General features: G+C 46.4%; 1 protein-coding gene across 1 annotated transcript; it reads left to right on the forward strand.

The window, feature by feature from the left end:
- The first annotated feature begins 22270 nt into the window (after positions 1–22270).
- On the forward strand, positions 22271–58996 carry EEF1A2 (eukaryotic translation elongation factor 1 alpha 2). Its single transcript, XM_040331835.1, has 8 exons — positions 22271–22419; positions 36325–36506; positions 43357–43536; positions 44933–45229; positions 50925–51075; positions 54974–55230; positions 57281–57515; positions 58641–58996. The coding sequence occupies exons 2-8, from the start codon at positions 36363–36365 to the stop codon at positions 58766–58768; spliced, it is 1392 nt and encodes a 463-aa protein (XP_040187769.1). The 5' UTR covers positions 22271–22419; positions 36325–36362; the 3' UTR covers positions 58769–58996.
- Positions 58997–72089: the final 13093 nt, after the last annotated feature.

A 72089-nucleotide genomic window follows, 5' to 3' on the forward strand; every position in this document is an offset into this window, starting at 1 on the left:
TATCCCATGCCACCATTGCCTGCCACCAGATGCAGCATGTCCCTTGCCACCACCAGATGCAGCGTGTCACTTGCCGACGTTGCCTGCCACCAGATGCAGTGTGTCTTTTGCCACCACCAGATGCAGCGCGTCCCTTGCCGCCATCGCCTGCCACCAGATGCAACATATCCCATGCCACCATTGCCTGCCACCAGATGCAGCATGTCCCTTGCCACCACCGCCTGCCACCAGTTGCAGCGTGTCACTTACCGAAGTCGCCTGCCACCAGATGCAGCGTATTGATAGGGTAAATGGAATAGCCATTTATTTATCAAACATTTCATTATAAGTATCAAAACGTGTTTCTGACTAAGCAGATGGACCTGTACAAATATATTAGAAGTCATGTGATGTCACAGTTGTCTTGGTTGTGTCCGAGTGCCATTTACACCTTTAGCTTTGAATACATCTATCGCTGTATTTTGTCAGAGAACTCTGGAAGTGACATGTATGTGTCAAAGACTGTCACCAAAGAGTTCCAGAGTCCCATTCCAGGTGCCACCCCCTTCAGAATGTAAGCAGCAAATCACTTGCTACCATCGCCTGCCACCAGATGCACCCCCTTCACATTGGAGTCCTCACCCCTCCTTCACATCTGAGTCCTTAGCACCCCCCTTCACATCGGAGACCTCAGCACCCCCCTTCACATCGGAGTCCTCACCCCTCCTTCACATCGGAGTCCTCACCCCTCCTTCACATCGGAGTCCTCACCCCTCCTTCACATCGGAGTCCTCACCCCTCCTTCACATCGGAGTCCTCACCCCTCCTTCACATCGGAGTCCTCACCCCTCCTTCACATCGGAGACCTCAGCACCCCCCTTCACATCAGAGTGCTCACCCCTCCTTCACATTGGAGTCCTCACCCCTCCTTCACATCGGAGTCCTTAGCACCCCCCTTCACATCGGAGACCTCAGCACCCCCCTTCACATCGGAGTCCTCACCCCTCCTTCACATCGGAGTCCTCACCCCTCCTTCACATCGGAGTCCTTAGCACCCCCCTTCACATCGGAGACCTCAGCACCCCCCTTCACATCGGAGTCCTCACCCCTCCTTCACATCGGAGTCCTCACCCCTCCTTCACATCGGAGTCCTCACCCCTCCTTCACATCGGAGTCCTCACCCCTCCTTCACATCGGAGTCCTCACCCCTCCTTCACATCGGAGTCCTCACCCCTCCTTCACATCGGAGACCTCAGCACCCCCCTTCACATCAGAGTGCTCACCCCTCCTTCACATTGGAGTCCTCACCCCTCCTTCACATCGGAGTCCTTAGCACCCCCCTTCACATCGGAGACCTCAGCACCCCCCTTCACATCGGAGTCCTCACCCCTCCTTCACATCGGAGTCCTCACCCCTCCTTCACATCGGAGTCCTCACCCCTCCTTCACATCGGAGTCCTCACCCCTCCTTCACATCGGAGACCTCAGCACCCCCCTTCACATCAGAGTGCTCACCCCTCCTTCACATCGGAGTCCTCACCCCTCCTTCACATCGGAGTCCATAGCACCCCACTTCACATCGGAGTCCTCAGCACCCCAATTCCGATTAGAGTCCCCACATTCCCTTTAGAGTCTTCAGTCCTTCACATTAGAGTTCTCAGTCCCCCCCCCTCACCTTCACATCAAAGTCCTCAGTCCCCCTCACATTGGAATCCTCAGCCCTCCCTTTTCCATCAGAGTCCTCAGCCTCCCTTTACATCAGTGTTCCCATCCCCCTTTGCATCAGAGACCTCAGTCCCCCCTTTCATATTAGAGTTCTCAGCCCCCTTTCACATCAGAGTCCTCAATACCCCCTTAATATCAGAGTCCTCGGTCCCCCCTTTCACATCACAGTCCTCAATACCCCCTTAATATCAGAGTCCTCGGTCCCCCCTTTCACACCAGAGTCCTCAGCCCCCCTTTTTACATCAGAGTCCTCAGCCCCCTTTCATTTTAGGGCCTTTAGCCACCATTCACATCAGAGACCTCAGTCCCTCCCCTCACTTTAGAGTCACCCCCCCCCCCATTACAGATTTCAGTCCCCTCTTTACATCAGTGTTCCCATCCCCCTTTGTATCGGAGACCTCAGTCTCCTCTTTCATATTAGAGTTCTCATCCCCCCTTTCACATCAGAAACCTCAGTCCCCCTTTCATATCAGAGTCCTCACCCCCTCTTTCACATCAGAGACCTCAGTCCACCCTTTCACATCAAAGTCCTCAGTCCCCCTTTCACATCAGAGTCCTCATCCCCCCCCTTTCACATCAGAGTCCTCACCCCCCTTTCACATCAGAGACCTCAGTCCACCCTTCACATCAGAGACCTCAGTCCACCCTTTCACATCAGAGACCTCAGTCCACCCTTCACATCAGAGACCTCAGTCCACCCTTCCTCAGTCCTCCCTTTCACATCAGAGTCCTCAGTCCTCCCTTTCACATCAGAGTCCTCAGTCCCCGTTCATTTTATAGTCTTTATGCCCCTATTTATATCAGAGTCCTCAGTCCCACATCAGAGTCTTTGGGCTGGCCCATCTGCACCATGGAAAATCCTGATGCTGTGCAAAAATCCCGGGAACCGGCGCATCCTACATATTTCTCAGTCCAAGTTTCTTCCAGTTACATTCGTGTGTTGCTTTAATACACGTGAACAGCGCGTGAACAAGCTGTGCGTTGCCAGGGCCAGGGCTGGTTTATGAGGTGAGACATAATTAAAGCTCCTTGTAATGCGATCCTCCGAGTATCTTCCCCTCTTACATGTTACATTTCTGAGGGTTGCATCATGTTCCTCCGGGACCAGAACACCTTGCGTGCCGAATCCCGGCGGATCACCTCCCGGCACACGAACCTGGTGGGACTTTTCTTCACCTCTCTGACTCCTGACTAGTGTTGCTCACGAATATTCGTATTGCGAATATTCGGCTCGAATATGGCATATTCGAGTATTCGCGAATATCTCGAATTTCGCGGCCAATATTCGCTATTCCGAATATAAAAAAAAAATTGCGAAATTTCGCTAATGCGAATTTATTGCGAACATTTTGCGAATTTTTATTTTTTTTTTCTGATTGGCTCTGATGCAAAAGAAGGGCGGAGAAAGTATTCTCGAATATTCGGAAATCGAATATTCGGAATATTTTATCAAAAAAATAAATGTTGTGAGATATTTTGACAACTGTGGTATCTCCTACCACAGTTGTCAAAATATCTCACAACATCTGATTGGCTCTGATGCAAAAGAAGGGTGGAGAAAGTATTCGCGAATATTCGGAAATCGAATATTGGTGATATTTTATCGAAATTTCGCTAATGCGAATGCGAAATTGATTGCGAGATTTTGACAACTCTGATTGGCTCTGTTGCAAAAAAAGGGTGGAGAAAGTATTTGCGAATATTCGATTTCCTAATATTCGCAAATACTTTCTCCACCCTTCTTTTGCATCAGAGCCAATCAGAGTTCTCCTACCACAGTTGTCAAAATATTTCACAACATTTTTTTTTTTGATAAAATATTCCAAATATTCGATTTCCGAATATTCGAGAATACTTTCTCCGCCCTTCTTTTGCATCAGAAAAAAAAAAAAAAAAAAAAATTTGCAAAATGTTCGCAATAAATTCGCATTATAGAAATTTCGCAATTTTATTTATTTTTTAAAATATCACGAATATTCGATTTTAGCGAATATTTCACAAATATTCGGCTATATATTCGTGATATATCGCGAAATCGAATATGGCGTATTCCGTTCAACACTACTCCTGACACCATTGTACCTAAACCTGGGTGTAGTCACCATCAGGGACACGGCTACTCAGGGCTTCACAGCCAGTCACACAGCATTTTCCCACAAGACCCCAGGCCCTGGCATTTCACAAAGTCCCTGCAAATGTTTATAGAGGGGTAGATTCAGAGAGCAATTACGCCTGCGAATCCATAGATACGCAGCGTAATTGCTAAGTAGCGTATCTACTTTCTGTATTCAGAAAGCTCGATACGCCGACATTAGCCTAAGATACGACTGGCATAAGGCTCTTACGCCGTCGTATCTTAGGGTGCATTCTGACGCTGGCCGCTAGGTGGCGCACCCGTAGTTGTCAGCGTAGAGTATGCAAATTGCATACTTACGCCGATTCACAAACGTACGCGCGGCCGGCGCTCGTTTTTTTCCGTCGTTTGCGTACGACGTTTTCGCCGTAAGGCTGCTCCTGCTATTAGGAGGCGCAGCCAATGGTAAGTATGGACGTCGTTCCCGCGTCGCGATTTTCAAATTTTGCGTCGTTTGCCTAACTCGTTCGTGAATGGCGCTGGACACCATTTACGTTCACGTCAAGGCCAATGACGTCCTTGCGACGTCATTTACCGCAATGCACGTCGGGGAAATTTTCCCGACGGAGCATGCGCAGTACGTTCGGCGGGGGAACGCGCCTAATTTAAATGATCCACGCCCCCTACGGGATCATTTAAATTACGCGCGCTTACGCCGGCCCCTTTTACGAAACGCCGCCGCAGATTACAGAGCAAATGCTTCGTGAATGCAGCGTAGCTCCAGTAATTTACGGAGGCGTAGCGTAAAAACGATACGCTGCGCCGCCGTATCAGTGCGCGCCCCTACCTGAATCTGGGCCAGAGTGTTGGTCACATGACCATGCTGATTGCGTTACCTGGGCTGATGAAATCAGGAAAAATCGCCCGATGGATACAAATAGCTAGATTCAGAGAGAGTTATCAGTAGATACGCCGTCGTAACTCTGAATTTACGCCGTCGTAAATTAAAGCGTATTCTGGAAACCAGATACGCTTAAATTAGGCTAAGATACGAGCGGCGTAACTCTCCTACGCCGTCGTATCTTAGGGTGCATATTTACGCTGGCCGCTAGGTGGCGCTTCTGTTGTTTTCCGCGTTGAATATGCAAATGAGCAAGATACGCCGATCCACGAATGTACGTGCGCCCGTCTGCTGTTTTCGTGCGTCCCTTCTGCTGATATGCCCAAGACAGCCGCCTCTTCTGCCTACTCCTCAGCCAACCCTGAGAACAAGATTAGGTAAATGGTTATGTTAATGATAAAGGTGAATAAATGTGTGATTACAATAGGAATGACTGACCCCCCCCCCCCCCCCGTTACCGATGTTCTGAACGTTCTTCAATCCAATCCTGAAAAGTGCAGAAATGTGATAAAGAACCATCTATGGTAGACAGAGCCATCTCTGCTGTGTGCTGCCGCCCCCTGCTGGAGACATTGAAAACTTACACCTGGTTGTGTGTCTACCACAGTATACATGGGAATTTAAAGATTTAAATGTAAGTGTAAATGTTTTTATGAGCATATGGGCCGGATTCAGAAAGAAGATACGACGGCGTATCTCTGAGTCCGGCCGTCGTATCTATGCGCCTGATTCATAGGATCAGGTTACGCATAGATATGCCTAAGATCCGACAGGTGTAAGTGACTTACACCGTCGGATCTTAGGCTGCAATTCCTGGCCGGCCGCTAGGTGGCGCTTCCGTATCTTTTACGCGTCGAATATGCAAATGAGCATTTACGCCGATTCAGAAACGAACGACCACCCGGCGCTTTTTTTTTTACGTCGTTTGCGTTCCGCTTTTTCCGGCGGAAAGTTACCCCTGCTATAGGAGGGGTAAGTGCGGCGTATCCTATGTTAAGTATGGCCGTCGTTCCTGCGCCGAGTTTTGAATTTTTTAAGTTGTTTGCGTAAGTCGTTCGCGAATACGGCGGACGTAATTTACGTTAACGTCGAAACCAATGACGTCCTTGCGACTTCATTTGGAGCAATGCACGCTGGGAAAATTTGCGGACGGCGCATGCGCTGTTCGATCGGCCCGGGGACGCGCCTGATTTAAATTCTACACGCCCCCTAGCCGCGGAATTTGAATTCCGCCGGGGGATTTACGATACGCCGCCGCAACTTTAGAGGCAAGAGCTTTCTGAATAAAGCACTTGCCTCAAAAACTTGCGGCGGCGTAACGTAAATCTAAAGATCCGCTGACCTATCTGAATCTGGCCCTATGTGTTCATTCTGTAACAGCTCATTTACACTTGCACCCCTCTGAAAAGCGATTTGTGGTGGATTGCTTTTTAGAGGTTATTTGGCCATTCCTCCCCCTTGCCATACCATCCTTACTACCCATTACCATCTCTCCTCCTCCTTCTCCTTCTCTTGTCCCCCCTTGTTCTTTCTCTCTCTCTCTTTCTTCCTCCTCCATGCCCCCCTTTCTCTCTTCCTCCCCCTTGCCCCCTTCTTTTTCTCTCTCATTTCCTCCCTCTTCCCACCACCGTCTTGCCCCCCCCCCCCTCTGTTCTACACCTTTGCCCCCCCTTTTCCCCCTCTTTCTTCACCTTGCTCCTATTATTTCTCTTTTTCTTCCTCTCCCTTGCCCCATCTCTTTTCTCTTCCCATTGTCCTCTCTATTTCACTCTCTTTCTCTCTTCCTTCTCTGCCCCCTTCCTCTCCCTTGCCCCCACTTCCTCACATTTGCCCCCTCTCTTCCTCCCACTTGCTCACCCCTTCTCCTCTCTCTTGCCCCCCCCCCCCTGTTACTTTCTCTCTTCCACCCCTGCCCTCCTCCTCTCCCTTGTCCCTGATTCCTCACCTTTGCCACCCATCTCCTCTCCCATGCTCCCACTTCCTCATATTTGCTCCCCTCTCTTCCACCCCCCTGCCTACTCCTTCTCCACCAACTTGCTTCCCTCTGTTTCTCTCGCACTTCTTCCATTTTGCCTCTCCTCTCCCTCCCACTGTTCCTCCCCTTTGCCCCCCTCTCTCCCCCCATTTTCACACCTTTGCCCCCTCTCTCTCTCTCTCTCTTGCACCTCCTTGCCCCAATCTCTGTCTTTCTCCCCTGTGTTCCTCTCCTCTTTTCCTCTACTTTGCCCTCCTCTATTTCTCTCTTTCTTCCTCCCCCTCCCTTTTGCCCCCCCCCCTCTTCCCACTTGCCTCTTCTATTTCGCTTTCTCTCTTCCTTTCCTGCTTCACCCCCACCCTTGCCCCCACCTATTTCTTTCTCTCCTCCTCTCCTGCCATCCTCTCTTCCTCCCCTGCCCCCTTCTCTCCTTTGCGCCCGCTTCCTCACCTTTGCCCCTTCTCTTCCTCTCCCTTGCCCCCTCACCTTCTATCTTTATTCCCCGTCCCCACCCCTTCTCCTCCCCTTGCCTCCCACTGTTTCTCTCGCTCTTCCTTCTCTTAGCCCCTCCTCTCTCCTCCTCTGTTCCTCTTCTGTCTCCCTCTTTCCCCCCTGCCCCCCTTCACATTTGTCACCCCTCTTCCTCCCAATTGCCCCCCCCCCATTTCTGTTTCGCTCTACCTCCCCTAGCTCCTCTCCCCACCCTTGTCTCCACCTATTTCTTTCCCGCCTCCTCTCTATCCCCACCCTTTCCTCCCCCTTCCTCTTCCTTCCCTGCCCCCCTCCTCTCCCTTGCCCCCACTTCCTCCCCTTTGCCCCATCTCTTCACCCCCTTGCCTTCCTTGATTTCTCTTTCTCTTCCTCCCCTTTGCTCCACCTCTTTTCTTCCCTCTATCCTTCCTTTTCCTTATCTTTGCCCCCTCTCTCTCTTCACCCCTCTGTCCCCTCTCTCTTCACTCCCCTTGCCCTCCTCCCCTATTTTTCTCCCTTGCCCTCCTCTATTTCTCCCTCTTTCTTTCTACCCCCTTGGCCCCCCTCACTCCCCCCCCCTTCCTCCCATTTGCCTCCTCTATTTCTCTTTCTCATTTCCTCCCCTGCTTCCCCACCCCACCATTGTCCCCACATAATTCTTTCTCTCCTCCTCTCCGCCCCCCCTTTCCTCCCCTCCTCTCTCTTCCTCCCCTGCCCCCTCTTGTCCCTTGCTCCCACTTCCTCACCTTTGCCCCTATCGCTTCATCCCCCTTGTCTCCCTCTGTTTATCTCACTCTTCCTCCCCTTTGCTCATCCTCTATCCTCCCCCTTGCCCCCCTCTCTACCCCCTTTTCATTATCTTTGACCCATTTCTCTCTTCCACCTCCTTGCCCCCTCTTCATCCCCTCTTACCCCCTCACTTTTCCTCTCCCTTGCCCCCTTTCCCTCTTCCTCTCCCTTGCCCTCTTCTATTTCTCCCTCGTCCCCCGTATGCAAATGAGGACTTACGGAGATCCACAAAGCTTTTCAGCTTTGTGTTTTCTGCGTAAGTTTACGTTTGCATACGTAAAATTAGTTCTGCTTTTACAAAGTGTAAACTAGTTACACCTTGTAAAAACAGACCTTTTTTTCGATCGCCGCGATTTTTTTTAAATTTTATTTTTCGGCGCGTAACTTTTTTTTTACCTGACGCAACTTTATTGTCCCGTCGCAATCCACAAAGCCCGACGTAACGTAATTTTGCGCGCTGCCCGTCGGGAAAATGACGTCACGAGCATGCGCAGTACGGCCGGCGCGGGAGCGCGCCTCATTTAAATTGTCATCGCCCCCTGGAGAAGAGGACCGCCTTGCGCCGGAGACATTTAAGTTACACGGCCTGAAATTTCTAGGTAAGTGCTTTGTGGATCGGGCACTTAGGTAGAAATTTTAAGGCAGTGTAACTTAAATGGGCAAAGTTAAGTTAGGCAGGATCTTTGAGGATTTGGCCCAGGGAGTCCTGTATGGCACAGCTTGCAATAGGAGACATCTGCATCCTAAGACATCGGGGGGCTCTTGGCTCGACCTCTTGGCACAATGTTTTTAAACAACAAGTGAACTTTTCATCAATATATGCTTTTCCTCTACCCAATGTAGAAAGTATATTATTGTGTTATATATATATGTTTAATCTCTATATCATATCTTGATCTACTTTAGATGTAATACTTGTACATGCCCTGAGGAAGAATGCGCAGCGTTCGAAACGCGTCGGCTTTCTGCTACAACTTACCTCCCAAAATTTGGTGATGGTACCGTATGCCGGACAGTATTTGAATCTTTTATGATTTGTATATCTATATGTATAAGGGTTTTTTGATATTTTTGTATATTTCTATATGTTTGTAATAAATTGATATATTTTTTATATATTTTGAAGCTTTTTTGTGTGTTGCCTACATAATCCCACTGCATGAAGTTTTTTCGAATACTTCTAATAATTACGGGATGATGGCAACTACATGCCGTTATATATGAGTTGGTCTTTTTCTACCATTTCCTCCCCTCCCACCCTTGTCCCCACATAATTCTTTTTTTCCTCCTCTCCTGCCCCCCCCCCCTTTTCCTCCCTCTGCTCTCTCTTCGTCCCTTGCCCCCTCTTCTCCCATGCCCCTACTTCCTCACCCTGTCCCCCATCTCTTCATCCCCCTTGCCTCCCTCTCTAACCCCTTTTCCTTATCTTTGCTCCCCTCTATCTCTTCTGCCCCCTCTTCATCTCCTCTTAACCCCCCCTCACTTTTCCTCTCCCTTGCCCCCTTTCCCTCTTCCTCTCCCTTGCCCTCCTCTATTTCTCCCTCTCTCTTTCTCCCCTGTCCCTCTTCCTCTCCAATTGTCCCCCCTCACTTTTGCCCCCTCCCACTTGCCTTCTCTATTTCTCTTTCTAATTTCCTCCCCTGCCTCCCACCCCACCCTTGTCCCCACATAATTATTTTTTTCCTCCTCTCCTGCCCCCCCTTTTTCTCCCTCTCCTCTCTCTTCCTCCCTTGCCCCCTCTTCTCCCATGCCCCTACTTCCTCACCCTGTCCCCCATCTCTTCATCCCCCTTGCCTCCCCCTCTACCCCCTTTTCCTTATCTTTGCTCCCCTCTATCTCTTCTGCCCCCTCTTCATCCCCTCTTAATCCCCCCTTGCTTTTCCTCTCTCTTGCCCCTCCACTCTTCCTTTCCCTTCTCTATTTCTCCCTTTCTCTTTCTCCCCTGTCTCCCTTCCTCCCCACTTGGCCCCCTCCCACTTGCCCCCTCTATTTCTCTTTCTAATTTCCTCCCCTGTCTCCCCACCCCACCCTTGTCCCCACATAATTATTTCTCTCCTTCCTCCCCTGCCCCACTCCTCTCCCTTGCACCCACTTCCTCACCTTTGCCCCCTGTGTTCCCCCCCCCCCCACCTCCTGTTTCTCTCGCTCTTCCTCTCCTTTGCTCCTCCTCTCTACTTTCCTCTCTCCCCCTTTTTCTTATCTTTGCCCCCCCCCTCTCCCTCCTCCCTCTCTCTTCACCATCACCTTACCCCCTCTCTCTATCTCTCTCTTTCTTCCTTGTATCAATGTGACATCTCACTGCCAGGGATATCAATGCACAGTGATGCACACAGTGGGCTAGATTCACATAGATTAGCGGATCTTTAGATCCGCGTAATCTATGTGATTTAGGATCCGCCGGCGAACTTTTGCGAGGCTAGTGCAGTATTCACAAAGCACTTACCTTCAAACTTGCGCCGGCGGATCGTAACTCCCCCGGCGGAATTCAAATTCCGCGGCTAGGGGAGGTGTACAATTTAAATCAGGCGCGTTCCCGCGCCGATTTAACTGCGCATGCGCCGCCGGCGATATTTCCCAGTGCGCATGCTCCAAATGACGTCGCTAGGACGTCATTGTTTTCGGCGGCAACGTAAATTCCGGCCATCCGTATTCCCGACCGACTTACGCAAACGACCATACTTAACATTAGCTACCCCTCATATAGCAGGGGTAACTATCTCCTGGAAAAAGCCGAACGCAAACGACGTAAAAAAAAAAGCGACGTTCGTTTCTGAATCGGCGGAAATCGGAATTTGCATATTCCTCGCGTAAAAAAACGAAGCGACACCTAGCGGCCGGCGGGATATTGCAGCCTAAGATCCGACGGTGTAAGTCACTTACACCAGTCGGATCTAAGGGAGATCTATGCGTAACTGATTCTCATGAATCAGTCGCATAGATCCGACCGTCGGATCTCAGAGATACGACGGCGTATAAGGAGATACGACGGCGTATCAGGAGATACGCCGTCGTATATCTTTGTGAATCTGGCCCAGTAAATTCAGGAGGGAACCTACAAGTAGGCCCAAAGACTAGATCCTTCGGTAAAACTCCACGGCCGGGGATAAACCATACAGAATCACAAGAGAACATTTTAGAAGGAAACATCTCAATGGGGGGGGGAAAAAAAGGAAAGAAATGAATACATAAGAAAATAAGGAACACACGCCAACTGGTTTCAGGTTTTCATGCCATCCCTCACTTAAAATGCCCTTTGCCCCTAGGTTATAATCGTGTGTTTTTCCTGCATGTTGGTGGGCGGGTAACATATAGGCAGTACAGAGCACCTGACTGTCAGGTATATAAATAAAGCAATGACCATACAAGTCCATTGTCACCTCATCATAGCAGTAAGCAATCAACAAAATGACCAGGAGTGACTTCTATTACCCAGGAAGCCAAAATAATTCAAATCAAGAACCTTTTTGGCAGGATTATAAAAAATAAAAAAACACTGCAGATTTAAAAAACAAAAGAACAGAAAATTACTTTTGAAATGACATTCACAAACTAGATTAAGATGATATGAATAATAAAGTGATTGGTTCTACTTTAACAGGCCAGCGTGTTTGTATCTAAAGCAGAAACTTCTGCTTCTTCTAAATTGTAAAAGAGCCAATAAAATAAATGTAACGTCTGATTACTGCCAAACGTGACAATGACAATGCCAGAATAATGTCCCCCGGGAATCAGGCATTGCAAATAGCTGCCACTCCCATTCTGTGACAGTAGGGGGCAGTGTCTGCACAAGCAAAATACAGGGCCTATTGCACCCAGCAGACCAAAGCTATCAGGTAATTTACATATTCTAGGTCATTTACATATTCTACGTGTAAATCTACGGAAGCTAGAATTCAGGCGTATCTAGCTACCAGAATGGCACGCATAGATACGACGGCGCAACTTTCTACTTACGCAGCGTTTCTATAGATACGCCGACGTAAGAGCTACGTGAATCTAGCTCATTGTGTGTCCTCACAATCCCCAGCTGATCCAGAGGAGGACATTTTTGTAAATAAGTACGTTTTCTTCTTCAATTATGGGCACTGATGAGGTGGCACTGATGGGCAACGATAAGGTGGCACTGATGGGCACCGATGAGGTGGCACTAATGGGCACCGATGAGATGGCACTGATGGGCACCGATAGGCGGCACTGATGGGCACTGATAGGCGGCGCTGGTATGCTGCACTGATGGGCACTCATAGGCGGCACTGATGGGCACTCATAGGCGGCACTGATGAGCACTCATAGGCAGGACTGATGGGCACTCATAGGCGGCACTAGGCACTCTTTGGCGGCACTGATGGGCACTCATGGGTAGCACTGATGGGTACTTATGGGTGGCACAGATGGGCACTGATAGGTGGGCACTGGGAATAGATGGGCACTAAGAGGTGGCACTGATGGACACTGAGGGGTGGCACTGATGGCATTACTGGGCATCATTTCAGCCAGTGCCCATGTTGCCAGTCTGGGCCCATTTGTGGGCACTGATTGGCATCGATTGTGTTAATTATTTTTTTTATTTTTTATTGGTGTTTTTTTTTTTTGCTCTATTGAGCACCAAGGGGGCACTCCCTGGTAGTCCAGTGTTGGCATCCGAGGGGGGGCTGTGCTGATAAACAATCAGCGCGAAACCCTCCCTGTCAGGAGAGCCGCCGATTGGCTCTCCTCTACTCGCGTCTGTCAGACGCGAGTGAGAAAGAGCCGATCAACGGCTCTTCCTGTTTACACCGTGATCAGCCGTGGGTGGACACGGCTGATCACGTGGTAAAGAGTCTCAGCTGGAGGCTCTTTACCGAGATAGCAAAATGTTGTATGGGGCCCCCCAGAGCCGCCCTAGTGTCAATGCAGCGTGACCTGTGCCCCATACAGTGTGACCTGTGCCCTATACAGGGTGACCTGTGCCCCATACAGCGTGACCTGTGCCAAGGGTTGCCACCTCATCCCTTTAAAACAGAACACATATGAATTACACAGGTTCTGGGGCTAATTGAATGCAGATAAGGCAACAAGTGAGTTTAATTACCACATTAATCAGCCACAGAACCTGTGTAATTAATATGTGTTCTGTTTTAAAGGGATGAGGTGGCAACCCTACTGCTGTGCCCCATACAGCGTGACCGGTTCCCCATACAGCGTGACTTGTGCCCAATGCAGCATGACCTGTGCCCCATACAGCGTGACCTGTGCCCCATACAGCGTGACCTGTGCGCCATACAGCGTGACCTGTGCCCCATACAGCGTGACCTTGCCCTATGCAGCGTGACCTGTGCCCCATGCAGCATGACCTGTGCCCAATGCAGCGTGACCTGTGCCCCATACAGTGTTGCCCGTGCCCAATACAGCCTGGCCTGCCTGTGCCCCATACAGCGTGACCTGTGCCCAATACAGCATTGCCTGTGCCCAATGCGACATGACCTGTGCCCAATACAGCTTGCCTGTGCCCAATACAGCCTGGCTTGCCTGTGCCCAATACAGTCTGAACTGCCTGTGCCCCATACAGCGTGACCTGTGCCCAATACAGCATTGCCTGTGCCCAATGCGGCATGACCTGTGCCCAATACAGCTTGCCTGTGCCCAATACAGCCTGGCCTGCCTGTGCCCAATACAGTCTGAACTGCCTGTGCCCCATACAGCATGACCTGTACCCAATACAGCATTGCCTGTGCCCAATACAACCTGGCCTGCCTGTGCCCAATACAGCCTCACCTGTGCAGAGGAAGAGGCAAGCCGGCCGGATCAGCAGAGAGCGGGATTGCCCGCTGTAATAGCTTTCATTTGAATTTCCCGTCTTCCCGGGGCTCATCGTCACATAGCCCCACCTCTTAGCCCAGCGCCTTTGATGATGTCACATGTTCGACACTGGACCGGCGTTCTGTCGATCAAAGGTGCCGGACCAAGAGGTGGAGCTATGTGACATGAGCCCCGGGAACACTGGAAGTTCTAATGAAAGCTATTACAGCGGGCAATTCCACTCTCTGCTGATACGGACAGCTCGCCTCTTCCTCTCCTCTCTCTTCCCCTGGCTGGGAGACCATGCCGGCGATGCTCTTATCCTCACCGGGGCCCCCCTGATCCTCACTCAGCTGCGGGCCCCATAGCGCCCGCGTGGGTCGCTATGGCGGTAGTTCCGCCACTGGCCAGCAGCTACACGTACTGCAGCTGCTGGCTTTTAATAAATGGACACTTACCTGTCCTGCTGTCCCTGGATGTCGGCAGTAGGGTTCCCGGCGTGAAGCCGAAAGGCTACATTGCCGCCGCCATTGTGGGTAAGGGAACCCGGCAGTGTAGCCTTTCAGCTTCACGCCGGGAACCCTACTGCGCATGCGCGAGGCCCAGCTCCTCTCTCCTATTAGCCCGGCGGCCAGGGGAGGAGGAGGAGGGAGCCCCGCGGTGACGTCACTGCCGCGTCACGGTCGTGGCCAGACTCCCGGGCATGGGAAAGGATACCTGTCAGAGACAGATATCCTGTCCCCCCTCCCCCCCGAAAGGTGCCAATTGTGGCACCGGAGGGGGGTGGGGGAATCCGATGAGTTAGGGTGGAGCTCCGCTTTAATGTTGAAGGCGCATAGAATTTTCTTCATTCTTCCAAACACTTTGGAGTGTTTTTTATAAGGTTTATTGGAACATAAAACTTGGACGGGGGAAGGGAACATGGGATACCCCAGGACTGAACGCTTTGAGGACTCTTCTCTACCTTGCTGAGCTATACTGAGCTGAATCTATTGCTGGCAGGAAACTAGGACCGAAAGCCCAGAATAGAGCTGCACACCGTCACTAACTTTCAGCACCGAGGTCAGTTACTCACACGGCCACAGGCTCATCGTTTGCCTTCTTCCCATATCCACCCAGCCCTCTCCAGTGAGGGAGACATGAAACCAGTACCAGGACAAGGTTGTCCAGCACCCAGGGCAAGGATCCAGAAATGAACCCTCCTCCCCCACTGTTAATACATGCCTTGGAATGGGTGTACCACCCTGCACCCGTTCTTTGCCCCCTTCACTCTTCTGCACCAGGGGCAGCTGCTTCTCCTGCCTACCCCTTATCCTGGCCTGAACTCACACCCAGGGCCGGATTCCAGACAAGGCCATCAAGGCTAGGCCTCCGGGCGGCAGTGGGTCAGAGGCGTATCTAGTAAAAATGGCGCCTATGGCAAGCACTGAAACTGCGCCCCCTGGGGGTGTCGTTAGAGTCTGAGATGAAAGAGGGAAAGAATGAAGGATGGAAGGACAGCCGGCCCAGATCCTACACCACAATAGCAATCTGTGTATTCCAGAAAGTTTAACCACTTAAGCCCCGGACCTTTAGGCAGCTAAATGCCCAGGCCAGGTTTTGCGATTCAGCACTGCGTTGCTTTAACAGACAATTGCGCGGTCGTGCGACGTGGCTCCCAAACAAAATTGGCGTCCTTTTTTCCCCACAAATAGAGCTTTCTTTTGGTGGTATTTGATCACCTCTGCGGTTTTTATTTTTTGCGCTATAAACAAAAATAGAGCGACAATTTTGAAAAAAAATCAATATTTTTTACTTTTTGCTATAATAAATATCCCCCAAAAACATATATAAAAATGTTTTTTTTTCCTCAGTTTAGGCCGATACGTATTCTTCTACCTATTTTTGGTAAAAAAAATCTCAATCGGCATTTATCAATTGGTTTGCGCAAAATTTATAGCGTTTACAAAATAGGGGATAGTTTTATTGCATTTTTTTTATTTTTTTTTTTTTTTACTACTAATGGCGGCGATCAGCGATTTTTTTCGTGACTGCGACATTATGGCGGACACTTCGGACAATTTTGACACATTTTTGGGACAATTGTCATTTTCACAGCAAAAAATGCATTTAAATTGCATTGTTTATTGTGAAAATGACAGTTGCAGTTTGGGAGTTAACCACAGGGGGCGCTGTAGGAGTTAGTGTACACTTAGTGTGTGTTTACAACTGTAGGGGGGTGTGGCTGTAGGACTGACGTCATCGATCGAGTCTCCCTATAAAAGGGATCACTCGATCGATGCAGCCGCCACTGTGAAGCAAGGAGAAGCCATGTTTACATATGGCTCTCCCCGTTCTTCATCTCCAGGGAGCGATCGCGACGGAGCGGCTATAAACAAATAGCCGCGCCGTCGTCCCGGATCGCTCCCCGAGGGAATCCGACCGCCGCATGTAGCGGGGGGGGGGGTCCCGATCGGACCCCACACCCGCTAGAAGGCAAGGACGTACATGTAAGCCCATTTGCCTGTACGTGACATTCTGTGGTTAAGTGGTTAAATAGGAAGTAAACCTGGATAGCGGCCATATCTCTTGTCATGTGACTGCAGTCAGCTGACACCTGTGAGGGCGGGGCCTTCTGTACCACAGACACTGATTGGCTAGGACACGGTGCAGCCCCTGCTATCTCTGTAGCTGGCTGTTACATCCCTCTCAGCATTCTGTGAGGGACATTTTTTTGGGGAAACTACCCAGGACAGCCATAGCCTGGGAATGTCCCAGCGAAATCGTGACTGTTGGCAAGTCTGCCTTGGTAAGTATCAGCCACTCATGAGTGCCCCCTTCAGATGGCGCCCATGGCATTTTCCATATCTGCCATACCCTAGATATGCCACTGCAGTGGGTGCAGGGGCGGCGGCACTGCGGCTGAGAGGAGAGGACACTTTCACTTTCATATCGGGAGTTCCCCCCTGTCATGCGGATGGTGAGAGGTGAAAAAACGGAGGGAAGAGGAGGTGAGATAGTTCTTGGCAGCAGCAACCCCCCCCCCCCCGGTTCTCAATGTAATTTTCGGCAGCAGCACCCCCCCCCCCCCCGCTTCTCAGTGTCCTGCCGAAAAAGTCCCCCGGCGGATAATGACCCCCCCCCCCCCCCGTACTGCACAGGCGGGGGCAGCATTGAAGGACCGGGCCTTGGGACGGCAAAGGGAGTAAATCCGGGCCTGCTCACACCACCATATGACAGCTAAACACTTCTCCTCCAACTTCCTCCTGGTTCTCTCCAGTGAGCATAGATGTGCACGGCCTATTGCATTAGGGTGGGCACCCTTAACCGCTTCCCGACCGCCGCATGTAGATATACGTCGGCAGAATGGCACGTACAGGCACATTGGCGTACCTGTACGTCCCTGCCTTTCCGCGGGTCGGGGGTCCGATCGAACCCCCCCCCGCTACATGCGGCGGTCGGATTTCCTCGGGGAGCGATCCGGCACGACGGCGCGGCTATTCGTTTATAGCCGCTCCATCGCGATCGGTCCCCAGAGCTGAAGAACGGGGAGAGCGTTGTTTTGACGTGGACGTAAATTACGTCCATCCCGATTCACGGACGACTTACGCAAACGACGTAAAAATGTAAAATTTCGTCGCGGGAACGACGGCCATACTTAACATTGGTACGCTGCACTTACGCCACCATATAGCAGGGGTAACTATACGCCGGGAAAAGCCTAACGTAAACGGCGTAACTTTACTGCGTCGGACGGGCGTACGTTCGGGAATTCGCGTATCTAGCTGATTTACATATTTCGACGTGTAAATCAGCGTACACGCCCCTAGCGGCCAGCGTAAAAATGCAGTTACGATCCGACGGCGTAAGAGACTTACGCCGGTCGGATCCAACAGATATCTATGCGTAACTGATTCTAAGAATCAGGCGCATAGATACGACAGCACAACGCAGAGATACGACGGCGTATTTGGAGATACGCCGTCGTATCTCGGTTGTGAATCTGGGCCTAAGTATGCTAAAACATTTCTGATTCCCCGTCCTATTGGCTAGTAAGCCACTCTGATTGCTATTACAAGAGAGCCGACCACCGGCACTAAAAAAAAAACAATACTGGGGTGATGCCTGCAGTTGCAGTACAGACGCTGCCCCCCTAAAAAATGCCGCCCCAGGCAAATGCCTTGTTTGCCTCGTGGTAAATACGCCCCTGCCTGAAAGAGTGAATGGGCTGACAAAAGCCCAGGCGCCAGGATGCATTTTCTAGGCGCCTGGGATTAGTGGAGCCTTGCTCTAGAATACAGGGGGACGCATAAAGTGCCCATTCACACCTAGGCGTATATACGCCTGAAGCGCGACGCCGCAGCAGCCCCTGATACGCTGGAGGGGTGAGTTTACATTGTCGGCTATGGAGATGGTTCACATCTCCACGCCGAAACGCCTGAAGCCCAAAACAAGTCCCGGACCTTTTTTTCAGGCGGCTTTCGGCGTTCGGCCATAGCCGACAATGTTGATCACCCCTCCTGTGTATGTTACCGCGGCGTATTTTACCGCGTTTTGTCGCGGGACAAAACGCCGCAATTTGTCGCGGCAATTTGCGGTAAAATACTCTGCGTTGTAGTGTGAATGCAGATTTAGAGTAGCAGGCTGTAATACACGGAGCAGACCACTGATTACAGGGGAGCATAGGTGTGCGCTGCCTACTGTCTTAGGGTGTGCACCCCAAAGCTCAAACACACCCCACTGATCACTCACCATATTCATTCAGAAAGGGAAGGGGCCAGTAAATTACATATTTACCGGCCCCTTCCCCCACTCATTCTGAAACATCCCCACAGCAACAGCCGGTGGTAGAGGAGAGGAGGGAAGCCAGAAGCACTGTAGGGTGAAGGGAAGGAGCTAGGGCAGTAGGGGGGATTTGTGCTGCACAGGGTCATTAGGGTGTGCCTGGGCACACCTGGCACACCCTGTGCACACGACTATGCATAGTAGAACACTACTATAGGAGGGTGCTGAACCAGCTTATCCAAGACAACACAAGAAGGGGGCGCCCTCGTGTCCTCTGAGCTGATGACCTCAAACTGCTCCATAAAAGAATTTCATAACCCCGTCAGGATGTAACAAAGAGCAGCTGTCCATGGTTCTGAAATATCTTACAATGAAAGGGGATGTCCAACCACTTCTGCCATTTGTGACCTAGAGGAGAACGTGACGGACCCACCGCCTGGGATTTGTCTTATAATGTACGGTATTGGTCAAAAAACTCGCTCTTTGTAGGCGTTGATGTTTGTTAATTACATATGCAGCTGCTGCTGACTTATAATGCTTTTTATTGGTTGTTATTCATCCCATAAGCAGCAACATTTTTTAGTTGATTCCAAAAGTATAACTAAAGGCAAAACATTTTGGCCTAGATTCACGTACCCCGGCGTAAGTGTGGGCGGGCGTAGCGTATCGTGTTTACGCTACGCCGCCGCAACTTAGAGAGGCATGTGCTGTATTCACAAAGCACTTGCGTCCTAAGTTACGGCGGCGTAGCGTAAATGTGCCGGCGTAAGCGCGCCTAATTCAAATTGGGAAGAGGTGGGCGTGTTTCATGCAAATAAAGCATGACTCCAGGTAAATGACGTTTTGAACGTACGGCGCATGCGCCGTCCGGGGACGTATCCCAGTGCGCATGTGTCGGATAGAATGCCTAAGATACGTCGAACACTGCCTACGACGTGAACGTAACTTCCGCACAGCCCTATTCGCGTATGACTTACGCAAACGACGTAAAAAGATACGCTTGTTCCGACGTCCATACTTTGCATGGGCTACGCCACCTACAGACCTGCTTTATCTTTACGCCGGCGTATGTCTTACGTAAACGGCGTAACTAATTGCGACAGGCGTACGTACGTTCGTGAATCGGCGTATCTTGCTCATTTGCATATTCGACGCGGAGAACTACGGAAGCGCCAGCTAGCGGCCAGCGTAAATATGCACCCCAAGATACGACGGCGTAGGAGACTTAATTTAAACCAAATTTAAGCGTATCTGGTTTCCAGAATACGCTTAAATATACGACGGCGCAGATTCGGACTTACGACGGCGTATCTACTGATACGCCGACGTAAGTCTCTGAGAATCTGGCCCTTTATCTTGTTTTGGATATAGCGAAGAGAGGTTAGAACATCGTTTTTATTGCTTTCTGTGTCCCCGTTAAGAGAATTCGCCCTATCTGATTACCAGTGGCGGCTGGGGCTCCATTTTTTTTTTGGGGGGGGGGGACATACAAACGCTGCGCCATGCCAAAGTCATCTACATTGACCCAAATGAATAATGAAGAGAGGCATGTACATGGACATTGGGGCACATCAGAAAAGTGTCATTGTGTCACCCAGGACGTCCAATCAGGTTCCATCTAGTAGCAGGTTGGCGTGCTTGCGGCCTAAAGCCACGGTGACACCAGCCAGTGTGCTCGGGCGTGGAGACACTTTTTTTGGAAGACATAATAGGTCAAAAAATAACCGTCAGAAAGAATCAGCGGCAGATTGGCCGGTGTGAATCCAACAAATCAGGACGGCGGGAGGTACAAATTTTAGAGCTTTAAGGTCTCCATTGGACAGGTTGTGGCGGAAAGTGAGATTTGGGGCGCAAAGAAAGAACAGATAATTCCACTACAATGATGTCATTCATATATTTATATATATATATATATATATATATATATATATATATATATATATATATATATATATATATATATATATATCTATAGATATATATATATATACTGTAGATAGATAGAGATATATATATATATACTGTAGATAGATAGATATATATATATATATATATATATATATATATATATATATATACATACAGATATATCTATAGATATATATACAGTATAATAGCTGGATTCAGAGACGTTTACGCCGGCGTATCAGTAGATATACGCCGTCGTAACTCTGAATCTGCGCCGTCGTAAATTTAAGCGTATTCTGGAAACCAGATACGCTTAAATTAGGCTAAGATACGAGCGGCGTAAGTCTCCTACACCGTCGTATCTTAGGGTGCATATTTACGCTGGCCGCTAGGTGGCGCTTCCGTTGAGTTCGGCGTCGAATATGCAAATGAGCAAGATACGCTGATTCACTAACGTACCTGCGCCCGTCGCAACTAGTTACGGCGTTTACGTAAGAGATACGCTGGCGTAAAGATAAAGCTGCTCCCTAGGTGGCGCAGCCCATGCAAGGTATGGACGTCGGAACAGGCCTATCTTTTTACGTTGTTTGAGTAAGTCATACGCGAATTGGGCTGTGCGTAAGTTACGTCACGTCGTAGGCAGTGTTCAGCGTATCTTAGGCATTCTATCCGACGCATGCGCACTGGGATTCTTTCACGCGCCCTTCGTAAAAAACGTCAATCACGTCGGGTCACCAGTCATTAACATAAAACACGCCCCCCTGTTCCACATTTGAATTAGGCGCCCTTACGCCGGCCCCATTTACGCTACGCCGCCGTAACTTAGGAGGCAAGTGCTTTGTGAATACAGCACTCGCCTCTCTAACTTACGGCAGGCGTAGCGTATATGCCATACGCTACGCCTGCCTAACTTTGAGCCCCGCCTACGTGAATCTGGCTACATGTATTTTACACAAGACTTTCTACTGGGCAGTCATAATATGCTCAGGGTGTGCCAGGTGTGCCCGGGCACACCCTAATCACCCTGTGTGGCGCAGATTCCCCCTGTTTAAATCTCTGATATTTTATCAAAGCCCTCTCTAATGGGGCTCCTAAAAAAAATGTGTAAAAAAAATGAAACAAATTGTAAGAAATAAAAAAATAATAAAAAATGAAATAAATACAATTGTAAAAAATAAAAAAAATAATACAAAATGAAACAAATACAATTGTAAAAAAATAAATAATAATAAACAATTTAATAAATACAATTGTAAAAAAAATAATAAACAATTAAATAAAGCAAATAAAAACTACTGACACCAATGTCTGCCCTACTGACATACTGACACCATCAGTATATATATATATATATATATATATATATATATATTTTTTTATATTTATATATATATATATATATATACTCACAGACACATACACATATGTGTTTGAACTTTGAGATGAACACCCTGCTGCAATTGGCTATGCACACCTATGTGGATAGTATAGGCTTCTCTATGTGCTGACGTCATGGCGAATTAGCCTCTTCTATGCAGTGACGTCACAGATGCAAATGCAATAGACACAGCCCAGTCTTCTATGCTGTTTGATGACGAAATAGCTCCAGTAGACCCACAGAACCACCCTCTACTGTGCATTGAAATGATTTATACTTCATATACTTTATACTTTTAAATTGACGTCATAGATGCAGAAGACCTAGGTTGAGCCCCTGTGCGGTCCAGTGACGTCATAGATACATAGAAGGTACAGATCTATCCTCTAGGATTGCATGCACAGCCCCTGGACTGGACGTCATAGACGATCATATCTATGGATAATGATAATAATCGGTGTGGAGGAGAGTTCCCAGGAATGAGATGCTGATCCCTCCCTCTTATGTCATCCTCCTCCTGCTCCTCCTCCTCCTCCTCTGTCAGCCCGGTACCGCATTGCTGTGCTGCAGGGGTGACTGCATTGCGCCGGGGCCGTCAATAGGTGGACCCCCACCCGGAGAAATAAAACTGGCTGAACGAGAGCCGACAGCCCCTGCTATCTGATAGCTCAGCCACAGGTAAGAGCTGCCTTCCCCAAATCTGCCAGGGTCCCCTTTTCTATGCCTGCACCCCAAATCTACCAGGGTCCCCTTCCCTATGCCTGCACCCCAAATCTGCCAGGGTCCCCTTCCCTATGTCTGCACCCCAAATCTGCCAGGGTCCCCTTCCCTATGCCTGCACCCCAAATCTACCAGGGTCCCCTTCCCTATGCCTGCACCCCAAATCTGCCAGGGTTCCCTTCCCTATGTCTGCACCCCAAATCTGCCAGGGTCCCCTTCCCTATGCCTGCACCCCAAACCTGCCAGGGTCCCCTTCCCTATGTCTGCACCCCAAATCTGCCAGCGTCCCCTTCCCTATGCCTGCACCCCAAATCTGCCAGGGTCCCCTTCCCTATGCCTGCACCCCAAATCTGCCAGGGTCCCCTTTCCCCTGCCTGCACCCCAAATCTGCCAAGGTCCCCTTCCTACCTGCCTGCACCCCAAATCTGCCAGGGTCCTTTCCCTATGCCTGCACCCCAAATCTGCCAGGGTCCCCTTTCCCCTGCCTGCACCCCAAATCTCCCAGGGTCCCCTTCCCTATGCCTGCACCCCAAATCTGCCAGGGTCCTCTTCCTTCTGCCTGCACCCCAAATCTGCCAGGGTCCCCTTCCCTCTGCCTGCACCACAAATCTGCCAGGGTTCCCTTCCTCCATGTCTGCCCCAAATCTGCCACTGTCTCCTTCCTATCTGCCTGCATCCCAAATCTGCTAGGGTCCCCTTCCCTCTGCCTGCACCCAAAAACTGCCAGAGTTCCTTTCCTCCTGCCTGCACCCCAAATCTGCCAGGGCCCCCTTACTCCCTGCCTGCACTCCAGTGCCAAGATCCCCTTTCCCCTGCCTGCCCCAAAATGTGCCAGGGTCCCCTTTCCCCTGCCTGACCCCAGATCTGCCAGTGTCCCCTTCACCTTGTCTGCCCCCAAGTCTGGCAGATCCCCTTCAACCCTGCCTGCACTACAGTGCCAAGATCCCCTTCCCCCTGCCTGCCCCAAAATGTGCCAGGGTTCCCTTTCCCCTTCCTGTCCCCAGATCTGCCATTGCCCCCTTCTCCTTGTCTGCCCAAAGTCTGCCAGATCCCCTTCCCCCTGCTTGCCCCAAAATGTGCCAGGATCCCCTTTCCCCTGCCTGCCCCCAGATCTGCCAGGGTCCTGTCCTCAGATCTGCCATTGCCCCCTTCCCCTTGCCTGCCCCAAAATATACCAGGGTCATCTACCCTCTGCCATCCCCAAAATTTGCCACAGTCCCCTTTCCTCTGCCTGCTCCACAATGTGCCAGTGTCCTCTTCCCCCTGTCTGTTCCCCTTCCTTGCCCCAAAACGTGGCAGGGTCTTCTACGCTATGCTTGCATGCCCCAATGTGCCAGGGCCCCCTTTTTCATGCCTGCTCCTCTTGTGCCAGGATCTTCTTTCACTTTGCCTGCTCTCCTTGTGCCAGGGTTCCCTTCCCCCTGTCTGCACCCCTAATATGCCCCTGCCTGGCCCCCTGCTATGCCACAGTCCCTTTTCCCTTGCCTGTCCCCCTTGCCAGGGTTTCCTTCCCTATGTCTGCCTCTTCCATGTGCCCACATGCCTAATATTCCAGGGTCTCCTTCCTGCCCCCCCCCCCAGTGTGCCCCTATATCCCTGTCTGCACCTCTATGCCAGGGTTGTCTTCATTCTGCCTGATCCCCCTCCTCCCCTCCCTTTGCCCGCACCCTTTTTGTGCCAGGGTCTCCTTCCCTCTGCTTGTCCCCCATGACAAGGTCTTCTTCCCTCTACGTGCACCCCTTCAATGCCAAGGTCCCTTTCCCACTGTGCCAGGGTCCCCTTCCATCTGCTTGTCCCCCTTGACAAGGTCTCCTTCCCTCTGCCTGCACCCCTTTAATACCAAGGTCCCTTTCTAATTGTGCTAGGGTCTCCTTCTTTCTACGCACCCATGTGAACCAGGAACCCCTTTACTTTGCCCGCACCCCCATGTGCCAGGATCCATCTACCTGCACCCCCTCCTTGCATTACACCTCTTCTGTGAAAAGATGCCAGGAGCCTCATCCCTCTGTGCCATGCCCTCCGTACCTCTGCCCCCATCTGTGCAAACACAGATCTGTACCCCTCTGTGACCTGCACCCATCTGTGCCAGAATAACCTGTCCTCTGTCACTCCCTCTGAGGATCCCCTTCTCTCTACTTCTCCTCTATGCCCTGACCCTTTCCTTTGCTGGAACCCAATCTATACAATAATACAATTTCCTCTTCCTGCACCCTTTCTATGCTTGGCTGCCCTTACCTAGGATACTCTTACTTGTCAATACCCCCTTAATGCCAGTGTACTCTTACTTGTCAGTACCCCCTCTATGCCAGTATACTCTTACTTGTCAGTGCCCTCTCAATGCCAGTATACCCTTGATACTCTGCCCCCCGCCCCCCATACCATGCTGCCCCCCTTTCCTCTGCCAGTTTCTTCTGTCTCGTGCCCCCCTTTTAACCCTTTCAGTGGCAGATTTCCCTTCTATTTTAGGCACCTTTTGCCATGGACTGCCACCCCTTTCTCTACCAGGAACCCCCTTTCCTGTGCCTGCTCAATGCCACCCTATTCTTTCTTAGCTGGAAATGTCAACCCCCTATGCCCCCCCCCCATACCACCCACACACACACACATCCTCCCCAAGCATACCCTTCCAGACTCAGCTGCATACCCCACTGTAAGGCAAATCTTTACCCCCCTCCCTTTACTCATGCCATGCACCCCATCCTTTGCCACTGCTGCTCTTGTGTCAAGCACACTTTATCCCTCAATCTGTAAGGTCATGAAGCACCCCTTTTCCCTGACTCCACTCTGCACCCCAATTCCAGAAAATCCTTTCCCATCCTCTGCCATCCATCCCTTGTTCTTGATCTGTAGGTTCCTGACGGCATTATATAATTTCTGCAGGCCCCCCTCACTTTACCGCTTTGTTTGCGCCCCAAAACAGAGGGAGGGGCTGGTGAGATGGCTGGGGTTAATGGAGAGGGACATGGAGCTGCTGTGGACCTGCATTTGGGGTCGTGTGACCGCTGCTGTGTGCCAGCATAGGGACATTTCATCTGTGGCGTAGTGTAAAATCCATCAGGAGCCGATGGAAGGGAGGGGGGAGAGAGCAAGGAGTGCTGCCAGCTAGGCTTACACTGTGGCTGGATGAGAGTGTACACAGGACAGATGGGGAGATACAGGACAGACAGACATAGGACACAGGTATAGAAAGACAGACCGAGGACACAGGTATAGACAGACAGAGGGATACAGGACAGACAGACATAGGACACAGGTATAGAAAGACAGACCGAGGGGACACAGGTATAGACAGACAGAGGGATACAGGACAGACAGACATAGGACACAGGTATAGAAAGACAGACCGAGGACACAGGTATAGAAAGACAGACCGAGGACACAGGTATAGACAGACAGAGGGATGCAGGACAGACAGAGGGATACAGGACAAACAGACATAGGACACAAGTAGAGACAGACAGACCTAGGACACAGGTATAGAAATAGGGATACAGGTACAGACAGACAGACCTAGGACACAGGTATAGGCAAACAGAGGGATATAGGACAGACAGACAGACATAGGATACAGGTATAGACAGACAGAGGGATACAGGACAGACAGACATAGGACACAAGTATAGACAGACAGACCTAGGACACAGATATAGACAGACAGACCTAGGACACAGATATAGACAGACAGACCTAGGACACAGGTATAGACAGACAGACCTAGGACACAGGTATAGAAATAGGGATACAGGTACAGACAGACAGACCTAGGACACAGGTATAGACAGACAGAGGGGTATAGGACACAGGTTTAGACAGACAGACCTAGGACACAGGTATAGACAGACAGACCTAGGACACAGGTATAGACAAACAGAGGGATATAGGACACAGGTTTAGACAGACAGAGGTATAGACAGACAGACATAGGACACAGGTATAGAAAGACAGACCGAGGACACAGGTATAGACAGACAGAGGGATACAGGACAGACAGACATAGGACACAAGTAGAGACAGACAGACCTAGGACACAGATATAGACAGACAGAGGGGTATAGGACACAGGTTTAGACAGACAGACAGACCTAGGACACAGGTATAGACAGACAGAGGGGTATAGGACACAGGTTTAGACAGACAGACCTAGGACACAGGTATAGACAGACAGACCTAGGACACAGGTATAGACAAACAGAGGGATATAGGACACAGGTTTAGACAGACACAGGTATAGACAGACAGACATAGGACACAGGTATAGAAAGACAGACCGAGGACACAGGTATAGACAGACAGAGGGATACAGGACAGACAGACATAGGACACAAGTAGAGACAGACAGACCTAGGACACAGGTATAGAAATAGGGATACAGGTACAGACAGACAGACCTAGGACACAGGTATAGACAGACAGCGGGACAGACAGACCTTGGACACAGGTATAGACAGACAGCGGGACAGACAGACCTTGGACACAGGTATAGACAGACAGCGGGACAGACAGACCTTGGACACAGGTATAGACAGACAGAAGGATACAGGACAGACAGACCTGTGACACAGGTATAGACAGACAGAGGGACAGACAGACCTAGGACACATATATAGACAGACCTAGAACACGGGTATAGACAGACAGAGGGACAGACAGACCTGTGACACAGGTACAGACAGACATGGGATACAGGACAGACAGACCTAGGACACAGGTATAGACAGACAGAGGGACAGACAGACTTTGGACACAGGTACAGACAGACATGGGATACAGGACAGACAGACCTAGGACACAGGTATAGACAGACAGAGGGACAGACAGACCTAGGACACAGGTATAGACAGACATGGGATACAGGACAGACAGACCTAGGACACAGGTATAGACAGACAGAGGGACAGACAGACCATGGACACATATATAGACAGACCTAGGACACAGGTTTAGACAGACAGAGGGACAGACAAGCCTAGGACACACGTACAGACACACAGAGGGACAGACAGACCTAGGACACAGGTATAGACAGACAGAGGGACAGACAGACTTTGGACACAGGTACAGACACACAGAGGTACAGACAGATATGGGATACAGGACAGACAGACCTAGGACACAGGTAAATACTGACATGGGATACAGGACAGACAGACCTAGGATAAAGGTATAGACAGACAGAGGGACAGGGTAGACAAACAGACAAGGCATAGCAATTGGTGAAGAGCATATAGAGGCCAGGCACGGAGGCATGTAGTAGAGGACAGACAGACAGAGGACACACAGGAAAAGATATACAATGGACACACAGATATTAGGAGCTTAGTGGTATACTGGACAGACAGACAAAATCAAGGATAGACATAGCATTCAGTGAACAAACAGACAGAGGTCAGAGAGATAAAGAACAATACAATACAACGAAGGTTAGATTAACAGACACAGGAGAGACACTAGAAGAAAAAAGAAGGGGGGTACGATCCTCAAATTCACAAAGCTAATGCACTTTGACAAGGATACTTTGTTTCAAAAAGTGACAGTTATTTTCAGTGACAGTTCAATGAGGTTTAAAAATGACAGTCACATGGCTAAAATAAAGACACTTCTTATGTGAAATCTGTGTGAATTGAGTCTGTGGTGTTCTACTGGTCTGTAGCTGAGCAAGACCTATAGACATACACGGGGCAATATGTATATAGTAACCCTATATCTCCAGGACTTGGTACATCTGTTCTTTCATTGATAGAAGTGTGTTTTATGTGTATAATTGTAACTTTTCTGTATTAAACTTTGTATCTATTTGTCTATATTCTTTAAAGTACAAACATCACTTATCTGTCTGTCTGTCTATCTATCTATCTATCTATCTATCTATCTATCTATCTATCTATCTATCTATCTATCTATCTATCTATCTATCTATCTGTCTATATATCCTTTTCCCCCATAAAGTTTTCTATCTATCTATCTATCTATCTATCTATCTATCTATCTATCTATCTATCTATCTATCTATCTATCTATCTATCTATCTATCTATCTATCTATCTGTCTATATATCCTTTTCCCCCATAAAGTTTTCTATCTATCTATCTATCTATCTATCTATCTATCTATCTATCTATCTATCTATCTATCTATCTGTCTGTCTGTCTGTCTGTCTGTCTGTCTGTCTGTCTGTCTATCTATCTGTCTATATATCTTTTTCCCCCATAAAGTTTTCTATCTATCTATCTATCTATCTATCTATCTATCTATCTATCTATCTATCTATCTGTCTGTCTGTCTGTCTGTCTGTCTGTCTGTCTGTCTGTCTGTCTGTCTGTCTATCCGTCTGTCTATCTATCTGTCTATCTATCTATCTATCTATCTATCTATCTATCTATCTATCTATCTATCTATCTATCTATCTATCTATCTATATATCTTTTTTCCCCATAAAGTTTTCTATCTATCTATCTATCTATCTATCTATCTATCTATCTATCTATCTATCTATCTATCTATCTATCTATCTATCTATCTATCTATCTATCTATCTTTTTTCCCCCATAAAGTTTTCTATCTATCTATCTATCTATCTGTCTGTCTGTCTGTCTATCTATCTATCTATCTATCTATCTATCTATCTATCTATCTATCTATCTATCTATCTATCTGTCTGTCTGTCTGTCTGTCTGTCTGTCTGTCTGTCTATCCGTCTGTCTATCTATCTGTCTGTCTATCTATCTATCTATCTATCTATCTATCTATCTATCTATCTATCTATCTATCTATCTATCTATCTATCTATCTATCTATCTATCTATATGTCTATCTATCTATCTATTTATCTATCTGTCTGTATATCTATCTATCTATCTATCTTTTTTCCCCCCATAAAGTTTTCTATCTATCTATCTATCTATCTATCTATCTATCTATCTATCTATCTATCTATCTTTTTCCCCCCATAAAGTTATATCTATCTTCTATCATTAAATATCTATAGGCCTTATTCATAAACTTTCCTCGACTTTTCTCTCCTTTCCTTTCCTTTATTTCCATTTCCTCTCCTTTCTTTTCCTTTTCTCTACTTTTCTTATCCTTCCCTTCCCTTCTCTTGCCACCTCTCTCTCTATCGTTTAGTCTATTATGTAGTATTACCAAGTAGCAAGAACAGCCTGCATATGTAATAGAGAAAATATGCTGTTCCATATCCTCCCTTCTTTCCCTTCCTTTCCTTTCCCTTCCTTTCCTTTCATTTCCTTCCCTTTCCCCTTCTTTCCTTCCCTTTCCCCTTCTTTCCTCTCCTTTCCTTTCCTCGCCTCTCCTTTCCCCTTCTTTCCTTTCATTTCCTTTCCTCGCCTCTCCTTTCCTTTCCTTCCCTTCTCTTCCCACCTCTCTCTCTATTTTAGTCTATTATGTAATATTAACAAGTAGGAAGCACAACCTGCATATGTAATAGAGAAAATATTCTGTCCATATCTTCTTCTTTTCTTTCTCTACCTCCTCTCTCTCTTCTTTTTGTCTATTGTCTAGCATTACCAAGTGGGAAGCAAAACCTGCATCTATCTATCTATCTATCTATCTATCTATCTATCTATCTATCTATCTATCTATCTATCTATCTATCTATCTATCTATCTATCTATCTATCTATTTTTATTATTATTATTATTATACAGGATTTATATAGTGCCAACAGTTTACGCGGCTTTTAACAATATAAAAGGGAGACAATACGGTTATAATACAATAAAACACAAGGGGCCAGATTCAGAAAGATCAGCGGATCTTTCTGCTGGCGTAACGTATCTCATTTACGTTACGCCGCCGCAAGTTTTTCAGGCAAGTGCTTTATCCACAAAGCACTTGCCTGTAAAGTTGCAGCGGCGTAGCGTAAATCACCCGGCGGTATTCAAATTCGGCGGGTAGGGGGCGCGTATCATTTAAATGATGCGCGTCCCCGCGCCGAACGAACTGCGAATGCGCCATCCGTAAAATATCCCAGTGTGCATTGCTCCAAATGACGTCGAAACGTAATTGACGTCCAGCCCCATTCACGGACGAGTTACGCAAACGATGTAAAATTTTCAAATTGCGACGCGGGAACGACGGCCATACTTAAAATTGGATACGCCACCTAGGGGGCAGCTTTATCTTTACGCCGGCGTATCTTTACTGCGACGGGCAAGCGTACGTTCGTGAATCGGCGTATCTACTAATTTGCATATTCTACGCCAAACTCAATGGAAGCGCCACCTAGCGGCCAGCGTAAATATTGCACCCTAAGCTACGACGGCGCAGGCCGTCGTATCTTAGGCAGGTTTAAGTGTATCTCAGTTTGAGAATACACTTAAACATGCGACGGGCTTAGATTCCGAGTTACGTCGGAGTATCTACTGATACGCCGGCGTAACTCTTTGTGAATCTGGCCCAAGAGGTTTAAGAGGGCCCTTGCTCAGAAGAGCTTACAATCTAATAGGGTGGGGCAGGTGGTACAAATGGTTGTAATCGCTCGGTTTTAGAGAGATTTCGTTTAACCACTTAAGACCCGGACCATTATGCAGGTAAAGGACTTGGCCCCTTTTTGCGGTTCGGCACTGCGTCGCTTTAACTGACAATTGCGCAGTCGTGGCTCCCAAACAAAATTGGCGTCCTTTTTTTCCCACAAATAGAGCTTTCTTTTGGTGGTATTTGATCACCTCTGCGGTTTTTATTTTTTGCGCTATAAACAAAAAAGAAATTTTTTGAAAAAAAATGCAATATTTTTTACTGTTTTCTATAATAAATATCCCCCAAAAAGATATAAAAAATCATTTTTTTCCCTCAGTTTAGGCCGATACGTTTTCTTCTACCTATTATTGGTAAAAAAAATCGCAATAAGCGTTTAACGATTGGTTTGCGCAAAATCTATAGCGTTTACAAAATAGGGGATAGTTTTATGGCATTTTTATTAATATATATTTTTTTACTACTAATGGCGGCGATCAGCGATTTTTTTCATGACTGCGACATTATGGCGGACACTTCGGACAATTTTGACACATTTTTGGGGACAATTGTCATTTTCACAGCGAAAAGTGCTATAAAAATGCACTGCGATTACTGTGAAAATGACAATTGCAGTTTAGGAGTTAACCACTAGGGGGCGCTGTAGGGGTTAAGTGTGACCTCATATGTGTTTCTAACTGTAGGGGGGCGGGGCTGGATGTGTGACGTCAGTGATCGTCTTTCCCTATATCAGGGAACACACGATCACTGACACTGGCACAATGAAGAACGGGGAAGGTGTGTTTACACTCACCTCTCCCCGTTCTTCAGCTCCTGTGACCGATCGCAGGACACCGGTGGTGATCGGGTCCCGCGGTCACGGAGCTTCGGACCGTGTTGCCAGCGGTGCGCGCGACCCGCGGCTGGGCACTTAAAGGGGACGTACCCTTACGTGATTGTGCCCAGCCGTGCCATTCTGCCGACGTATATCGGCGTTAGGCGGTCCTTAAGTGGTTAAGGAAGTGGTGCAATATCCACACTGATATATCAGTTAGTAATGCGAGAGGAGACTGAAGGAGTGAGGTGAGGAGTAGACAGATAGATTTGGGTGCCATCGGCGTATAAGCAGGCCCGGATTTCCTACAAGGCCACTGAGGCCAGGCCTTGGGGTGGCAGGGCGCCAAGGGGCGGCAGTGGCATGGAGTCCCCCCGACGCCCGAAACATACAGTTAAGGGCGGTAAGTTATGGGGGAATCCGCTCGCTCGTTAACAAGTGATTGCGGCGATGTCGCCAAAATCACTTGTAAAATGTGTGCTCACGTCCGTTCTCCCCTCTCCCCCCACCCCACCTCTCTCTGCTGGCTCTGTCTTCAGGACTCCGTCCTCCCCCCGGCCACCGAGTCTGTCTCCTGTACCTGCTGCCAATGTACACAGTGAGAGGGGAGAGCTATGCTCTTTCCATCTCAGCTGTGACAGGAGTTCTAGCACAGTGCTAGGACTCCTGTTTTGGAGGTGACAGGGTCAATAAAGAGAACATGTCACCTCCAATTGCTATCACACAGGGAATTGTTTTCTCCTGTGTGATAGCAAAAAAGTTAAGTGAAAAAAATTGATAAAAAATAAATAAATAATAAGAAATAATAATTAAATTAATAAAATAAAAATGTAAATAATAAGAAAAATAATAAGGAAAATAATAAGAAAATTATACAAAAATGTAAAAAAAAGTAAGCGACAAGCTACAAAAATAAAAGTAAAAAAATAAAAATAAAATTGAACTAACCGTGCCGCCCATTCTCCGTTGATTGGGGGGGGGGGGTGGGTTCGGTTGGCAGGGAGGGGGTGCATTGTGGAACCTGGCCTTGGGGCGGCAGGGAGAGCAAATCCGGCCCTGCGTATAAGTGGTATTGGAAGCCGTGGGCGGTTAGCAAGTGACCAAGGGAGGAGGTCTAGATAGAGAAAAGAAGGGATCCAAGAACAGAGCCTTGGGGGACTGCCACCGAAAGGGGCAAAGGAGAGGAGGAGACAGAGTTGTAGGTAACACTGAAGGAGCGCTATGATAGGTGGGAGGAGAACTAGGACAGAGCAGAATCTTGGAGGCCAAGGGAATGGAGAAGAAGTGGGTCAATGGTATGAAAGTCCGCAGAGGGGTCAAGTAGTAGTATGGGGTAGTGGCCTTTGGTTTTAGCAGTTAGTAAATCGTTAGTTAGTTTTAGTAAGGCAGTTTCCGTGGAGTGCTGAGAGCGAAATCCAGACTGTAAGGGGTCAAAAAGGTGATTTTCACCGAGGTAGGAGATAAGACGGTTGTAGACTAAGGGCTAGATTCAGAAAGAATTTACGTTGGCGTATCTATTGATATGCCGCGTAAATTCAAAGCTGCGCCGGCGTTTCTTCTTTCTGTATTCAGAAAGCAAGATACGCCGAAATTAGGCTAAGATCCGACTGGCGTAAGTCTCTTACGCCGTCGTATCTTAGGGTGCATATTTACGCTGGGCGATAGGTGGCGCTTCCGTCGATTTCAGCGTAGAATATGCAAATGAGCTGGATACGCCGATTCAGAAACGTACGTGCGCCCGGCAGATTTTTTTACGTCGCTTGCGTCAGGCTTTTTCCGGTGTAACGTTACTCATGCTATATGAGGCGTATCCTATGTTAAGTATGGACGTCGTTCCCGCGTCGAATTTTCGCGAATAGGGCTTTGCATAAATTACGTTCACGTCGAAAGCATTGACTATTTGCGACGTGATTGGGAGCATGCGCACTGGGATACGTTCACGGCCGGCGCATGCGCCGTTCGTGAGAAACGTCATTTACGTGGGGTCATGTTTTATTTACATAAAACACGCCCACCTCTTGACAATTTGAATTTGGCGCGCTTACGCCGGCAGATTTACGATACGCCGCCGCAACTTACGGAGCAAGTGCTTTGTGAATACTGCACTTGCCTCTCTAAATTGCGGCGGCGTAGCGTAAATAACATACGCTACGCCCGCACAAACTTACGTCCCCCTACCTGAATCTAGCCCTAAGCGTTCTAGAAGTTGAGAGGTGAATGGAAGCAATGAGATGGGTCGTAAGTTGTTCAGGTTGGTGGGGACCAGTGAGGGCTTTATAAGTATGGGAGTGATCTGCACATGTTTTAGAGGGGAGGGGAAGGTACCACTAGAGAGGGAGAGATTGGAGATGTGAGTGAGGGAGCATAGGATACAAGAAGAGGGTGACCGTAATACAGTGGAACCTCGGATTACGAGCATAATCCGTTCCAGAAGAATTCCCGTAATCCAAAGTACTTGCATATCAAAGCGAGTTTCCCCATTGAAGTCAATGGAAACTAAAATAATTTGTTCCGCATTGACTTCAATTGCAATTGTGATGGGCATCTCACTGACCAATAAGGAAGCTCAGAATGTGTGAATGAGCATATCCTACCTTGACTTGCACAAGAAAAGTCAACATTTGCATAATACAACTGCTTCCCGTGTGTTTTTTATTGTATCTGACTATTTTTGTTCATCGTATGGTCATCCTGAAATGCTCAGGTTGGTGCCAGATAGTTGATCTCCTTACCCATGTATTGTATGTTGGTGTCTTTAATAGAGGTAGACCGATATGGGTTTTTCTCTGGCCGATACCGATGCCGATATTTAGAAATCACGGCGGCCGATAGCCGATTTATGATGCCGATATGTTAAGCCGATTTTTCAGGCGCTTTTGGGCTAAACAGTAAAGTTAGCCCATATTTATTTTTTTTCAACCAAAAGTTTTCATTACCTGTTTTTGTGTAATATATATATATATATATATATATATATATATATATATATATATATATATATATATATAATGTAATACACAAAAACAGGTAATGAAAACTTTTGGTCGAAAAAATAAATAAATATGGGCTAACTTTACTGTTTATATTTTTATTTTTTTATTTGTTAAAGTATATTTTTTCCCCAAAAAATGTGTTTGAAAGACCGCTGCGCAAATACCGTGTAACATTAAATATTGCAGCAATCGCTATTTTATTTCCTAGGGTCTCTGCTAAAAAAAATATATAATGTTTGGGGGTTCCAAGTAATTTTCTAGCAGAAAATACAGGATTTTTACTTGTAAGCAACAAATGTAAAAAAAGATTTAGCCTTAAAATGGTTAAACTGAGAACTCTCCTACACGGAGTTCAGTTCATTGATAAGTAGCAACATTGTATATCTTTTCTAAAACTTGGCAGGCTGCCCAGGAGAGAGAGAGAGAGAGAGAAGTCTTCTACGGGAAGCACTTGCATTGACTTGTATTGCAGAAGCTTTTTGCAAGTCGCGGCGCTGAACTTATCAATCGGCTTTTTTAAAGCACAAATCGGCCGATGCCGATTAATTTAAAAACGCCAAATATCGGCCGATATATCGGCCAACCGATATATCGGTCGACCTCTAGTCTTTAATGGTCATTGGATGCTAAAGTCGCTTCTCCAGAGACCATTATCCAGAGGCGGCTCAAGGCTTTGTGAGGCCTTGGGCAAAACTTGACATGGGGCCTCACTCCCGCCCATGATGGGAAAAGAGCCTCTTCCCCACAACCCTGGCCGGTGGTTGTGGGGATCTGAGGGCAGGGGGCTCTGCCCGCAGATCAAGACGGCCCCCAGATCCAGCTAACTAAGGGGTGGGGGCCACCCAGTGATGCCACCTGGTGAACCCGCCCCCTTGTGACGTCATTGACTGAGGGCATGCTGGGTCATTGACGTCACAAGGGGTGGTGTCACCGATATTCACTGGTTGTTAGGGATGCTGGCGGCCCCGCTTCTGAGTCCGGGCTTTTAACGCTGCCTGAGCACAGCAGCGTTAAGGTCCCCTGTCCCTCAAATCTGGAGTAATGCATTTAGGTGGCCACTGTGAGTGCGAGGCCTTAGGCGACCGCCTAATTTGCCTAATTAAAGAGCCGCCTCTGCCATTATCCAATCGGAGGCAGCCATCTTGAACCAGCATGGCGCCTGTATGGTCTTTGGAGATAGTACTGAGACTTGAGCCACAATGATGGTTGCTTCAGCCTACACCCGGGTCTCCAAACTTTTCAGTACGAGGGCCACATTCTATATTCTGCAAATATTCATGGGCCAAAAAAAAAATCCTCACCGGTGTCCTTGAAAGTGGCCTAGTTTGGCCATAGTTTGGAGACCGTTGGTCTACACAACGACGTTCTCAGGAGATCAGAAGATGTAAAAGAGAGTACAATACCCAATTTTTTTCAATTGTCCCCAGTTTTTGGATCCTTAAAGGGGTGTGGCTTATAAAACACAGCTTTGGTTTTAGCCCAGCCCCCCCCCCAAGGCTGGACAATTTGGTTGGGGGTTATGGATGATTGTGATGTAGAAGGTAACTGAGTTTGCTTGTTCTCCAGATTCCCTCATCTGCTGCACAGCAACACCCCCCAGGAAGATGGGGAAAGAGAAGATCCACATTAACATCGTGGTCATCGGCCACGTCGACTCCGGCAAATCCACCACCACCGGCCACCTGATCTACAAATGTGGAGGCATCGACAAGAGGACGATAGAGAAATTCGAGAAGGAGGCCGCTGAGGTGAGGGCAAGGGAAGGGAGACAAGTTGTTGGGCCCTGATTAGGGGCGGACTGACCATTGCCCGAGGGCCCCATGTCACTAGGGGGCCCCATCAGGGTTGCCAGACTCAGTAAAACCAGGGACAGATGCAAAAATCTATGTTTTTTTTACATCTGTCCCTGATATGTCTGAAACCAACATGCTTCTGATGTGAAAATCCCGAGATTTTAGCTGCAATGCCTCCTGGCGTGGTGGCCATCTGTAAGGCCAGGGGCCCCATAATCTTCTATTGCACGGGGGCCCCATGAGTTGTCAGTCCACCCCTGGCCCTGATTCATCAAGCTATAGAAGCCCTTATAGCATCCTAAAGTGTGCTTAACCCACACCTCCCAACATATTGAGATGGGAATGAGGGACACCTACTAACAAACGTATGTAGGCATAGGACACGCCCCCTGCCACACCCACTTAAAGGAGAATTAACCAAAAAAAAGGTTAATTAAATCCAGAAGAGCTTTTTATACCCCTACTATTCCTTTATATTGGCTTTTAACCGCTTAAGGACCGCCTCCTGCATATTTACGTCGGCAGAATGGCACGGCTGGGCACATGTACGTACAGGTACGTCCTCTGCTAGTGTCCAGCCGTGGGTCGCGCGGAGCTCCGTGACCGTGACCGCGGAACCGATCGCCGCTGGAGTCCCGCGATCGGTCCCCGGAGCTGAAGAACGGGGAGAGCTGTAAACACAGCTTCCCCGTCCTTCACTGTGGCGGCGGCGGCATCGATCGTGTCATCCCTTTTATAGGGATACACAACCGATGACGTCACACCTACAGCCACACCCCCCTACAATTAGAAACACATATTAGGTCATACATAACCCCATTAGCGCCCCCTAGTGGTTAACTCCCAAACTGCAATTGTCATTTTCACAATAAACAATGCATTTTTATAGCATTTTTTGCTGTGAAAATGACAATGGTCCCAAAAATGTGTCAAAATTGTCCGAAGTGTCCGCCATAATGTCGCAGTCACGAAAAAAAAATCGTTGATCGCCGCCGTTAGTAGTAAAAAAAAAAAAATAATAATAAAAATGCAATAAAACTATCCCCTATTTTGTAAACGCTATAAATTTTGCGCAAACTAATCGATAAACGCTTATTGCGATTTTTTTTTTACCAAAAATAGGTAGAAGAATACGTATCGGCCTAAACTGAGGAAAAAATATTTTTTTATATGTTTTTGGGGGATATTTATTATAGCAAAAAGTAAAAAATATTGAATTTTTTTCAAAATTGTCGCTCTATTTTTGTTTATAGCGCAAAAAATAAAAAACGCAGATGAGAACGCGCAATTGTCAGTTAAAGCGACGCAGTGCCGAATCGCAAAAAGGGGCAAAGTCCTTTAGCTGCATTTTGGTCCGGGTCTTAAGTGGTTAAGCCAAAGACCAGAGCACTTTTTGCGATTCGGCACTGCGTCGCTTTAACTGACAATTGCGCGGTCGTGCAACGTGGTACCCAAACAAAATTGGCGTCCTTTTTTCCCACAAATAGAGCTTTATTTTGGTGGTATTTGATCACCTCTGCGGTTTTTATTTTTTGCGCTATAAACAAAAATAGGGCGACAATTTAGAAAAAAAAAACAATATTTTTAACTTTTTGCTGTAATAAATATCCCCCAAAATATATATAAAAAAAAGTTTTTTTCCTCAGTTTAGGCCGATACGTATTCTTCTACCTATTTTTGATAAAAAAAAAAACGCAATAAGCGTTTATTGGTTGGTTTGCGCAAAAGTTATAACGTCTACCAAATAGGGGACAGTTTTATGGCATTATTATTACAGTAATATTTTTTTTTTTTTACTAGTAATGGCGGCGATCTGCGATTTTTATCGTGACTGCGACTTTTTGGCGGACACATCGGACACTTTTGACGCCATTTTGGGACCGTTGTCATTTATACAGCGATCAGTGCTATAAAAATGCACCGATTACTGTAAAAATTACCCTGGCAGTGAAGGTGTTAACCACTAGGGGGCGCTGAAGGGGTTTAGTGTTTCCTAGGGAGTGATTCTAACTGTGGGGGGGGCGTGGCTATGTGTGACACGTCACTGATCAACGCTTCCGATTACAGGGAGCTGTGTCCTGTCACTAGGAAGACTGGGGAAATGCCTTGCTTACATCAGCACTTCCCCGTTCTTCCTCACTGTGAGACGATCGTGGGTATGTCCACCGGACATCGAGCCCCCGGGAACCGCAGTCGGAGTCACGGAGCACAAATCACGGCAAAAAAAATTACGATTTTTTACATGTAAACACAGGGTCTGCAGTTGAGTCATCTGTACACAACAATAGGGCAGAGCTGGGCAGCATTAGTAGCAGCACTTCACACTGAGATATCAGGACACAGCACAGGACTAAAACTTCAAGAGACACGGGAATTTAAACTGGGATAGTTGGCAAGTATGAAGCAGCTGCTTTGGGCCCCACAACAATGACAGGGCCCAGGTCAGCTTCCCCTTTTGCCCTGCCTTAAAGACAGCCCTGACAAGGAGGGAGCTGTCTTTATTACAGGAAGTAAAGTCTCAAAAAATTGTATAATATATGATTCAGCTGTCAGCCACAAAACTAGACCTCACAGTCACCTTTCATTCCAATTCGTTTCCAGAATGTGATATTGTGCCCCTGTTTTTTGCTACACCCTAGACAGCCGGCTCCGTAGCCTTACCCTTCTGGTTATAAGGACCCTTTGCTATAAGGCTGATCCTAATAACCGTAGGATGTCATATATTATTAAGGTTAAATCAGGATGGTGTACGGCAGCCATTCGCCGGCCTCCTATCTTGAGGACTGCACTCAGCGGAGGGCCCAGGAGAGGCCCGAGATGCAGATGGCGGCGACAGCTCACATGAGAGCGTTGTGTTCTAGAGATACCCACGCCGGCCGCAGTGATCAACAGCAGCAGCTGGGCGCAGGAGGGTGCGGAGAGAGAGCTGCCGCTTGCCAGGTTTAATTATAGTAGCTGAGCTGGAAGGCTCCATTTGCTGTGTGCGTTGCAGAGGGCACACTGTCCTATCAGCTCCGCACAGCTAGGAAATGGGAGACTGCGCCGGTGGGGATCGGTGACCTTAACCCCTTCGCCGGCGCAGGCGATTGGCTCATTCAGGGCCCCAATCACACTGCATCCTCTGTATGTGATACAATGAACTATCGCCTGCTGGAGATCATAAAGGGAGCGTTTCTAGATACAAGTAATAGAGTAATAAAATTGTAAATAATATTGATAAACAATACATAAAAAAAAACAATAGTAATGAATAATAATAATAAATAATTATGTAAACCCAATCACTCATCCCAAGTAATAAATAATAATAATAATAATAATAAATAATGTATCAGGTGCAAACACCCCGCTCTGTTATTTATAAAAAATAAATAAAAATACCATAAAAAATAAAATAATAAAAACCGAGAAAAAGCAGCTATCATTCCACAGTCCAATAATCTATGTAAGCCCAATCACTTATCCTAAATTAATAATATTAATAATAATAATACATAATAATATTACTGTAGTAATAATAATAATAATAATAATAATAATAATAAATAATCTATGTAAGCCCAATCACTTATCCTAAATTAATAATATTAATAATAATAATAATAAATAATAATATTACTGTTGTAATAATAATAATAATAATAATAATAAATAATCTATGTAAGCCCAATCACTTATCCTAAATAACTAATAATAATAATAATAATAATAATAATAATAAATAATCCATGCAAGACCAATCACTCTTCACATTCACTCATCCAAATAACTCATCCCAAGTAATAAATAATAATTAAAAAAAAATAATATATCAGGTGCAAACACCCCGCTCTGTTATTTATAATAACCTACCATAAAAAAATCAAATAATAAAAAATAATAATAATAATAATAATAAATAATAATTAAAAAAAAATATATCAGGTGCAAACACCCCGCTCTGTTATTTATAAAAAATAAATAAAAATACCATAAAAAATAAAATAATAAAAACCGTGAAAAAGCAGCTATCATTCCACAGTCCAATAATCTATGTAAGCCCAATCACTTATCCTAAATGAATAATAATAATAAATAATAAAATGAATAATATTATTATTATTATTATTATTATTATTATTATTATTATTATTAATAATAATAATAATAATAATTAATCTATCTAAGCCCAATCACTTATCCTAAATTAATAATAATAATAATAATAATAATAATAATAAATAATAATATTATTAATATTATTAATAATAATAATAATAATAATAATAATAATAATAATAATAAATAATCTATGTAAGCCCAATCACTTATCCTAAAGAAAAATTAATAATAATAATAATAATAATAAATAATCCATGTAAGACTCTCCACATTCACTCATCCAAATAACTCATCCCAAGTAATAAATAATAATTAAAAAAAATAATATATCAGGTGCAAACACCCCGCTCTGTTATTTATAAAAAAATAACCTACAATAAAGAATAAAAAATCAAATAATAAAAAACGTGAAAGAACAGCTATCATTTCACAGTCCAATAATCTATGTAAGCCCAATCACTTATCCTAAATAAATAGTAATAAATAATAATAATAATAATAATAATAATAATAATAATAATAAATAATCCATGTAAGACCAATCACTCTTCACATTCACTCATCCCGAGTAATAAATAATAATAATAATAAATAATGTATCAGGTACAAACACCCCGCTCTGTTAGTTTTAAAAAATAACCTACCATAAAGAATAAAAAAATCTAATAATAAAAACTGTGAAAGAGTAGCTATCATTCCACAGTCCAATAATCTATGTAAACCCAATCATTTATCCTAAATAAATAATAATAATAATAATAATAACAATAATAATAATAAATAATAATCCATGTAAGACCAACTATTCTACCCATTCACTCACCCCAAGTAATAAATAATAATAATAAATAATGTATCAGGTACAAACACCTCGCTCTGTTATTTATAAAAAATAAATAAAAATACCATAAAGACTAAAAAAATCAAATATAATAAAAAAACTTGAAAAAGCAGTTATTATTCCACAGTCCAATAATCTAGCTATGTAAACCCAATCACTTATCCTAAATAAATAATAATAATAAATAATCCATGTAAGACCAATCACTCTTCACATTCACTCACCCCATGTAATAAATAATAATAATAAATAATGTATCAGGTACAAACTCCCTTCTCTGTTAGTTATAAAAAAATAACCTACCATAAAGAATAAAAAAATAAAATAATAAAAACCGTGAAAGAGCAGCTATCAGTCCACAGTTCAATAATCTATGTAAGCCAAATAGCTCATCCCAAGTCATAAATTAATTAATAAATAAATATTAAAAAATAAATATTCTATGTAAGGCCAATCACTCATCCAAAGTAATAAATATTAATAATAATAAATAATACAGTAGGTACAAAAAAAAGTCTGGGCTATTATTTATAAAAAATTAACTACCATAAAGGATAAAAAAAATAATAATAAAAAACTGTGTAAGAGCAGCTATCATTCCACAGTGCAATAATCTATGTAAGGCCAATCACTTATCCCAAGTCATAAATGAATAAATAAAAATAATAATTATAATAATAAATAATCCATGTAAGACTAATCACTCTTTTCATTCACTCATCCAAAGTAATAAATAATAATAATAATTATACATAAATAATAAAAAATAATCTATGTAAGGCCAATCACTAATCCCAAGTAATAAATAGTAATAAATAATCTATTAGATATAAAAAAAAACATGTGCTATTATTTATAAAAAAATAAATAAACTACAATAAGCAATAAAAAATAAACAATACAGACCGTAAAATAGCAGCTATCTTTCCACAGTGCAATAATCTATGTAAGCCCAATCACTCATCCCAAGTCGAAATGAATAAATAAATAAATAATAATAATAATAATAATAAATAATCTATGTAAGCCCAACCACTTATCCTAAATAAATAATTATAATAATAATAATAATAATAATAATAATAATAATAAAAAATAATCCATGTAAGACCAATCACTCTTCCCATTCATTCATCCCAATCACTTATCCCAAGTAATAAAAAATAATAATAATAATAATAATAATGAATAATAATAAATAATAATATATAATTTATGCCTAATTACTCATCCAAAGAAAAAAAAATAACAGTACATAAATAATAAAAACATGATCTATGTAAGCAAAATTACTCACCCCAAGTTATAAATAATAATAATAATGAATAATAATAGATACAGACAATCTTTGTCTGTAACAGAGTAACAATAATAATACAAATAATAATAATAATAATAATAAATAAATATTACTGTAATACATAAAGAATAATAATAATAAATTATCTATGTAAACCCAATCACTCATCCTAAGTAATAAATAACAAGGAATAATAATAATAAATACATAATTACTGTAAAGCCATACTTCATCTGTTATGCCAACATCACTAATTCACATCATTACTTCCAGTTCAAAGTCCAGCTTTGTATCAGTGAATGGGAAACATAAAGCCCTGGCGGAGGAGATCCCATACTGGTGGGTAGACTGTGATATTTGTGAGTGTTTCACATCATTAAAGACTGCAGAGACCCTGTCTGGTTGACTTGTAGTTGGGAATTATGATGGCACAAAAGAGTTGTATGGAATAAAAGATCAGATCCCTGGAGGAGGACAGCCATACATAGGTGTACATATGACACAAGGGAAGGGTCTGCCCGCGGGTGTAGCCCATTATAATGTTTGATCTCCTCTCCTGACAGATGGGGAAGGGCTCCTTTAAGTACGCCTGGGTACTGGACAAGCTGAAAGCAGAACGGGAGAGAGGAATCACCATCGACATCTCTCTGTGGAAGTTTGAGACCACCAAATATTACATCACCATCATCGACGCTCCCGGACATCGTGACTTCATCAAGAACATGATTACCGGGACATCACAGGTAAGAAGGAGGGAGGGATGGATGGATGGAGGGTTGAATTGGTGTATGGATAAAGAGAGAAAGAGACAGAGCGAGATGGAGAGCAGTGGCGGCCCGTCCATTAGGGCCCCCCCCCCCATCCATGCTTTCCAGGGCACCGGACTATGGATTCCAATGGTGGAGGTGTGTTTTTTTGAAGCACGTGATTAGAACCAGAGGCTCTAATAGGCTTCAAAAAAGGGTGGGCTCACTGCGCCCCAATCCCACCCAGTTGTGTGACAATAGTGAATGAATATTTGCTATTTTCACACTTAAACTCCTCCCTGCCAATGAGGAAGCAGGTGGAGTTTTGTGTGATGTTTTTCACATTTGCTCAATAAAAACCTTTGTTTGAGAAAAAAATTAAATAAAAATGAGGAAGCGGGTCGTGGGACCTGTTTCCCGATTGGCCAAAAGGTCAGGCGATTCTATTGGATGCCTAGCGTCTAGGAAGAGGAGTGAGGAGATGCACAGCAAAAGCCGCCATGCTGGAGATGAGGACACTGGAGCCGCTGTCCTCAGCCTGCCGCGCACCACCTAGATTGAGTTCGCCATGCCGGAGCAGAGGACACCGGAGCTGCTCCTTGCCACCCGTCATCTAGATGGGGTAAGTGCCGGACCGACCATCAGACAGTGGGCAAGGGGCTGCCCCCCCCCCCAAAAAAAAACACCAGCCGCCACTGGTGGAGAGATGGATGAGAATAAAGGATGGAGAGATTGAAGAGATACTGTAGATATAATGGGATTGGAGAGATAGATAGATAGGTGGATAGATAGAAGGGTCTATACGTGGATGATTGGAATAATGGATGGATTGGATAGATGGATAGATAGATAGATAGATAGATAGATAGATAGATAGATAGATAGATAGATAGATAGATAGATAGATAGATAGATAGATAGATAGATAGGGATGGAGAGATTGGAGAGATAGATTGGTGTATAAATGGATAAATAGTTGGTTGATTGATGGATGGGATAGATAGAAAGAAAGAAAGTAAGGGTGGAGAGATAAGAGAGATAGATAGATAGATAGATAGATAGATAGATAGATAGATAGATAGATAGATAGATAGATAGCTAGATAGATGGGTGGATAGATAGAAGGGTATATAAATAGATGGATGGATAACTGATGGATGGGATAGATAAATAGATAGATAGATAGATAGATAGATAGATAGATAGATAGATAGATAGATAGATAGATGGGTGGAAAGAAAAATAGCTATAGAGAGATTGGAGAGATAGATAGATGGGTGGATAGATAGAGGAGTGTATACATGGATAAATAGATGGATGGTTGATTGATGGGTGGGATAGTTGGATAGATAGCTGTCCAATAGATAATCGCTCTCTTTCCTGCCCCCTGCAGGCGGACTGCGCAGTGTTAATCGTGGCGGCCGGTGTGGGTGAGTTTGAGGCCGGAATCTCCAAGAATGGGCAGACCCGAGAGCATGCCCTGCTGGCGTACACCCTGGGTGTGAAGCAGCTGATTGTAGGCATCAATAAAATGGACTCTACCGAGCCACCGTACAGCGAGAAGCGCTACGATGAGATTGTGAAGGAGGTCAGCGCCTACATCAAGAAGATTGGCTACAACCCGGCCACCGTGCCCTTTGTGCCCATCTCTGGCTGGCACGGGGACAACATGCTGGAACCATCCCCAAATGTAAGTGACATGACAGACAGGGACTTGCATGGGGCACTGCACTGGGGTTTTATACTTGTCTGGAGGTCTGCCTTAAGAATATTGTTCCCCTTTAATTGTTTTTGGCACGGTGGCGTTGATAATATGTTTTTGGCACGGTGGCGTTGATAAAATGTTTTTGGCACAGTGGCGTTGATAATATGTTTTTTGGCACGGTGGCGTTGATAATATGTTTTTGGCGCGGTGCTGCGTTCATAATATGTTTTTGGCGCGGTGCTGCGTTGATAATATGTTTTTTGGCACGGTGGCGTTGATAATATGTTTTTGGCACGGTGGCGTGGATAATATGTTTTTGGTACGGTGGCGTTGATAATATGTTTTTGGCACAGTGGCGTTAATAACATATTTTAACTATATCCATTTTTAACAAAAAAATTTAAATGGGTAAATTTTTGTTGTGTTTTTGGGAAAGCTACACTTTAGGGGCCAGATTCTCGTAGGGAGCGCGTATTTCTGAGCGGGGGCGTAACGTATCCTATTTACGTTACGCCTCCGCAACTTTGACAGGCAAGTGCATTATTCTCAAAGCAAAGTTGCGGCAGCGTAGCGTAAATAGGCCGGCGTAAGTCCGCCTAATTCAAATGTGAAAGATGTGGGCGTGTGCTATGTAAATTTATTTGGCCCCCACGTAAATTACGCTTTTTACGAACGGCGCATTTGCCGTCCGTGAAAGTATCCCAGTGTGCATGCTCCAAATGAACCCGCAAAAAGCCAATGCTTTTGACGTGAATGTAAATGACGCCCAGCCCTATTCGCGAACGACTTACGCAAACGACGTAAAACGTGAAAAATTCTACGCTGTTCCGACGTCCATACCTAACATTGGTACGCTTCATCTACGCCTCATAGAGCAGGGGTAACTTTACGCTTGAAAAAGCCTAACGTAAACGGCGTATCTGTACTGCGTTGGCCGGGTGTACGTTCGTGAATAGGCATATCTAGCTGATTTACATATTTCTAGGCGTAAATCAGCGTACACACCCCTAGCGGCCAGCGTAAATATGCAGTTAAGATACGACGGCATAGGAGACTTACGCTGGTCGTATCGTAGAGGCATTTTGGCGTATTGGATTCTTTGAATCAGGCGCAAAGATTCGACGCCTCAGACTCAGAGATACGACGGCGTATCTGGAGATACGCCGTCGTATCTCCTACGAGAATCTGGCCCTAGGATTGCACTTCTTGATTTCGATTTTTCTTCTCTACAGACTTTTTAAGCTTTAAATAATCTTTTGTATTGGATGTTTGCTTTGGGTCGCGGTCAATGGAACGCCATCGCCTTCCGGTCGCGTGACTAAGAGGTGTGCATGGTGTAATGTGCTACTTGCAGGTGCTGAGATCTTGAGGAAAGCAAGCCTGCACTTAGCGTTAAAAATCGCCATTGCCGCCTCCTCTTCCCCCGCAATGTCTTCATTTAACTGGGCCCTGACTCATCACTGCTGTCTATCTGGCCCTTCCAGAACATTCCGCTGACATCGGATTCTATAAAAACGGTTATAAAAAGATCAAGACAGCTTGCCAGCACAAGCAGAACCTCTGCCATCCAAACAAGGCCTTTACATCGCTCTCCATTCAAGGGGCTTTAATAGAGTATACCTGGGCTGATAAAAAGTGGGTGGGCGGGGCCAGTAGACCTCCCGAGGGGCCAAGGAACCTAAAGCGACATTAAAGAGGAATTAAACATAAATGGCTCATATAAGAGACCTTATGATATTCATTAGGGAATAAACATTTTCAGATGATCAGGACTGGGATCATTTAAAGGGGACCTGTGAGGAAAGAAATATAGGAGCAGCCATTGGTGACTTGGCTGTCAAACTGATCCCTTGCTTCACTGCTTTGTAAGCTCCTGACCAGGATGAGTTTGAACTTTTTATAATGTGTTGGTTGTTCCAGGTCTAAAGCCGGCCATAGGCGGTTCAAATCTCAGCCAGTTCAGCAGGGACCAGCCGAAATTTGAACCATCTATGGGCAGGCCGATTTTACCTAAGTCCATCCAGTCAACATACAAGAATCAGGATTATAGATATCTGGAGATAAGTCAGCATTAGCTTGTTGTACTAACAGGTTCACTTTAAAGTTAGCTGTTGTCAGTATTGTATGCCTGGCATCCATTAGGAGATGGAAAAGTAGACCAAGGAAGACCAAGTAAGCCTGGAACTTGAGAGACACCTGGAGTCCCAGGAGTAGGACACCTCAATAAAGCAGGTTCTTGAGGAGTATCTTGAGGACCAGCTCTTCATCAGAGACAATGGTAGTGAGGATGGAGTTTTCTACAAGGTATTTGCTGGACCATGACCTCCAAGGTGTCACTGCTGAAGACCACTTTAGACTGGAGGAGCACCAGTCCATACAGTGGAACTGGAACTGAAGAGACACCTGGAGTCTTAGGTGTAGGACACATCCATAAAGCAGATTATTGAGGAGTAGCTTAAGGACCTGCTCTTTATAAGATACGCTGGTGGTGAAGATGGAGTTTTCTACAAGGCATTTGCTGGACCATGACCTCCAAGGTGCCACTGCTGAAGACCACTTTAGACTGGAGGAGCAAAAGTCGATACAGAGGAACTGGAACTGAAGAGACACCTGGAGTCTCAGGTGTAGGTCCATAAAGCATGCTATTGAGGAGTACCTTAAGGACCAGCTCTTTGCCAGAGACACTGGTGGTGAGGATGGAGTTTTCTAAAAGCCATTTTGTAGACCACTTTTTCAAGATGGCACTGCTAAAGACCACTTTAGATTGACGGGGGCACCAGTCCTTACAGAGGAACTAGAACTGAAGAGACACCTGGAATGCCACGTGTAGGACACATCCATAAAGCAGATTATTGAGGAGTAGCTTGAGGACCAGATCTTTATCAGAGATGCTGGTGGGGAGGATGGAGTTTTCTACAAGGAATTTGCTAGACCATGACCTTCAAGGTGCCACTGCTAAACACAACTTTATACTTCAGGAGCACTAGTCTATACAGAGAAACTGGAACTAAGAATCCTCTGGTGAAGAGCTGGTCCTCAAGGTACTCCTCAATAACCTGCTTTATAGACATGTCCTACTCCTGGCATTCTGTCTCTGGAGTGCCAGGAGTAGGACATGTCCATAAAGCAGGTTATTGAGAGGAGTACCTTGAGAACCAGCTCTTCACCAGAGGATAGAGGATGGAGTTTTCTAAAAGGCATTTTGTAAAACATGACTTCCAAGGTGGCACTGCTAAAGACCACTTTATAATGGAGGAGTACTAGTCCATACAGAAGAACCTTAATAACGATGTGATAGAAGGAGATCTCAGAAGGCAAAATCAGAGTAGGCAACAACTGGTCTCAGACACATATTGGCAGTTTCCAACTGGTACCCTGCAGTGTTAATGGGCTCTACTCTGCCTGCTTGGGCCTACAGACAATGAGTAGTAGTGATGGAAAGATCCTACCCGTTATTAAATGTAAGTAGTCAGTGTGCCCTTGTAGCTTACATGCAGTTGCTCTTAGTTGCTTAATCACATCTTTGCCCAACAGGGTACTTTAATACTTTAATAAGAAATCTTGACTTGTATTAAGAAAGTCTAGGGCAGGGACATCCCCTCCATCCTTCAACAACTCCACATTGGCCCAAACTACGAGGGGAAGGATGGATTTTTTTTAGTGTAAGTTACTAGGCAGAGGATGTGCAGACTAAAAGGAATTAATGCTTTAGAAAATGGTTCATTAAACCAACTGGTGCTCTTTTTGCCCTTATTTTTGGCTTATTTAAGATCTAAAAATACCGAACCAGGCATTTGAAGGTTGAAAAAATGTTATCGTGGTCTAAGGATTTTGATGTTCAAAATAAGTCAATTTTGTGCTCAATTTATACATGAAATGTAAAGGGGGAGAGGGGTGAAAGGCAAAGAGGGGGAGGAGGAGTTGGTTCCAAAAAAGGGACTATCCCACAAAAGTTAGAGCTATGAGGTGATGGGACGTACATTTTGTGTTCAAACTGCCGCTACAGAGCACAGTAGGAGACCCGAGAACATCCTATACACATACTGACTTCCTAAATGCTGGAGCATGTCCCCATTCTGATTCTCACTTCAATGTTGGGTGCCCAAGTGACCTACCAAGTCAGAATTTGCTTAGGACTTTTTTGGTGTTATACAATTGGTTACAAAAAAAAGTTTTTTTTTTTTTTTTTTTGCTGGTTATTTTTGCTCTTTGTTGGTGAGAATTTTGCCTTATTTCTTGACATTGTGACAGAAACGGAAGATAAATCCAAAATCCAACAATCACTGGAAACCGGAGTAGGGGGAAATCTCTTACCTGCTCTGGTGGCAACGTTTGGATCTCTTATCCCCTTTGGAGAGATTTCCACTCATCTTCTGGCATGTCTCTAGGATATAAAGTGATGAAACAATAATATTCCCAACAAAACACAGACAGCAAGAAATACTTGACAGAAGGTTGAGTTGAGAGGTATCTTGATATAACGCGGTCTTACCCCAAAGGGTCCCGACACGCTTAGCGAAGTCCCTGGAGAGAAGAAACCCAGGGACTAGGAGCTACAAGAAAGCAGCATTAAGGATGAAATCAGAGAGGCTACATAGGAAAGGTTTGTGTGAAAATCCAAGTCTTCAATTTCCTGCGAAACACCAAGATAGTAGGGGCCTCCTGGAGCTCGGCAGGGAGGCTATTCCACAGCACGGCATCCTGGTGGGAGAAATCTCGACCACCACGCCTGATCTTCTTAGGCACCGAGATGTGGAAAAGATATCTTCCGGTTGATCTAAGTCAGGGGTGCCCAACCTTTTGAAGAGCGAGGGCCACTTAAGCAACTTGGTAACCAGTCGAGGGCCACAATGAGCGTAGCGGGCGGATGACAGGTCGCGGCTTCTCTATAGGCCCTACTATCCGCCCAGATGAAAGGGGATGAATTCTCTTTTGTTTTTCGGATTGGAGGTAGACGGGCGTAAACGGACATCAGTCGCTCTATAGAGGTGAATTAAGGGTCCCATTTGGTCGGGCCGATCGTGTGAAAAGGGCCTAAGACTGCTTTCACACTGATGTGCTGCGGTTTACCCACAGCGTAGTGCACCTGTGTCTATACTGCGGGTTAGCTGAACTTTGCCATAGACTCCACCTGTGGCAAAAGCCAGCGCTGTAGAGGAAGCATCGGCTTGTGGGGCTCTGCTCTGCAGCCGCTTTCTTCCATCACCACCAGCTTCATTCACAACACTGATGCTGTGGTATGGCAGGTCGGCAACCTGCGATCTGGGCTTGCCAACCCTCCATTCCAGAGCAGGAGGTCGCGGGCCACATCAGAGGGCTTCGCGGGCCACATATGGCCCCCGGGCCACTGGTTGGCCACCCCTGATCTAAGTGATCTGCCCAGGGCTCGTTTATGAAAGCGAGAACAAAGGTAGCTCGGAGCAAGGCCTCTCATGATTTTAAGACTCTTCTTACTCTACCCAACTTAGTATAAGGTTTTTATTTTTTTCAAAAAGTTGAGAAAAAATTGCAATACTATCCTTCACCAACCACTCCAAGACCAGACATGTATCTAATAAGACTTTACTGCTATTACCTGAAACTTTTTAGAATGTATATGTTGCATGCATTGATTGGATTTCTCATCCTTGGATTGGTTTCTGCATTTGGGTTGTCTCTTATGTCCCTCTTGGTTCTTTAGATGCCTTGGTTCAAGGGATGGAAGGTGGAGAGGAAGGAAGGCAACGCCAGTGGAGTTTCTCTTCTGGAGGCTCTGGACACAATCCTGCCCCCAACTCGCCCCACAGACAAACCTCTCAGACTGCCCCTCCAAGATGTCTACAAGATTGGAGGTAAGTAGCACTAAAGCAACTTCATTGCCGAGCAGGAGAGATGTGATGTAAGAAGAGACAGCTCAACCACATCGCATCTCTCACAATGCTCAACCAAAAATATTGGAACTTGGGTGGCTATAAGCAACGGAGGGTGGTGAGACATTGAAGCTCAATCTAACGGGCAGGAAAAGACAGGGTGTTTTAAGTAGTATATAATTCTACAAGCTCTGCACAATATTCTTTAGATACATCAACAACTATATAACTTGAGGGCTTACCTAACAATCATCTTACTAACAGCCATGTCATGTGAGGGTCGAACTAAACATTCCAATCAGTTGTATCCAATCAGACAGGCCAATGATCAACTTCGTTTTTAGATAGATCCAACGTGTCCTACCGAGTTTGAACTTTGCTTGATAAACGTGCCAAATGGAGGTGGGACCTCTTCATGTGCATATGAAGCCAAAACTTTTTGGTATTTTTTGTAGACTGGTGAGGAATTGGAACCTATATTTAGCCTGTGTTCTCGCTGTGGAGATTCACCCTCACTTTTTTTTTCTGGTGGCCACTGAAATTTAAGGAAAATCCAAAAATGTTGCTGTTTTTTTCTGGTGGCCACTGAAATTTAAGGAAAATCCAAAAATTTGAACTGTCACCAGAACAAAAAATAGAAGGGAAATCTTCCAATGGGGACTATTGTTGTGGTGACAACTAATAGAGAACTTCACACACTTTGGAGGGATAGCCTCTCACTTGTTGGGATGCCTGCAGAACCTGACAAGTTTTAGCCCTTTCTAACTCAAAAAAACGAAATATCGTCTTGGCTACTAAATCACACGGATTATCCTTCATCACTGATTCACTTAGTTCTACTCCCTCTGGATTATGTAGCCCATTTTTTGTACATTTTTGATAAAGAAGGGAAGGGTTGGAACCCCACTTTGGTTTTCATTGTTGTCGTGGGTTTTAAATGGGGAGATTCACCATCTCTATGTTTCGTTGCTACCTTGGGGACCACCCTTAAAGGAGTTGTAAAGCTTTGTGTTTTTTAACCTTAATGTATCCTAAGCATTAAGGTAAAAAAAAAAAACTTGCAGTCACTGCCCCCCCGAGCCCCCGTTTTACTTACCTGTGCCCCGAATCTCCATGGGCGCGATCATGCGCTGCTTTCCCCCTGGTCTTGCCGGCTATTCATTGGATGATAACAGCGCAGCCATTGACTCCCACTGCTGTCAATCACATCCATTGACGCCTCTGCCGGGGGCGAGTCATACAATTGGCGTCAATGGACGCCGATTGTATGGCACGGGAGCACGCCCGCAAGCAAGGGTTAGCTCTTGCGGGGAGGAGTCGCGAGCGCCGCCATGGGACCCCAGAAGACGAGGATCAGGGCCACTCTGTGCAAAACGAACTGCACAGTGGAGATAAGTATGACATGTTTTTTTTTTTTTTTTTTTTTATAATCTCCAAACTTTTAGTACCCCTTTAAAGGTCATTATGTAACATTGTTGACCTAGGCAACACCCACAAGGCTCACAATGTTACTGTGTTTACCTAGACATGGCCCATGAGGGCTATTATGTGACCTTATTATGTGACCTTGCCACCACCCACAGGAGCCATTATTATTATTATACACGATTTATATAACACTTTACGCAGCACTTTACAATGTATAGGGGGGACAACACAATTACAGTACAGTTCAATACAAAAGGTACAGGAGGGCTCATTATGTGAGTTTACTGACCTAGGTCCCAGCCATGAGGGCCATTATGTAACCTTTTTTGACAAAAAAGTCAAAAATGGTTTCCTTGCTGCTTGTTTTCTTGAAACAATGGGCTTCAGGGGCTGACTGACCATTTGGCACTCGGGCACTGCCCGAGGACCCATGCCACTAGGAGGTCCCATCAGGGTTGCCAGCCTCAGTAAAACCAGGGACAGTATGTAAAAATCTGTGTTTTTTTTTACACCTGTCCCTGAAATGTCCCTTACTGACATCCTTTTGGTCTAAAAATCCCAAGATTATAGCTGCCCCGCCTCTCCAGTACCTTCTCAGTGTGTGTATGTATACTGTGTGTGTGTGTGTGTGTGTGTGTGTATGTATATATATATATATATATATATATACATACTGTGGGCTAGATTCAGCTAGGGGCGTGCATATTTACGGCAGCGCAGCGTATCGTATTTATGCTACGCCGCCGTAAGTTAGAGAGGCAAGTGCTGTATCCACAAAGCACTTGCCTTCTAAGTTACGGCGGTGTAGCGTAAATTGTCCCGACGTAAGCGCGCGTAATTCAAATGCGGATGATGGAGCGTGTTTTATGTAAATTCTTGGTGACCCGACGTGATTGACATTTTTTACGAACGGCGCATACGCTGTCCGTGTACATATCCCAGTGTGCATTGCTCCAAAGTACGCCGCAAGGACGTATTGGTTTAGACGTGAACGTAAATTACGTCCAGCCCTATTCGCGAATGACTTACGCAAACGACGTAAAAAATTCAAATTTCGACGCGGGAAGGCTGGCCATACTTAACATTGCGTGCGCCTCCTAATAGCAGGAGTAACCTAATGCCGAAAAAGCCTAACGTAAACGATGTAAAAAAAATAGCGCCGGGCGTACGTAAATTTGTGAATCAGCGTATCTAGGTCATTTGCATATTCTACGCCAAAAACGACGGAAGCGCCACCTAGCGGCCAGCGTAAAATTGCACACAATTATACACCGGCGTATTCAAGTTACGTCGGTGGAGGAAGCCTATTTTTTAAACATATCTGCCTTTGAGAATCGACGTAAAGATACGACAACGCAGATTTGAAATTACGGTGGCGTATCTGGAGATACGCCGCCGTATCTTGTTGCTGAATCTAGCCCTGTGTGTGTATGTATATTGTGTGTATACTGTGTGGCCCCATAATCTATTGCTGGGGTGCCCCATAATCTCCTATTGCCCAGGGGCCCATAATCTCCTATTACCTGGGGGCCCCATAATCTCCTATTGCCCGGGGCCCCATGAGTTGTCAGTCTGCCAGTGATGGGCTTTGAGTGATCCAAGGTAGTGGAGCACCAAACATGGAGCCATTACATGTGTAGCACATTATTTGTACATTTTCGATAAAGAAGGGTAAGGTTGGAACCCAGACTTTCGTTTTCATTGTTGTCTTGGGTTCCCACTGAGATTCGCTATCTCAGTTTGCCCCGGCAACCATTGTCAACGAGGACATGTTCTGGCGATAACTGTCATGCCTAGTTCACACGACCGGGATTTCCGTCAGGAAAGGGTCCATCGGAAATACCAATGGGAAAACCGAGAACATGCTCTCTACTTTTCCCCCGTACAGACGATCAGTTTTCCCATTGGGAAAACTCAGATGAGAGCTTTTCCTCGGGAATCCCGTCCGTGTTTATGCTCCATCTCCCACAGAAAAACGGCCAAAAATTGCCGTTTTCTGCTACACGCGGCCGGGTTTTCTGACAGGAAAAAGTCTGTCGGGAATCCCGGTGGGAAAAAAGAGAGCTGGTTCTCTTTTTGTTGTCCGGCGGGTTTACACACGGCAGGGATTCCCGGCCAAAAGCTCTCCTCGCAGTTTTCCCGTCAGAAAACCCGGTCGTGTGTACGGGGCATCGTGGGGAGTTTCTCCTCACTTTAGAAATATTTCCTCTCTTTTCACTTCCTCTTGTGTCTATGGAAAGTGGGGTGAAGGAGAAGCTCCCCCAAGGCATCAAAACACTGAACAGGGCCTTTGACCATTCCTGTCTTTATCCAAAAATAGCAAAAGTTTAGAAGGTTTATCCTCGTGCAGGCTAGTAATGTAACTGTTCCCTACACCCAAGATCCTTGCTGTTAGTCCTGCTTAGTAAGTATTTCTTTGTTTGCTGGACAAGGTTTCCCCTATGCTCTGCAGGTATCGGCACAGTTCCCGTGGGCCGAGTAGAGACTGGCATCTTGAAACCCGGCATGGTGGTGACCTTTGCCCCTGTGAACATCACCACTGAGGTAAAGTCTGTGGAGATGCATCATGAGGCCCTCACCGAGGCTCTGCCTGGCGACAACGTTGGCTTCAATGTCAAGAACGTGTCCGTGAAGGACATCCGCCGTGGCAACGTGTGCGGGGACAGCAAGGCTGACCCTCCCCAGGAGGCTGCCCAGTTCACCTCTCAGGTCTGTAAACCTGCTTGAAAACCATGCGATTGAGTCATCTAATAAGGGAAAAAAAAAAAAAAAACTTTCTGGTGTATTCCTCCAAAAAGAGCGTTGTATGGAGTGGGGCACATACTATTTCACTATTAAATCCTCACTGGTGCCCACATCCACACACCTAGAAGAGCCTTGACATAAGCGTGCGCACAGGGTGTGCCAGGTGTGCCTAGGCACACCCTAATCACCCTGTGTGGTGCAGATTGCACCGAAATATACTGTGTCAACAGTGCACTAATGCACAGAAAAATACAGCATTAAATGGCACGTAACACACTAAAATATACAACGTTAAACATGCACTAATGCACAGAAATATACTGCATTAAACATGCAGTAATGCACTGAAATATACTGCGTTAAGCGTGCACTAATGCACAGAAATATGCTGCATTAAACATGCAGTAACGCACTTGCGTAAGTCGTCCGTGAATAGGAAAGGACGTAACTCACGTCGACGTTCAAAAAATTACGTCGATGCAACGTCATTTCGCGCAAAGCATGGCGGGAAATTTCAAAACGGAGCATGCGCCGGCGTGGGAACGCGCCTAATTTAAATGATCCACGCCCCCTACCCGGATCATTTGAATTAGGCGGGCTTGCGCCGGAGGGATTTACGCTACGCCGCCGCAACTTTACAGGCAAGTGCTTTGTGAATCAAGCACTTGCCTGTAAAACTTGCGACGGTGTAACGTAAATGCGATACGTTACGCCGCAGTAAATGTATCAGAATCTGGCCCAATATTTTTTACTTTTTGCTATAATAAATATCCCCCAAAAATATATAAAAAAAAAAAATTTCCACAGTTTAGGCCGATACGTATTCTTCTACCTATTTCTGGTAACAAAAAAATCGCAATAAGCGTTTATTGGTTTGCGCAAAAATTATAGCGTCTACAAAATAGGGGACAGTTTTATGGCATTTTTATTAATGATTTTTTTTTTTTTACTACTAATGGCGGCGATCAACGATTTTTATCATGACTGCAACATTTTGGCGGACACATCGGACACTTTTGACGCCATTTTGGGACCATTGTCATTGATACAGCGATCAGTCCTATAAAAATGCACTGATTACTGTAAAAATTACACTGGCAGGGAAGAGGGTTAACCAGTAGGGGGCGCGGTAGGGGTTAAGTGTTTCTTAAGGAGTGTTTCTAACTGTACGGGGATGGGCTGTGTGTGACACGACACTGATCACCGCTCCCGATTACAGGGAGCGGTGATTAGTGTCCTGTCACTAGGAAGAATGGGGAAATCCTAGTTTACATCAGCATTTCCCCGTTCTTCCTCTCCGCGAGACGATCGCGGGTGTCCCCTGGGGACATTGAGTCTGCAGGACCCGCGGTCACACTGCCGCGTCTTAAAGGGAAACGTATTTATATGTTAATTTGCCCAGCCCTGCCATTCTGCCGACGTATATCGGCATGACAAAGTCGTTAAGCGGCTAGAGCAGGGGAATTCAAACTGTGGCCTGCGGGCTGGATGTGGCCCCTCTGCTTGCTTTTGTCTGGTCCTTGAGGAACTATTCCGTCCACTTATACGAGGCACTATTTCTCCCACTAACATCACTGATGGGACACTATTCCTTCTGCTGACACCAAAAGATGGGGAACTAATTCTCCTACTGACACCAATTATGAGGCACTAGTCCTCCCACTGACCACCAAGCATTTGGCATTGTTTACTCTCACCAATGCCAGGGCATTTTCTACTCCCATTGGCCAAAGTCCAGCCACCTTAAAGTTTGAAGTGCAGTAAACTGGTCCTTTGATTTGAAAGTTTTGGGATCCCTGCTTTAGAGCATAGTATTAGTGTGTCATATGCCCCCTAGTGGAGTCTCATCTAATGACCGGTGACTTGGATCATTCATGAAAAGTTTCCAGGAATGAAGATAATCTACCAAATTTCTGGAGAACCATAACAAGGAACCAAAAAAAAAAAAAAATACTTGTTTTGCCCCTTTTTTTTCCTACTCCACTTACAACTTTCCTGGTTACCTTCTATGCAGGTGATCATCTTGAACCACCCAGGTCAGATCAGCGCTGGATACTCCCCTGTCATTGACTGCCACACTGCTCACATTGCCTGCAAGTTCGCAGAGCTGAAGGAGAAGATTGACCGTCGTTCCGGTAAGAAGCTGGAGGACAACCCCAAGGCCCTGAAGTCCGGAGATGCAGCCATTGTAGAGATGATTCCTGGAAAGCCCATGTGTGTTGAGAGCTTCTCCCAGTACCCTCCACTTGGTGAGTAGCCACCATTACCGCAGTTCTGGCATTAGGACACATTTTTATTGGAGTGGTAAGCCTAGGCCCCAGCCACGAGGGCCATTATGTGACGTGGCTGACCTAGGCACCATCCACAAGAGTTTTATGTGACCTCACTGACCTAAGCACCACCCATGATGATTTTAGGTGAGCTAACCTAAGGTGCTGACCTAAGGACCACCCCTAAGAGCCATATCGTGACCTTGCTGACCTAGACACAGCCCATAAGGGTATTATGTGACCTTGTTATGTGACCTTGCCTTCACTGACCTAGGCACCACCATTAGGTTTTTAGGTGACCTAGGCAACACCCATGGGACCCATAATGTGACCCTGTTCAGCTAGGCACAGCCCCTAAAGGCTATTATGTGACCTTGTTAACCTAGCTACCACCCACAAGAGCCATTATGTGACATTGCTGACTTAGGCCCCACCCATGAAGGGCATTATGTGACCTTGCTGACCTGGACACCATTCACAAGGGTTTATGTGACCTTTCTGACCTAGCCATTATATGATCTTGCTGACCTATGCACCGCCTGTGAGACCCGCAATGTGATCTTGCTGACCTAGCCACCACCCACAAGAGTCATTATGAGACATTGCTGACTTAGGCCCCACCCATGAGGGGCATTATGTGACCTTGCTGACCTGGACACCATTCACAAGGGTTTATGTGACCTTTCTGACCTAGCCATTATATGATCTTGCTGACCTAGGCACCGCCCGCGAGACCCGCAATGTGATCTTGCTGACCTAGCCACCACCCACAATAGCCATTATGTGACCTTGCTGACCTAAGTTCCACCCATGAGATCCATTATGTAACCTTGCTAAACTAGCCACCACCTGCAAGAGCCATTATGTGACCTTGATGACCTAGGCACCACCGACGAGGGTCATTATGTGACCTTGCTGACCTAGTCACTACCCATGTGGGCCATTATATGATGTTGCTAACCTAGGCACCACCTATGAAAGCAATTATATGAACTATAAGGATAAAAAAGACTGGATTACGAAATTAGGGGCACATATTATTTTTCTCTTGTGTGAATATCTTTAGCTTTACCTGAGTGCTCCTTCCCACCATCTCTCCTTCAGGGCGTTTTGCCGTACGGGACATGAGGCAGACTGTGGCTGTTGGGGTCATCAAGAGCGTGGAGAAGAAAAGTGGAGGTGCCGGAAAGGTCACCAAGTCCGCCCAGAAGGCCCAGAAGGCTGGCAAATGAACTGCAGGCCCCTTGCGCCTGGCTCACAAGCCCTGCCCCTCCGAGAGGGTCCGCCCCCTTACCTTTGAGGCGCACGCCAGCCCATGTGCTTGTGAAAAAAGCCTATATGTCAACGACTGGATGCTTACGATTAAAGTCCAATGGAAGTTCTTCAAGAGGAAAAGCATGCCCCACCGTGTGACCCCCTAGTGTCCATTTTACCAATAAAACCGGTTCAACATCATTAAATACGGCTCCTGGTTTTCTCTGTGACTAGGGACAGTGTCCAGTGAAACAAGAAGAGATTGGACACGGGGACGCAGACCACCCAAAAATACGGTTTACCTTACAAAATGGCCTCCTCTTGCTTCTACGAGGTACGAGATTGTATTACAGTCTGTATCGGTTTAACTAATTCCGGACCGGCTCACGCCGACCTACGTGTTTCCCCGAAAATAAGCCCGGGTCTTATATTAATTATGCCAACAAAAGACACAGTAGGGCTTATTTTCCGGGTAGGTCTTACTATGTATTGTACTGTCTTCTCTCCCTCCCTGCCTGTCAGGAATCCCCAGTGTGAACGGAGTTAAAATGCTTGTAAAATCCTACAATCCCCTCTATTACAGTATTATATAATGTACAATGTGCGTGTTCCTGTAATATAATTGTGCCAAATACCTTTGTTATAGCGCCATTCTGTGCTTCTGTGACCCGCCGGAGCTCTCCTCCCCTCATTTATATTACAGAAACACACACATTGTACATTATATAATACTGTAATAGAGTGGATTTTAGGATTTTACAAGCATTTTTAACTAGGGCTTATTTTCAGGGTAGGTCTTATATTGCAGCCCTCCTGGAAAATAATGCTAGGTCTTATTTTCAGGGTAGGTCTTATTTTTGGGGAAACAGGGTACGTCGGCACTTTGGAGAGGGATATCGTTGTTATAGTAGCAGCTACTTTCAGATAAAAGTGGTCTCTGCGGCGGATTCGCCGCAAGATCAATTTAGCGGCGGTGGGCGAGGGCCCCCCATCCCATCGCTCTCCGGTGCCCTCTGCCGCTTACTGGAGCTGTCCGTAGCGGCAGAGGCGATCGGGTCCTCTCCCTGGCTTGGTATGGAGACGAGTGGGGGAAGATGGTCCCCACCCGTCCCCACCCGTCTCCATATCATTGCTGGGCGGACGCGGCGTTAGAACGTCCCTTCGACCCATAGCCCTTTTTTTTTTTATTATTGCATTTTAGTGTAAATATGAGATCTGAGGACCTTTTAAGAGGCCCTGTCATGCTTTTTCCTATTATAAGGGATGTTTACATTCCTTGTAATAGGAATAAAAGTGACACAATTATTATTATTTTTTTAAAGAGCCGTGTAAGATTAAAAGGTAAAATAAATACGATTTTTTTTTTTAAACGCACCCTGTCCCTTCGAGCTCGCGTGCAGAAACAGACGCATACATGAGCAGCGCAATTGGTAGAGCGAGAGAAAATAATTCTAGCCCTAGACCTCCTCTGTAACTGAAAACATGCAACCTGTAGAATTTTGAGAGTAAAACTTTGTCGCCATTCCACGAGTGGGCGCAATTTTGAAGCGTGACATGTTGGGTATCAATTTACCCAAATACTCAAGTTTTTAACCACTTAAGGACCTTGCCTGTTTTTCAGACTTGGTGTTTACGAGACTAAAACATTTTTTTTTTGCCATAAAATTACTTAAAACCCCCAAACATTATATATATTTTTTTCTAACACCCTAGAGAATAAAATGGCGGTCATTGCAATACTTTTTATCACACCGTATTTGCGCAGCGATCTTACAAGCGCACTTTTTTTAATAAAAAAAGAAGACAACAGTAAAGTTAGCCCAATTTTTTTTTATATTGTGAAAGATAATGTTACGCCGAGTAAATTGATACCCAACATCTCACGCTTCAAAATTGCGCCCGCTCGTGGAATGGCGTCAAACATTTTCCCCTTAAAAATCTCCATAGGTGACGTTTAAAAAATTCTACAGGTTGCAAGTTTTGAGCTACAGAGGAGGTCTAGAATTATTGCTCTCGCTCTACCAATCGCAACGAACATTGCATTCAGCCGAGTTGTCCTAATGACAATCGGCTGTTTTTTAATATCTTTTATCCCCGTACATATCGTATTTTCACCGCCGCTTCCGGGTATGTCTTCTGCGGGACTGGGCGTTCCTAATTGATTGACAGGCTTCCGACCGTCGCATACTGCGCGTCACGAGTTGCCGAAAGAAGCCGAACGCCGGTGCGCAGGCGCCGTATAGAGCCGACTCGCAGTCCGGCTTCTTTCGGCAACTCGTGACGCGCTGTATGCGACGGTCGGAAGCCTGTCAATCAATTAGGAATGCCCAGTCCCGCAGAAGACATACCCGGAAGCGGCGGTGAAATACGGTATGTACGGGATAAAAAAAAAAAAAACTCGGCTGAATGTAATGTTAAAAATTTTTTGGGGGGTGAACCCCCACTTTAAGACAGCCCTGGATAGGACCACTGCTTTTCTTCAGCAGCCAATATATGACACCTTGAGGATTAGTAGAAATCAGGGGGATGATGATGCCGCACATGGTGGGCGATATGTGTAAAATAAAAAGAGAACCTGTCATTCTAAATACCATCTACAGCCTACACTGCTCCTCCGATATCCTTTCCTAACCTTCCATGGTGGAGCTCCTGAGAGTCCTGAATGCAGGTGAGACACAGAACTCCAAAGTGTTCTCTTCAGGATCCAACAAAGACCTACAGATCCCTCCTTACAGGTGAGACCATCAATAAATGGAAACCCCGCCCATAATTCAGATTTCAGTATTTGGTGGACGCCGGACCATCTCTTTAATGTCTTGGGAATTCCATTTGTGAGATCTCTGTACTGAGTTCCTGGCTCTGTACCCCTGCTGTGCCCATTATGAGGGGTTCTCACCATCCCTGTGCCGAGTTCTCAGGTCTGCACACCTGCTGTGCCCATTACGAGGGGTTCCCACCATCCCTGTGCTGAGTTCCCGGGTCTGTACACCTGCTGTGCCCATTATGAGGGGTTCCCACCATCCCTGTGCTGAGTTTCTGGGTCTGTACACCTGCTGTGCCCATTATGAGGGGTTCTCACCATCCCTGTGCCGGGTTCTCAGGTCTGCACACCAGCTGTGCCCATTATGAGGGGTTCCCACCATCCCTGTGCTGAGTTCCCGGGTCTGTACACCTGCTGTGCCCATTATGAGAGGTTCCCACCATCCCTGTACCGAGTTCTCAGGTCTGCACACCTGCTGTGCCCATTATGAGGGGTTCCCACCATCCCTGTGCTGAGTTCCCGGGTCTGTACACCTGCTGTGCCCATTATGAGGGGTTTCCACCATCCCTGTGCTGAGTTCTCAGTTAAAGCGGCGCAGTGCCGAATCGCAAAAAGTGGCCGGGTCCGTTAGCTACAAAATGGTCCGGGGCTGAAGTGGTTAATATCTGGCTGGAATTCAGCTTTTGAATGTTTAAACAAAAAAATGTTTCTTTGTATAATTTGTAGTTCTATTTTATGGGTACTTAGGGGGAGGCCATAGTTGCTTATTACATATGTGAACTGAGTGTTTGCTCCCTCTAGTGGTTAATCTACAATTTGCAATTATATTTAAAACAAGAGAATAACATGCAAGTAAAAATGTGAACGTTGCATAAAAAGATAATAAACCCGGCAAACATAACTCAGAATAGGAATTCACTGAACACTAGGGGCCAGATTCACAGAAGAAGTACGCCGGCGTACCTACTGATATGCCGGCGTACTTTCAAATTTGCCGCGTCGTATCTTTATTTTGAATTCTCAAACAAAGATACAACGGCATTTGGCTAAGATCCGACAGGCGTGCGGATTCGTACGCCTTCGGATCTTAGGATGCAATACTTTGGCGATCCACGAAGGTACGCGCGGTCGTCGCATTCTCTTACGTCGTCTCTAGTCGGCTTTTTCCCGTCGTAAAGTTACCAGTGCTATTTCAATGGCTTATATTTCGACTTCCATGTTAAAGTATGGCCGTCGTTCCCGCGTCGAATTTGATTTTTTTTTTTGCATAACTCGTCCGTGAATAGGAAAGGACGTAACGCACGTCGCCGTTCAAAAAATTACGTCGGTGCGACGTCATTTCGCGCAAAGCACGGCGGGAAATTTCAAAACGTAGCCTGCGCAGTAACGTTCGGCGCGGGAACGCGCCTAATTTAAATGATACACGCCCCATTTGAATTAGGCGGGCTTGCGCCGGACGGCTTTACGCAAAGCCGCCGCAAGTTTACAGGCAAGGCAGGCACTTGCGCTGAAAACTTGCGGCGGTGTAACGTAAATGCGATACGTTACGCCGCCGCAAATGTAACTGAATCTGGCCCAATGTGTCGTTTCCCTTCAATTGTTTATTAAAGCTCACTAAAATAGATGGTGGATGTACTAAGCCCTTTCATTCGCAGTCTACACTATAATTCATCCCAATGGTGTTCTATTGGGATACATAGGGCCAGATTCACCAAAGGGATACGCCGTCGTCTATCTATGCGGCTGATTCATAGAATCAGTTACGCATAGATATCCATAAGATCCGACAGGTGTAATTGGTTTACACTGTCGGATCTTAGGATGCAGTACCGCGGCCGCCGCTGGGGGGAGTTCGCGTCGTAAACCAGCGTCGGGTATGCAAATTAGCAGTTACGGCGATCCACGACAGATTTTCGCGTTCACTACGTCGCCGCTAGTCTAGTTTCCCGTCGCAAAGTTAGTCATTATTTGACCTGCCCTAACTTTAGTCAGCAATCGTATTGCTGTATAAAGTATGGCCGTCGTTCCCGCGTCGAAATTTAAAATTTAACGTCGTTTGCGTAACACGTCAGGGAATACGGAAGTACGCTATGCGCGTCGCCGTTCGAAAAAATGACGTCACGGCGCGCAAAGCACGACGGGAATTGCGAAACTGAGCATGCGCAGTAGGTCCGGCGCTGGAGCGCGCCTAATTTAAATGGCACACGCCCATTTGAATTGGCCCGCCTTGCGCCGGCGTAGTTTTCATCGCAAGTGCTCTGTGAATCAGGCACTTGCGATGAAAACTTGCGGCCGTGTAACGTATCTACGATACGTTACGCCGCCGCTCACCTACGTGAATCTGGCCCATAGTTTCATAGTTAGTCAGGCTGAAAAAAGACACAAGTCCATCCAGTCCAACCATAAAATAATAATAAAAAAAAATAATAATAATAAATAAAAATAATGAGGGTTGAGGCCACAGCTTCTATTTAAAGGCCAGCACTGTGTATTATAGCGTATATGCTTTTAATTTTTATATATATATATAAATACACACACACTATATTGCCAAAAATATTGGGACACCTGCCTTCACACGCATGTGAACTTTAATTAAAGGCAACCAGTAGGGTTCAATATTGAGTTGGCCCCGCCCTTTGCAGCTATAACAGCTTCAACTCTTCTGGGAAGGCCGTCCACAAGGTTTAGGAGTGTGTCTATGGGAATGTTTGACCATTCTTCCAGAAGAGCATTTGTGAGGTCAGGCCTGAGAAGACCTGGCTCACAGTCTCCGCTCGAATTCATCCCAAAGGTGTTCTACCGGGATGAGGTCAGGACTCTGTGCAGGTCAGTCAAGTTCCTCCACCCCAAACTCGCTCATCCATCTCTTTATGGACCTTGCTTTGTGCCCTGGTGCCCAGTCATGTTGGAACCCCAAACTGTTCCCACAAAGCCGGGAGCATGAAATTGTCCAAAATGTCTTGGTGTGCTGACGCTTTAAGAGTTCCCTTCACTGGAACTAAGGGGCCAACCCAACCCCTGGAAAACAACCACACAGCATAATCCCCCCCAGGGGCGGACTAACCATTGAGTCACTCGGGCACTGCCTGAGGGCCCCATGCCACTAGGGGGCCCCATCAGGGTTGCCAGGCTCAGTAAAACCAGGGACAGTATGTAAAAATGTGTGTTTTTTACATCTGTCCCTGATATGTCCAAAACCGACATGCTTTTGATGTGAAAATCCCGAGATTTAAGCTGCTCTGTACTGCCTCCTGGCGTGGTGGCCATCTGTAAGCCCAGGGGCCCGATAATCTTCTATTGCCCGGGGGGCCCCATGAGTTGTCAGTCCGCCCCTGATCCCCCCTCCACCAAATGATTTGGACCAGTGCACAAAGCAAGGTCCATAAAGACACGAATGAGTGAGTTTGGGGTGGAGGAACTTGACTGGCCTGCACAGAGTCCTGACCTCAACCTGATAGAACCCCCTTTGGGATGAATTAGAGGGGAGACTGTGAGCCAGGTCTTCTCATCCAACATCAGTGCCTGACCTCACGAATGTACTTCTGGAAGAATGGTCAAACCTTCCCATAGACACACTCCTAAACCTTGTGGATGGCCTTCCCAGAAGAGTTGAAGCTGTTATAGCTGCAAAGGGCGGGGCCAACTCAATATTGAACCCTCCGGACTAAGACTGGGATACCATTAAAGTTCATATCTGTGTAAAGGCAGGCGTCCCAATACTTTTGGCAATATAGGGTATGCTCAGTTTTCCAGATTTTTTTCCCAGAACTCCCCAGGTTTTGTGACAGGCGTTTTTTTTTTTTTTGACATGCAAAGACCAGAAGATCGCCTTCGGAATATTATCCGCCCTGCCGCTGAACGGCCCAGAAATACGACGGCGGCGTCAATGGGCATTGAAGGCCCTTGGCCTCGGAGGCGGGTAGGATGGTTACAATGGAGGGTTTCATTAAGAAAAGTCGATGGCTGCCTTGGGGAACCGGCAATCCGATGCTGGAAGGAGGGGGAGGGGGAGGGGGAGGCTTTTTGGTGGCGGTGGGAGTGGCAGGCGGGCGATCGCTTACTGGGGGGGTGGGGGGGGGAATACGATCGCCCGCTCTGGGAAAGTAGGACGCGTTAAGTGCTGTGGAGCTGCATTCATTGTCTGCTGTCTCACAGGTAACCTAAGTAAAGGAAATTCATTAATAATGCACTTTAGCGCACCCGGAGGTCGGGGGGGGGCAGCGGCGCGGATGCAGGACTCACACGTAGGCTCGATTCAAACCTATGCATGTTGTTTTTGAGTGTTTTTACAGTGCTTTCTGCGGTGCTTGTTGCGTTTTTCGACACATGTTTTTACCAAGTTTTTACCGCGCTTTGCGTATTTTTGTTGTTTTTATTAATTTTTTTAGCCGGCAATTTACATTTTTTAGGACATTTCCTTCAGGCTAGGTTCACACTGCTGCGAATCAAAATCGCGACGGGGATTTTGCCGCAAATTTGCTGCGATATTGCCACAATTTCAGGGAATGCCAGGTCTATAGAGCTGAATTCGCATCGCACACGGATCAAACTCGCACAGGACCCTTTTTTCCCGCAGCTTAGATTCGCGCCGCACTGATGTGAACGCCACTAATGGATAACAATGTTATTTTAATGACTTGCGAATTTGAGAAATCGCAACGGCTCAAATTCCCAAAAGAATTCGCAGCAGTGTGAACCGGGCCTTAACAACCAGCTATAATCAGGTTATAAGGCTAGGTTCACACTGCTGCGAATTCAAAATCGCGGTTTTACCGCGATTTCGAGGCTGCGGTTTTGCCGCGATTTTGCCGCAATTTCGGCCACGATGTAAGAGACATCTGTGCAGGGTTCAATGTAAATCGCGGCCCAAAATCGCAAAAAGTAGTACAGGAACTACTTTTTGAAATCGGTGCAGCGCCGCAGATGCGGCGTCGCAGTGATTAGGACGGTGCCATTGCTGACAATTGCCGGCAAATGCCGCCGATTTGAGATGCGATTTGACATGTGAAATCGCATCTCAAATCGTACCAAATCGTACCCAGTGTGAACCTGGGCTAAATAAATAACGCAAAACGCAAATCGCGGCAAAATCGCGGTAAATACACAATTCTATTAGGCTGCTGCGAATTTGAGCCGTGGCGAATTTCTCAAATTCGCAAGTCATTAAAATTACATAGTTTAACCACTTCCATACCGGGCACTTACGCACCTTCCTGCCCAGGCCATTTTACAGCTTTCAGCACTGTCGCAATTTGAATTGCGCGGTCATGCTACACTGTACCCAAATGAAATTTTTATCATTTTGTTCCCACAAATAGAGCTTTCTTTTGGTGGTATTTGATCACCTCTGCGATTTTGTTTTTTTTGCGTAACAACTAAAAAAATACCGAAATTTTTGAAAGAAATTACGTTTTTATTTTTTTCTGTTAATTTTTTTTGTAAATAAGTAAGTTTCCTTCTTCAATTATGGGCACTGATATGGCGGCACTGATGGGCACCAATGAGGTGCCACTGATGGGCACCAATGAGGTGCCACTGATGGGCACCAATGAGGTGCCACTGATGGGCACCGATGAGGTGGCACTGATGGGCACCGATAGGCGGCACTGATAGGCGGCGCTGGTATGCTGCACTGATGGGCATTCATAGGTGGCACTGATGGGCACTCAGAGGCGGCACTGATGCGCACTCATAGGCGGCACTGGGCACTCAAAAGCGGCACTGATGGGCACTCATGGGTGGCACTGATGGGTACTTATGGGTGGCACAGATGGGCACTGATAGGTGGGTACTGGGCATAGATGGGCACTAAGAGGTGGCACTGATGGACACTGGGTGGCACTGATGGACACTGAGGGGTGGCACTGATGGCATTGCTGGGCATCATTTCAGCCAGTGCCCATGTTGCCAGTCTGGGCCCATTTGTGGGCACTGATTGGCATCGATTGTGTTAATTATTATTATTTTTTTATTGGTGTTTTTTTTGCTCTATTGAGCACCAGGGGGGCACTCCCTGGTAGTCCAGTGTTGGCATCCGAGGGGGGGCTGTGCTGATAAACAATCAGCGCGAACCCCTCCCTGTCAGGAGAGCCGCCGATCGGCTCTCCTCAACTCGCGTCTGTCAGACGCGAGTGAGGAAGAGCCGATCAACGGCGGTGTAACGTAAACGGGAAAAAACATGTTTTACTACCACATCCCCAAGTCCCGCTACAAATCTAAAGGAGAAGGAAGATTCGCAGTCCAAGGACCACGGCTATGGAACGCTCTACCCACGAATATCCGTATGGAAGAAAACCATCGGGCCTTCAGGAAAAAAACGTAGGACCCGCCTCTTCTGAAGGACCTGGACAAAATGGGACAAAGCGCCTTGAGGCGATTCAGTTTGCATTTGTAGCGCTATACAAGTTACTCACTCACTCACTCAGCCACGGAACGTTCGGCGTGGGAACGCGCCTAATTTAAATGATCCACGCCCCCTACGGGATCAATTTAAATTACGCGCCCTTACGCCGGGCAGTTTTAAGGAGCGCCCGCGCAAATTACGTAGCTACTGCTTCATGAATGAAGCGGAGCGCAGGTAATTTACGGAGGCGCAGCGTTAAAACGGTACGCTGCGCCTCCGTAAGAGGGCGCAATTCCTACCTGAATCCAGCCCAGTGTTGTCTTGCAAAACAAGCAGAATTCAACTAATGGGGTGTGCAGTACCGCATTTGGCCTGAGGTGCGGGGGCGCCGGTGACACTCGGACCGGTTTGGAGCCCTTCAGAAATACTCAGAAAAACTCTGTTTCCGAGGGTTTACGAGGTCAGTCGAGCTGTCCTTAAACGTTTCCAAGGCTCTCCAGCGCCCCCCCCCCCCCACCTCTGGCCACATGCGGTATTGCATGCCATTGAAGTCAATGCGGAACAAATTATTTTCGATCCATTGACTTCTATGGGGATATTTGCTTTGATATACAAGTGCTTTGGATTACAAGCATTCTCCTGGAACGCTTTATGCTAGTAATCCAAGGTTCCACTGTATATATTAAAGAATCATATCTGGGGGAAACAAGGGATTTGTCCATGGTCATGACCGGTTCTCTTTAAATCCAAAACATAACTGCCAATCTTAGCCCTAAACTGCAGCGTCAGCTCTCTTTTTTCTGAGCCAATCACGCCACAAATTAAAAAAAAGAAGTACACCGTCACCGCCGTTATCGGGGCCAAAACCTAGTTGGGAATTTCAGGTGCCAAAACAGGTTTCTTCCAAAATACATCAATGACAAAAATGTTGGGAGCGACGCACACAGCGCCAATCCATCATCAGCACCTCGCCCGTATCCATCCGATCCGCCATGACTCATAGGGGCCAGTAATAATAGGCCGGCCCTTGGACGTAACGCGGTCTATATCTAAGACAGAATAATAATACATAGGGGGTTAGTATAGGCCTATAATTAGTGTAGAAGATAGACAGCATCAGGGCCATCAGGGTCAGAGGGCCAGATTCTCGTAGATCTCCGGCGGCGTAACGTATCTCCTTTACGTTACTCCGCCGCAAGTTTTACGGGCAAGTGCCTGATTCACAAACCACTTACCTGTAAACTTGCGGCGGCGTCGCGTAAAGTCCACCCGCGCAAGCCCTCCTAATTCAAATGATCCTGGTAGGGGGCGCGGATCATTTAAATTAGGCGCGCTCCCTCGCCGATCGTACTGCGCATGCTCCGTCGGGTAAATTACCCGACGTGCATTGCGCTAAATGACGTCGCACGGACGTCATTTTTTTTTTATGTTAACGTAAATGGCGTCCAGCGCCATTCACGGACGACTTACGCAAACGACGTAAAATTTTCAAATTGCGACGCGGGAACGACGGCCATACTTAACATTGAGTACGCCACCTAGGGGGCATGTTTATCTTTACGCCGCGTATCTCTTACGGAAACAACGTAAAATCACTACGACGGGCAAGCGTACGTTCGTGAATCCGCGTAACTAGTCATTTGCATATTCTACGCTGACCGCAATGGAAACGCCACCTAGCGGTCAGCGTAGATATTGCACCCTAAGATACAACGGCGCTGGCGGACGTATCTTAGGCATGTTTAAGTGTATCTCAGTTTGAGAATACACTTAAACTTACGACGGGCTTAGATTCCGAGTTACGTCGGCGTATCTGCTGATACGCCGGCGTAATTCTATGTGAATCTGGCCCAGAATCTCCATAGGGCAGGACGGGTTCAGGCGACTGACGCATGAATTGCGCCCGAGGCCTCGTGCCTCCCGCGATGAACACGTTAAGTGTCTGTGAGAAAACAGTTTTTTCGCTTTCAGCTGGTTAAAGGACGTCTCTGGGGAGCTGCAACTAATAGAATCCATTCCTGCAAGGTGGGGAGGGAGCAAGGCTGCGGCTGAGCCGGGAATGAAGCAGCAGACACATTTTACTGGCTGCTTATTAACATAAAACAAATTGCTCGACTCCATTCTATTGATGTTCTCACTAAAAACCCACTACAAGAGGAAAATCGCACAATATTGTCAATGGAAGGGCGTGGGGGGGCTGCTAGTTTGTTTGAATGGCCACTAGGGGCAGTGTGGCCCCTTAAAATGAAAGGTAATCAATATTATATTTATAAATCATTTCTTTTTTTATTATTATTATGGTCCGGACTATAAAAAAAAATCAAAATAGCCTTTTTTAACAAATAAATACAAATTTACGTTCTTCGTTTGACGAAATAGATGGAGGTGTAGTGTCCTTTTTTACATTTTCAGCTATTTTAGTTGTGCTTAGAGAATCTGGGTGTTTACTCGACTCAGGAATCTTTCACGTGTTAATATATTTCTCAGCACTATGGGTTAGGTAAAAGGACAGCACAGCAGACAATGGCCCAGATTCAGGTACATTTGCGCGATATTTGCGGGGGAGCAGGGCAACGATTTTGCCCTGCGCCCCCGCAAATATTTTGCGCTGCCCTCGATTCACGGAGCAGTAGCTCCGTAAATTGCGAGGGCGCGCCGGCAAAATTGCCCGGCGTAAGCGCGCGCAATGTAAATGATCCCGCCGGGGGCGGGAATCATTTAAATTAGGCGCGCTCCCGCACCGAGCGTACAGCGCATGCTCCGTCGGGAAACTTTCCCGACGTGCATTGCGGCAAATGACGTCGCAAGGACGTCATTTGCTTCAAAGTGAACGTGAATGGCGTCCAGCGCCAATCACGAATCACTTACGCAAACGACGTGAAATTCAAATTTCACGTTGCGGGAGCGGCGGCTATACTTTAGCATTGGCTGCCCCTACTATTAGAAGGGGCAGCCTTGCGCTAAAGTTGCCGTACGGAAACTCCGTACCTGCCTTGCGCGGGGCCAGCGCAAGTTTGTGAATCAGTTGGTAGTATGCAATTTGCATACTACACGCTGATCACAATGGGAGCGCCCCCTAGCGGCACACGCAAGAATGCAGCCTAAAATCTGCGAGGCATAAGAGCCTTATGCCGCGCAGATTTTAGGCTGCAGTCGGTGTAACGAGGTTCCTGAATCAGGAGCACTCGTTACACCGGAGCAAGTAAACAATTGCGCCGTGTAACTTATGGTTACACGGGCGCAATTGCTTCTTGAATCTGGGCCAATGCTTGCTTTGCAGCTCCCGCTTTCTGATTGAAATCTCCTACTGAGCCTTCTAATAAAGGAGGAGTTATTCCTGTGATGGACCTCCTACTGAATCTTCTGATAAAGGAGGAGTCACTGCTGTGATGGACCTCCTACTGAATCTTCTGATAAAGGAGGAGTCACTGCCGTGATGGACCTCCTACTGAATCTTCTGACTAAGGAAAGGTCACTATTTAGATGGACCTCCTACTGAGTCTTCCGATAAAGGAGGAGTCACTGCTGTGATGGACCTCCTACTGAACCTTCTGATAAAGGAGGAGTCACTACTGAGATGGACCTCCTACTCAGTCTTTTGATAAAGGAGGAGTCACTGCTGCGATGAACCTTCTACTGAGCCTGCTGGTAAAGGAGGAGTCACTGCTGTGATGGACCTCGTACTGAGCCTTCTGATAAAGGAGGAGTCACTACTGAGATGGACCTCCTACTCAGTCTTTTGATAAAGGAGGAGTCACTACTGCGATGGACCTTCTACTGAGCATTCTGATAAAGGAGGAGTCACTGCTGCGATGGACCTCCTACTGAGCATTCTGGTAAAGGAGGAGTAACTGCTGCAATGGAACTCCTACTGAACCTTCCGATAAAGGAGGAGTCACTTCTGCGATGGACCTCCTACTGAGCCTTCTGGTAAAGGAGGAGTCACTGCTGTGATGGAACTCCTACTGAACCTTCCGATAAAGGAGGAGTCACTGCTGTGATGGACCTCCTACTGAACCTTCTGATAAAGGAGGAGTCACTGCTGTGATGGACCTCCTACTGAGCCTGCTGGTAAAGGAGGAGTCACTGCTGTGATGGACCTCCTACTGAACCTTCCGATAAATGAGGAGTCACTGCTGCGATGGACCTCCTACTGAGCATTCTGATAAAGGAGGAGTCACTGCTGTGATGG

Source organism: Rana temporaria, chromosome 12, assembly GCF_905171775.1.
Source record: "Rana temporaria chromosome 12, aRanTem1.1, whole genome shotgun sequence".
NCBI lineage: Eukaryota > Metazoa > Chordata > Amphibia > Anura > Ranidae > Rana > Rana temporaria.

Coding starts and splice junctions, on each gene's coding strand:
- EEF1A2 (XM_040331835.1), top strand. CDS start 36,363: ATGGGGAAAGAGAAGATCCACATTAACATCGTGGTCATCGGCCACGTC. Junction 43,537..44,932: donor TGATTACCGGGACATCACAG/GTAAGAAGGAGG, acceptor TGCCCCCTGCAG/GCGGACTGCGCAGTGTTAAT. Junction 55,231..57,280: donor CTGCCCAGTTCACCTCTCAG/GTCTGTAAACCT, acceptor CCTTCTATGCAG/GTGATCATCTTGAACCACCC.